The sequence below is a fragment of the Episyrphus balteatus genome, chromosome 2 (genome assembly GCF_945859705.1).
Source record: "Episyrphus balteatus chromosome 2, idEpiBalt1.1, whole genome shotgun sequence".
Taxonomy (NCBI): Eukaryota; Metazoa; Arthropoda; class Insecta; order Diptera; family Syrphidae; genus Episyrphus; species Episyrphus balteatus.
Window position 1 is genome coordinate 48,899,044 of NC_079135.1, and position 63,416 is coordinate 48,962,459.

General features: G+C 30.7%; 5 protein-coding genes and 1 non-coding gene across 9 annotated transcripts; 4 read left to right on the forward strand and 2 right to left on the reverse strand.

The window, feature by feature from the left end:
• The first annotated feature begins 7,759 nt into the window (after positions 1 to 7,759).
• On the forward strand, positions 7,760 to 8,259 carry LOC129908792 (uncharacterized). Its single transcript, XM_055985553.1, has 2 exons — positions 7,760 to 7,891; positions 7,964 to 8,259. Exons 1-2 carry the CDS (start codon positions 7,803 to 7,805, stop codon positions 8,181 to 8,183), a joined length of 309 nt encoding a protein of 102 aa, XP_055841528.1. The 5' UTR covers positions 7,760 to 7,802; the 3' UTR covers positions 8,184 to 8,259.
• Positions 8,260 to 10,945: 2,686 nt separating this feature from the next.
• On the reverse strand, positions 10,946 to 11,501 carry LOC129912512 (larval cuticle protein 65Ag1). Its single transcript, XM_055990794.1, has 3 exons — positions 11,449 to 11,501; positions 11,340 to 11,383; positions 10,946 to 11,288 (listed from the first exon to the last, which is right to left on the reverse strand). The coding sequence occupies exons 1-3, from the start codon at positions 11,485 to 11,487 to the stop codon at positions 11,072 to 11,074; spliced, it is 300 nt and encodes a 99-aa protein (XP_055846769.1). The 5' UTR covers positions 11,488 to 11,501; the 3' UTR covers positions 10,946 to 11,071.
• A 5,179-nt stretch (positions 11,502 to 16,680) lies between these two features.
• On the reverse strand, positions 16,681 to 17,421 carry LOC129909429 (endocuticle structural glycoprotein ABD-4). Its single transcript, XM_055986515.1, has 3 exons — positions 17,413 to 17,421; positions 17,065 to 17,343; positions 16,681 to 17,013 (listed from the first exon to the last, which is right to left on the reverse strand). The coding sequence occupies exons 1-3, from the start codon at positions 17,419 to 17,421 to the stop codon at positions 16,681 to 16,683; spliced, it is 621 nt and encodes a 206-aa protein (XP_055842490.1).
• An 8,445-nt stretch (positions 17,422 to 25,866) lies between these two features.
• On the forward strand, positions 25,867 to 27,302 carry LOC129909430 (PR domain zinc finger protein 13). The gene is made up of 2 exons (XM_055986516.1): positions 25,867 to 26,407; positions 26,593 to 27,302. The coding sequence occupies exons 1-2, from the start codon at positions 25,867 to 25,869 to the stop codon at positions 27,300 to 27,302; spliced, it is 1,251 nt and encodes a 416-aa protein (XP_055842491.1).
• Trnas-cga (transfer RNA serine (anticodon CGA)) lies at positions 26,445 to 26,526 on the forward strand. Its single transcript has one exon. It is a non-coding gene; the product is annotated as a tRNA-Ser (tRNA).
• A 5,371-nt stretch (positions 27,303 to 32,673) lies between the features above and the next one.
• On the forward strand, positions 32,674 to 54,473 carry LOC129908315 (serine/threonine-protein phosphatase 6 regulatory subunit 3). Of its 4 annotated transcripts, none has more exons than XM_055984727.1 (15): positions 32,674 to 33,020; positions 33,125 to 33,259; positions 37,936 to 38,109; positions 38,342 to 38,418; positions 45,439 to 45,558; positions 45,622 to 45,946; positions 46,018 to 46,331; positions 46,399 to 46,537; positions 46,597 to 46,715; positions 46,790 to 47,117; positions 47,204 to 47,268; positions 49,298 to 49,612; positions 49,671 to 49,722; positions 49,834 to 50,471; positions 53,114 to 54,473. In XM_055984727.1, exons 3-15 carry the CDS (start codon positions 38,050 to 38,052, stop codon positions 53,424 to 53,426), a joined length of 2,865 nt encoding a protein of 954 aa, XP_055840702.1. In that variant the 5' UTR covers positions 32,674 to 33,020; positions 33,125 to 33,259; positions 37,936 to 38,049; the 3' UTR covers positions 53,427 to 54,473. The 4 variants fall into 4 exon arrangements, with proteins under 4 accessions (XP_055840702.1, XP_055840705.1, XP_055840706.1 ...); XM_055984731.1 differs by having other exon boundaries at positions 32,675 to 33,020; positions 49,894 to 50,471; XM_055984730.1 differs by lacking the exon at positions 33,125 to 33,259.
• Positions 54,474 to 63,416: the final 8,943 nt, after the last annotated feature.

Here is a 63,416-nt window from a genome sequence, read left to right on the forward strand (position 1 = left end):
TACATTATTTTTGATACAAACCCCAATTTTGTAGCTCAAACCGTTTTTGAAATAAAGATTTTGTTTTAAAAACATAGCTCAAAAGTGACCTTCCAAAATCCAAAAAAATGCGAAATTAAAAAATTTTTTTTGCACAAATTTGAAGTAACCTAGACTAAGACGAAATCCAAAAACCTCGATTTTGTAGCTCGATTAGTTTTTTTGTTATTCAATATTCCGCTAAAATAAGACTCAATTTCATATGTAACGGTCAAAATTTTCAAAAAAATTGAATTTTCAAATGTTTTTCTTTTCTAGAAATTGTAACTTTGCGAAACAAAATTTGTTGCGCAAAAATTAATTTTGTAGCTCCTCTCAGTCATTTTCTATTCCAATTTGAAGTTTAAAAAGTGCACTTCCTGTTCGCTGTACCAACGGACGAAAATTTAAAAATGAGGTTATCGTTTAGTAAAGTTTTTTTTTTTTCTTAGCAAATCGATTACCTTTTCAGATTGATTTTTATTTGATATAGTTTTGGTGTTTATTTGTGCCTGCAAATGAATCGTTTATTTCAGAAACGACATAAGTCCATGAGCATAAACTTTTCAGGAGCAACAAAAAACTGTTTTTTACTTAAAATTCCACAACACTTCAAATTTAGAGTATGCCGAGTTATAATCTAGCCTAAGATGCATTTAGAAACCTTTAAAATATAAACTTTTTTTTAGGTCTTTGCGGGTTTTTAAGCCTTTAAAGTCGGTGGACTTATGTCGTTTCTGAAATAAACAAAATTTTTGTGGTAAAACTTTTGTTTTTATTTAGCTATAGTTTTTGAACCCTACTTTCGATTTTAATAAATTAAATAGAGTAAATCTTTACCTTTTTATAGATGTATAACTTAAAGGCTTGCGTGTCATGATGTTTGCCAAAAAAATTTAAAACTGTTAAAATGTCATATTATTCAAGAGTTAAAAATGCTGCCACAACCAGAAATCTGGCTATAACTTTTGAATCCTGAGTACAATTTTAATGAATTTAATAGATATAGATAGAGTAATTCTTTACCTTTTAATAGATATATAACAAAAGGGGGTGCGTGTCAAGATTGCTGCCAAAATAATTTAAAACTGGTAAAAAGTCATGTATTTAACAGTCAAAAATGTTGTCACGGGGTGAAAATTTTCCATATATTTTGAACCCTTTTCTTTCAGTTTTCGTATTTTATGGGGTCTGACATACTTAATTTTTTTTCAGAAGATGAATAACTATACATAAATGAGAAATTTCCAAAAAAAAAATTTTTGGAAAAAGTGGACTTATGCTGTTTCTGAAATAAACGATTCAAATGTTCCACTGTTCCTTAGCCATCTCAATACCTATAACATCTGGAGTTCACCTGCAATTTTGTTTAAAACAATTAACGAATGCAGAATCTTAATACCAAAACAGAAGACGATCGAATTTCGTCCTGGGTTATTTTTGAAGGAAAATGGACCAAGTTATGAATCGACCAAGTTATGAAGATGATTATAATCACTATATTTATTTTATTAAAGATGTTTGAGAAAATCCAAACAACCGATGAGAAAAAATTTGAATTTTCTCAAACATCTTTAAATAAATAATCACTTATTGGTCAAATAACTCATCATATATTTATTTTATATTTTTTATTTTGTTATTTTTTTTATACTCATTTATGTAGCTTTGACCAATGAGAATTTGTCATCTCTTGTTTATGTTTTCATAATTCCATATCGTTCCCCTCAATTTTTTCTGACCCAAAAACCACACGAAAATAACGTGTCCGCCATTTTTATAGAATTGTTATTATTCATTACCGTGGTTTTTCATAACTCTGGTTTTCACATCTCCGTAATTAGCTTTTTCTTCTTCATATAAGAAACGGTATTGAAAAATTATGTTTTTGGATTTCTAATTCATTTTAGAAGTTTTTTTTTTCTACTGAGAAACGAATTTTTAATTTTAATTATTTCATTATACAGGGTGTTCCAAAAGTCAACGTCGAAATGAAAACGGTAGATAGGTTAGATAATGACTATTATCAGAAAAATAATTTAAAAAAATCGCAGCCATATATTTTGGGAGTTATAGGCATTCGAAAAAAAATCGAAAAAATGGTCACCCTGTGACGGTCTTTCATGTGACTACAAATCTTAAGTTTTCTCAATTTTTTCTTTTGATACGGAACCTTGAATAACAATGCTAACAAGTGCAAAAATTTTAACTCAGCTGCATCAGTTTTTAAAAAAATTTCACTTTTTTGCCCAACTACATAAGTAAACACAAATTTTACATGACCCTAATTCAATGAACCGTAGTGTAAACAAAAATACACTACGACATTTCGGCAAGTTACCTCAGAAGTTGGTGTGTTCAATTCTCTTTTCAAAATGGTATAACAGCCAAAGGCAATCGCAAATTCAGTTTGTTAAAAACAAGTCGCTGAAATTTTTTGTGCGAACAAAAACAAGTCCTGTTCCTGTCTACAAGCCATTAAATTTTCTTTTTCCATTTCAGTTTACAGGTCGGATAAATGCGAGGAAACGAGTATAAATCTCTTCAATAAATATCTCTATTGGTATTATTTTTCTGGGAGAAGAGCCGTATACTTACCTCGCCTTTAGGCATCTTCACTAGCCTTTCATTAAGAAGATGATGATCGAACAGTGTTGGAAAGTTAATCGCATCACCCAGCAGTTGCAGAAAAACATCGCACGAAAGCGTTCACTATTGAACAATTTTTTCCACTTTTATTTTATTTTCTATTCGACGCTAGATGATGCATAACCCGATGTTAGATAAGGCATAAGTTAAGGCTAAGGACATCATAATCTGAAGGCATCATTAACCAACAGGAAGTGTATTTCAAACGTTTAGCGTAACAGTAATAACACCGAAAAATTCGGTTCAATAACTCATAATCTCATTTAAGCCGTGTTTTTGTGCTAACTCAGCTCTTAGTTCAGCAATATTTTTTTCTGATTAACCGTGCAAAATTTTACTGTGCTAATTATTTATTGAAAACTTTTTTTTAATTATTTTTACGCTTTTCGATCTGATTCACTAAACATTCTGTGACGAATTTAGTTAATAACTAAAATATGAAATATTAACTCGTTCTATAGATAATATTGATACTGTTTCTAAAGTCTTTACAAATTAGCCTGTTTTAAATTAGCATCTCCCTACTTAAGTTCAAAATCCGAAAATTTTCTTTAACAAATATCAATAAAGTAAGCCATTATGCATTTCTATAAAAATGCTAAGGTAAGTTTTATTGTTATTTTTATAGCCATAACCGTTAGGTTATAATTAGTAACCAGCTTCGTTACCCAATCCCCATTTAAATATATGAAACATTAAATGAGTAAAAGATTACTTTTTTATTGTCATTAATTTGTGGTTTCTCTTATGCATAAATGTGAAATAAATCTTTACAAAGCTTCTCTACTTTTTACTAAATGCACCGATATACTACAAAGCTTTGCTTGCACACAAAAAATACAATGTAATAAAATCATTTTGTCGCTGTAAAATCCATGGACGTATCTTATCACCTTTATAGGGGACAAAATTTTCAAGACACATCCATTCTTCCACTTTAAAATAAAAAAATGTATTAAAATTGAAAACCGTGACTGAACATTGTTTAATACTTTGGAAAAAAAAATAGAAGTTGAAATAATAATAATCAAAAAAGAAAAGAATGCAATCTTTTGTGAATGCAATCTTTAAAATTCAGCTACACAATTCAATTAAAAGAAATATATCTTTAATATCTTTGAGACTTGAACTTAAAATTTTACAAACACCAATAAATTTTTCGTCAAATGATTGCAAATATTTTTACCAATTCATTTTATTCAATTCATTCTTTGTATTCTTTTTGGAGGCTTAGCGATCTTTTGCATATCTTGGTAGTCTTCGCATTCTTTTGTAATCTTTGCATTCTTTTGAATTCTTTAACTATTTATAAACCCGCATCTATACAACAAACATATGATTGCAAAAGCAATCAAAAGAATGCAAAAGATTTCAAAAACTGCAAATGTGTGTAAATATTTTTTTTTTTTCAATCAAACTCACAATGAAATTTGACTGATTTGAGGAAACTATCATCTAAAAATATATACTTTTTATAAATTCCTTATTCGTTTATTTCTTTAATGGTAAATATCGTCTATCGCAACAAAATCAAATCAATGAAGAATTATTTAAAAAAAAACATATTTTCAGGTGACGACAGCTATATTGAGAAATTTTTTTCCTCAAGTAGAGATATTATTTTACTCAAGTCGATCGCTCTATTTTTGCTGCAAATAATGAAATTACCTGAGGGAATGCTTAAGTTGAGAAAAATCTCAACCTGAGAAACGACTATGAATTCCGCGCTTAGTCTTAAAGATAAGTCAATGCATGCTGTCTTTAAATTAAAGTCATTAAAAGTTGCATTAAAAAAAGATTGCATTCTTTTATAATCCTGCTAATTACAATCTAAACGGATGGGTCGATTCATTTCAAATTAGCGTTTTTTTGGAGACTTTGTATAAGGATTTTTGTATACAAAATCATTTACATACCTATCTTTATTGTAAATAAAAATCAAAAGTGCAAAATACATAAATTTTTGTTATTGAATTATTTCTTTTTTTATTTTTGAAGAATCAATTTTTCGAAAACGGTAATAGGTACATATTGATTTATTTATAAACCTTAATTTTATATGTTTAGTTATAATTTCTAAAAAGTTGACCTCGGAATGAAAGTTTATAGAAAATTTGTTGCTCAATTTGTTCGTTTTGGCATTCTATAACTTACCTGAAAAGTGTAGTAAAATCTCATTTCCGCAAGTTGCAAGATGGAGATTTTCAAAATTAACAATAGTAGACAACTGTATTACATATTTAGGTTCACAAAAAGTATTACATGATTTCAAAGTACTTTTGAATGCTGCTTCCAAAAACCCCAAAATCAAGACAACCCGTTTCTTAGTACTATTTAATAAACCAAAGATAAACTAACCTTAATCTTATTTTAAGTTCACTGGTCAACAACAAGATTTTTGCCAAGAGAGTCAGAAATAATCTTTTAGTCGTCCTTTTTACTTCCGATATAGGTACTATATATCAAGTTATGCATTCGTACAAAAAAAAAAAAGTGATAACATTTTTCCATGACATTACGATGGTAGAGAATGCCAAAAAAGTGGGTCCCGGAAGTCCGTCTGTCTATCTGTCAGTCTTTCTGTCTGTCGATTTTGTTTAACCCTTTCGGACCCAGCGTTACTCTCATGTAACATATATTTAAAAATTCGTAAAAAATATTAAATTAAATAATTTTTTAGGTTGAAAGATAATAATGCCTAGTTACTGGATTATTACAAAAAGTTAGTCAAATATTATACCTTTATTTTTTTTTATCGAAAAAGGGACTGAAATTCACATTTTTTTTTTTCTTTTTTTTTGTAAAAAAAATTTTTTTATACATATATGGTCATAATTTTGAAAAAAAAAATGTTAATGCAGAAAGTGTTTAGTTTTTGGCTTAGAAGAAGTAGCATACATTATAGTTTCATAAAAAGTTATTTTCTCAGTTGTCCGATTTTTTTTTTGTTGGTCATAGGCAGTGCATGTTACTTGCATGTAAAATGAGAGTAACACATTAGTTTTGCTATTTATTATTTTTTTTTTTTTGAAAATCATTATTAACGGTACCTGCCATAGAACGGTTGTTGTAAAATCGGATTATCTCCGAAACTGCTTATTCGATTTCAACGAAACTTTTTGTGAAAAAGCATTTATATAATCTAAATAAAAACCAAAAATAAAATTTTTTTTTGAAAAATCAAGTTTTCGAGAACGGGACATTGAATTTTTTTGAAATTTTGTTTTTAGATGTTGATTCTTACAAAATGGCATACCAATTTTATTTTAAAACTTTTTTTCCAAAAAATTATTCATAAAAAATTAGTTTTTTAAAAAACGGCTCTAACAATTTTGAAAATTTTTTTTCTAAAAATGAATCTTAGTATATCAATCAAAACTGCATACTTATTTTGGAGGGCAATTTGATTTCAGATTTTATTTAATTTTTTAAAATCCGAATTTTATTTTTTTTTTTTTTTCAATTTTCTATGTATATAAAAAGTCTTAAAAATTTAAGCAACTTTAACTCTAAGAGCAAGTTCGTGCGACCCAGTCGTGCACTTTATTTTAATATTACCGTTATAAATAAAATTTTTTTTCCTATTTTCTATCGGTAATATTGCAATGAAAGAATATTTTAAAATTCGGATTCGAGTTCAGCACAGCAAAAATCTTGTTGACCAGTGTTTTGAGTGCAAGGTCATCAAAAGATCGTTGTGTTTATTTTTTTTTTATACCAAGTCGTTGAGTAGAAGTTTTTTTGTTTAGTAGATACCTTATGTCTTTTGTCATTCAATTAGTAAATAGACTTCCTAGGCGTCTTATTAGACCTCTATATTAATTTTTCCTTTTAAGACTGACATCGCGAGAACTCTGTTGTCTTTTTCTGAGAGCAAAACCACATTTAAGCATAAGGCAAGGCTATAACACCAAAGCTGGCAGGTATCTCCGAAAGCCTTTGAGTTTTATGCGCTCGGTAAAACGTTTGCTCATTTCACTCTTTTTGTGTTTCATCACAATACCTACAATTTTCTTTTCATCGATTGCCTAAGGCAAGGAATCTTTTGAAAAATTATTATTTTTCAGAGACAAATATTTATGTTTGCTTCCGGCAATACACTTTTAAGCTGTTGTAACCATCACAGTTATGTAAACCTTACAGTATAAATGCCCTTTTACTACCATAAAAGTTTTCTCTTAATTAAAATATTTCTATCGTCAAACCACAAATTGATTTAATAGCTCTGTTGCCAAAGTATCAATAACAAAGTATTTCAGAACCACTTAACAAGCGATATAGGTTACTGACACTACTCCAAAACCTATTGTTATTATTCATATTCATAATTTGTTTAATTATAATAACAAATATCGAAACAAAAACCCCTTAACCTGCTAAACGAATCATGTACGCCCCTGGCTAAAACAGACTGACGAAACAAAAGTGTAAAACTATTTATTATTATTATTTATGTGTGACCGATTGAAATAATTTGGAAAACCACATGGTCGTTAGTCCATCGCTTTGATCAAGTCTTTTTTCTTCGTTCGAACTCAATGGGCATTCTTCCAGGGTCACAACAGACTATTGAACCACTTTTACCAAAAACCAAAACATATGAGTTTTGTATATGTTGCAATGACCGCACCATTGCCATCAACTTATAAGACCATTGACGGCTTCAACTATAAAACCATACAAGAGTTCAACTTTTATGGTTGAAGTTGAAAGTACTTTGTTTACACGTTTTTCTTCTAAACTTCTCCATCAAACAACTCCTCCTGATGGATTGAATTTAACGAAACTGAATACACGACATAAGAACAAACTTCCTGTTTGCCTGCGGTAATTATCGGCAAAGAGGTTTCTATTCGTGCAATTGTCATTACCCCCGCCAATGTCACTTCCGCGGTTGCACGAAAAATAAAAGTAAAATCATCATGCAGACTTAAAATCTGCTGGACCAATGTAAATGTATTCATTTTCATCATTGGAGCTGGACAACGTACATCAACGACATAATGACCGACCCTAGGATTGTAAGCTTGTCCCGTTTTTTTATAATTTCACTTTCTCACGCTAATACAAAAAATACTGATTACATTTAGGTTCTGATAGGTCTGGCTTTGATAGTTTGTGCGTCAGCATCGACAATGTCCTATTTTACTTACCCGGGCAACTTTCCGATAGTTTATTTCACAGACTTCAAATACATTCCAACGGATTACGGATATAAACTTTCGTAAGTTTCAAATTTCTTTGGATGATATTATCTAACAATTAATACATTTTTGTTTTGTTTTCACTTTTAAAGTTATAGAACACAAGCTGGCTATACACATGAAGAGCTTGGAATTGTCCCTGGAGTACCACCATTGAGAAATAATAATAACGATGATAATTTTAATCCGGATAGTCTTGGAACTGGACAAGATACTCTTGGATCTTCGAGAGCCGGACGGCAGAAATCAAAGAGGCTACCATCTAAAAGTCGTAAAGTGTCACCAAAGCTCTTAGCGAGTTTATCAGGCTGATAAATCTATGGATATAGGGTTTCGAGTTTGAGTTAATATTAATTTGGTTCGCAGGTTATTAATATTCGTTCCAGATATTGCGGTGTCATTTTTATTGAATTTTTTGTTTTGTTTTGTGTTTTTTTTTTTTTGTTGTTGTAAATTATTATGTTAAGTGTTTTTGGATCTGTTTTAAGGTCACCCTTTTTCGAATTGTAATATAATTATTTAAATATTTTGAGTGATACAATGTTTATTTATTTATTTTTTTTTTTTTTAATTTTAGATTGTTTGTTTGTTATTTGAATCAAAGTATGATTTTGATGCCTTGGCATGTTTACATTTTTTTTATTATGTGAAACTGTAGAGATGAAAATAATCAAAACAGAAAAAATTGGGTTGCTTGTGAAATTTGTTGAATCATTGATGATGAGAAAAAGAGTTGGTAATGACATTTTGTATAATTTGTGTGTCTTATGTATTGGATTAAAAATAGTTTTTGAGCACCCATCATCTCGGAAAAAAAGGCGAAGGTAATTATGAGGGACAATATCAGTACCTAGTTAGTTTGGTTTTTTGAAGAAGTTTTTTTGAAAAACTGCAAAGAATATCGGATATTGGATATTAGCCCTTTTTTTTACTTTCATTTTTTTGCGTTACTTCTTTAAGAATTTCCAACGAAATTGATGGAACTAACTCGAAAAGGAACAAAATTCAAAGAATTTCTTCGGAAATTTGTATTCGGAATGTGTCTGGATTTGGAACAATATTTAGTCCAAAACTGACTGATTGCCCCAATAAAAAAAAGGTTAAAATTCTTAGAGCTGGTACGTGAGCCTGTGAGCCAACTTTAGCACTGTTTATTAAAAAAAATCATTGTTGGGATTTGGTTGATGACTTAACATGAGTCAAACTTTCTCAAATGGGCCATCAATTTCAACTTGTTGAATTTTATACTTTTTTTGCATATTTCCGAAAGTTAACGAGTTAAAAATAATATACCAAAATACCTTGTTTTAAAAAAGTCATGAGCATGACAAATGAATTTTTTACGTTTTTTTCTCAGAAATTTAAAAATTAATGAAATTTGGTACGTATGTATATTCTCAGAAATAAACACCACAATTTAAAAAAAAAATTAAAAAAATTAAAAATAAATATTTTTTAAATAGATTTTGAAACACTAAATCTAATACCGCAATTTACATATAAAAATGAAAAAAAATCAAAAGAACATTTTGAATTTTCTGACATATTTGAAGACCTAGGCTAAAAAAATAAATGAGAATAAATGAGAGACAATGCCCTAACTCCAAATATGCAAAAAAATCGAAATCGAAAATTTTGTAGTTAGGGCCTTTACGAGATTATGGGCAGTATTGCACTTAATCTAATATGTGATGAATGAAATTGAAAGTAATCTTGCAAAGAACTTAGGCTTTCCATATGTCCGAAGATCACAATACGAATCAGCTTTGAGCTCCAAAAATCCAAAATTCCAGATAATCATTTTTATCAAAAAAACAAAACCGACTTCCATGGATCAAAACTGGGTTTTATCTCATAGTTTCTATAGCCAGAACTGAACGAAATTGAAATGGGACCAAACTGCAGGCACCAGCTTGCCAATAAAGCATAACCAAAATTGGTTAACTCAGTCCAAAGTTATGAGGTAACAAACATAAAAAAAAAAAAACAAATATCTACAGACGAATTGAATGCCTCCGCCTTTTTGGAAGTCGGTAATAAAACATTCAACATTGTCTTTCTGTCACAAGTTAACCAAAATTTTTTTTTAGAGCTGCCAGCTTGTTTCACGCGAAAAATATTGATTTTCACTGCAAGGCTTTTTCGTTCAAATTTTGAAAGATTATCTGCAAGCTAAGCTGTGGCCTGTGATCTACTGTTCATCTGCAATTAATATAATGGTGAAGACCTATTTTTTCCATCCGGAAAGCTTTCAGCTTATCGCGAATTGAGTTAAGGATAAAACTTAAAAATAAAAAACACAAAATTCGGGAACTTGGTCATCAATCATATCTATCTTCTGAAGCAGTAACTAGAAAGCGTCAAACATTTGGCATGATAAAGTATTAAACATTTTAAGAAGAATATTTTTTTTTTGCTTTCACACTTTTACCCTAACCGTATCATCTATGGAAATTAAATAAATCAATAAGAAAAAATGAGAGAAGAAATGGCTGAGAAGTGTGCAGAGGGGTTATACACCAATTTGTATTTTTACAGTAAGCTTCAAGGATCAATAAAATGCAAGGTTTTTTAATAATTTTTTGATTTCTAAACATAATTTGACTGTACTATAGGTAATAATAATTGTTGATTCTAAATTTTAATGCAACTTCATAAATTAGAATATCTTTGTTATTCCATGATTATTTCATCTCCATACAGATGCTTTCATGTGCAATGTGCAAACCCATTGCTTTAAAGTGTATATTATTTCAACTTTACCATCCTTATCATTGCTTACTCCAAGTAGATACCAACATAGAATGTAAAACTCTAAAATTCTTGAATTTGTTATTGAGTGCTCGTCTTTTAAAGTCATAAAACTTTGAACACACTAATCTTCTGATTAAACTTGTTCGTTTTGTTTTAATTGGCAATAAAATATCATTTACTTAAGCTTATAATCAAATTCTAACAAAACTAGAATAACTCCATCCCGGCTCCATCAACACCTATAACTACGCAACGCGTTCTTAGAAAATGACATCATTGACCAAGTTAAAAAAAAAATGATACAATTAATTTATTCCATTTTCAGGCTTCTCCAAAGATGAACTCACACAATAATATTAAAATTTATCTGATTAAAATAATACAAAATATAAAAAAAAAAAACTAAGCAATCACAACTTCACACAGGCTTTAAAAGCCTTAAACATTTAATTCTTTTCCGTCTTTAGTTTATGAGCTGTCACATATGGCTGGTAACCATTCTTGCCGGCTTTATAATAAGTAGTGTACTCGTAGCCATCTGCGGAAATGAAACTATAACTTCCTTTAACATTCAAATCAGCTTCCGGTTGTACTGATTTTGGATTTGAGTCAGGATCTACTTCTATACTTTCATCTCGCACCTGTCCGTTTTCAGTTTCAAATCTAAAAATGAATATTTAGGAAGTTTTCTATTACATTTGGAAAGTTACTTACGAAAAGGCGTAGTTGCTTGGGTTTAACGATGACTCTGTTTCCACCTTAAAAGTCATAAATTATATTATTGAACTTATCTTACTTTGAAACTACTTTAAGCTTAACTTACTTCAGAGATATCATCAGCTCCAACAAAAACTGTCAACATTAAAATCCACCAAAAATACTGTGAATAAAATTAAATGATTGATGAAACCGCAAACTTAGTGATAACCTGGTTCTAACCTTAAGATAAGCCATGGCTATTATTTGCAGAAAGAAATATTTTCAATATAAAAACGTTAGTAACTCTTAGAACACTTCTCACTCGCGTCTGAACTTTCAAGCTATTGACTTGTGAGCTTCAAGCGAATCAGTGTTATATAAGTGATAGAACGAATATTCTTATGGGACCAACCCACGATTTAATAACAGCTTCAAACTTATTGAAGCTATTTTATTATTGTTTTTTTTTTTGTTTTTTTTTTTTTGAAAAATAAGAAAAAATAAAACAAGGGTTAAACTGTATGAGACCTTTCTTAAGGCTCAGTAAGAAGCCTATAAATAACATCACTGAAGCAACATAAATTCGATGATACAGCCATTAACGTCATTGAAGTAAGACTTCTTTTACATATAAACTCACAGCAAGCTTTGATCGGTTAGCTTTAAACAATCGTGATGGGGCGTTAGCAAAATTCTAGTAATTCATTGTGGGGATCGCCTTGGGTGTAGAGTGCTAATTTATTTCAAACATTATTTTTGCGATCAATCGGCTTTATAGAAAAGTTCTATTAATGATCTAGCATTTATAGGATGCGGAAGCAAACTATAAGTTCTTGAAAGAAAACTAATGGCAAATAGGTAATTCTTTTTAAGCATAGATAAATTGAGAATGAAGGCGAACATTATTTGTTTTGCTGCAAAACATTGTTTTTGTCTCGTTTTGTTTTCAAAATTACTTTTTAATCAAAAAATTTGTTTTTTTTATGAAAATCGTTTTCCAAAATGATTTCCGTTAATTAAAAAAATAAGAAGATTTTATTCTTAAAATAAGTGGATTTCCGCTTAATTTAAGACGTAAATCATCTTGGCAAAAAACCATGCAGAAATCCGCTTAGTTTGGTGGTATTTTTCTATGTGTATTTTGATAAAACAAAGTAAACATGTACATTAGGGCGTTCGTTATTTTTCAATCAAGTTAATAAGTGGGAAAACTGTTTCTAAATAATAAAAAAAAATCCTCTAATTTTTTCGGATTTTTATTTTGACACTAGATGGCGCCCCGAAAGGGTTAAAGTTTTTTCTCATTTAAAATAGGTATGTGTTGACTGATGAGGCCATTTCTTTTTTAGATATAGAGGTTCTTGTCTACATTAAACAACGTTTTCAAAAAGGTGTAAATTATTTTTCTAGGACCCAGGGGTTTAGCCAGGGCGCCAATTTGGGTTAAATTAGAAATTTAACTTCGCAGTTCCCTCCGCTCTTCGCCCTCTTCCCTATGACACGATAATTGCTTTACTCAATCCTCTATTATGTCACCCAGAGTAAAAACGACTTAAGTAATAAGGGTGAATGTCAAAAAACAGCTCTCACGATTTTGATTGAAAAAATATTTTTTAGAAGTTATTAACCGCTTTCTTGATTTAGTAAACGACTTAAATGATTTCAACGAAAATTCTCCTATAAAATCGTTGAAGAAATCTTGACATAAAACAAGAAAAAATATGAAAATTCATTTTAAAAAATTTCAATTTTTATTTATTTATTTTTTTTTTTTTTTTGGAAAATCAATATTTTCAAAACGATCCAACAAATTTTTTATCTAACACGGGTTTCGCTTCAAGAAATGTAGTCACCGTACATATACGTCAAGTTATTTTATTTATTCTTTCTTAGTAATAAATAATATTTTTTACACCACTTAAACTTGTCATAAAATCGCTGTCGCTTTCTCGAAAAATCTCGAAAAAATCCACGTGTACCTACACAAATTCCCTGTCTGATTTTTATGGAATTTTTAAAGTTGTTGTTTTTTTTTAATATTTTGCTTTAAAGTGTAGGTATTACAATGTACTCGAAAGCAGCTCAAACCATGTTGATAAAACAAAAATGCTGTTAGCTTTAAAACAAGGTCTGTTTCTGGTGAAAAAAATGTTTTGTTTACTTTTTTAATTTGTTACTTTCTAGCTCCAAACAAACAAAGAAACCAACAAATTATCCTATTAGCACTTATTCCTAGATTGTACCAGGATGTTTTTTAGTGCATATCCTAAAATTTCCCCTTTCTCAAAAAATACCATTTGTTCATAGATTTACATATATGTTTTTTTCATTGCATTGTTTTGATTCTTAATGATAATGCATATGAAAACCTTCATGCAAAATTTGGTTCCGCTACCATAACTTTTAATGGTTTTTCGGTAGTACGTTAGCAACTGTTATAATAATATAGGTTGACAGATGAAAAACATATATAACTTTTTTCAGAGACGTCAGATTTCCTTGATTTTAGATTTTTTTGGAATCAGCATTAAAAAGTACCTTGTATATAATGCCATCGTCTTTTTTTGCTAATTTTGAAAAACCCCATTTCTTGCTTTGACCTTGAAAATCGCGACTTGCGGACATACGATTTTTCTAGACTTTTGAGGTATGTTATAGAATGCCAAAACGAGGGTATTGAGCAAAAAAAATTTCTATTAGCATTCATTCCGAGGTTAAACCCTTATTTGACTGGATTATTAAGTGCACTTTTATATCTCAGCGCTTTTTGTGCCAGAAATAACTAATAGAATTACGATTTTTAACAGTTATGTTTTTGTTGATGGATAATATTTTACTAAATTACGTTTACAATCAAACGTAAATAGTAGGGTGCTTCTTATATGGTCGAAAAAATCTTTTTTTCGATTTTTTAATGGGACACCCCTGCATTATGTTCTACCATATAAGCATAGTGTATGGTATTTTTTTCCGATTTTAATATTAAAATTTAGTGGTCGCTACCATTCACTAAAGATTTAAGTAAAAAAAAAAGTTCAATTTCAACAAAATTTTTTTTGTTACAATACAAAGTACGTTTAAGAACCGATTTTTCAATCTTCTAATAAACAGTCAGTTAACTGTCTGTCGAATAAAGATATTAGGCTCATAAACAATCAGATAAAATCATTGAATTTTTCAATTAAGCTATATTCTACAGAATAACACGAAAAAAATGTCAAATTCAAAAATATTCAAAATTAAACTTCATTTTTATTCCGCTGTATTTTTATCAAAACTTCTTTCAAAACAGTTAAAGATTTATATTAATAAAGTCTGATTACAAATTTTTAAATTTTCTGAGAAAAAAAAAACAAAATTTGGTGTATTTTTCAAAACTTTGAGTTGTGGTAGAGACCCCTAGAACGTGTTTTAACTGGACCAAATTTTACCCAATTTATATTTAAGGCAAGAAGAACAAAATGAAAGGGTGTCCCATTAAAATTTCGAAAATTGATTTTTAAGAAGCACCCTAGTAAATAGGTTGATTTCATAGATTTTGTCTTATATGATTTACAATGTATACCTTTCCAAGTATTTATATGTTTAATTTTTTAAATTTTTTTTATGAAAGGTAAAAAAAAGGGATAAGGTAAGAAAGTTTAAGAAATAGCCTTTAATTTTCCATTCAAAATAAATGAGGATATTTCAACATTTAATTTAGCGAGTGCTAAATATTAGAATCATGCAACCAATTTTGGTATGAATTTATTTATTTTATAGGTAATTAAGACAATAAGATGAAAGAAAACAGAAAACTAAAATAATGAAAATAAATTCATAATTTTTGTTTATGTTTTGTGAAATTTATGAATTAAATTCAATCTTAAAAAAAATCTATTGTAATTGAAGCGCTTGTTTAAGGCCCATTTGCTGAAACGAGTCTTAAATATTTATGTGAAACATAAACCCTTAAGTTCTACATTACGGTTTGCACGAACTTCAAACTGTGTCATAAATTCCTCTAAGTTTAACATAACTTAGGGGGAAGAAATAGTAGAACTTAAGCTGTTATGTTCTACCTAGGCACTTTTATTTTATGAAAAAAGCAAGAATGTCGCTCAAAAATTGATGTCGGTAGTACAAAGGACATGAATTATTATCAATTTAATAAAAATAAACTTACATTCATTAACTTAAACCATCCACAGATGGTACAATTTACACCACAGTTTTTTGTATGAGGCACTATTTTGCTGTCATATTTCATTGACTAATTTTGACACACCAGCACATTTACACACACACACGAATAATTTTTGTTTAACCAATTAACACTTATTTTTGGCTCAAATATACTATTTTACACTTTTATTCCGCAAGATAAAGACACAAACTTGAAAATTTAACGATATGTATTGTTGTATATTAATTGCTAAATTGCTCAAAATCTATTTAAATTATTTGACGTTTCTATTGATTTGACTTTTGAATTTGAAGTTCTCAGCGATTTATATCATGAAAGTAAATCATTGCTAGGTTAAACATAAATATTTTTTAGCAACTTAGAATAAACTAAGTAAAACACAAGAGTTATGTTCGACCTAGCTAAGATGAGAATTTATGACTAGTATGAGCAAATGGGCCTAAGTGACATTTTTTTTAATTTTTCTTTTTTCTCGCAAATCAAGAGCTTCTTAGAAGCTTATAAATTCGTCTTGAGCCTAAAATAAATTTCACTAGTTGAATAGACTTTGTATGGGAATAAAGATAAATTAAAACACTGATTCCTCAAATTTTTAAGCGCTTCAATTTATCATTTGTTGTTGAAGAGCCAAGTTTAACAAGGAAATGACTTTGCAAACCACAAAAACGAATACGTTTTTATTCTTAGCAATATATTGTTGTTTTTGGCCGTGTACAATTTTAATAATCTACGTACACAAAAGCCAATGAAACACGACAAATTTTTTCATTAAAAACACTATTTACAGTTTGACTTAAAAAATGCGGTCTTATTTCCAAACTCATCCATGAATTATTCAAGAAATCTCTTTTTTTAAACGTTTTTTGAAATTTTAAATTTAATATCGAGAAAGTTTTCTCCATACAGTAACAAATATCTATTTTTGGTAGTTTCCTCTTTAAAACTACGATGCATTATTGTTAAATAATTACATCGAACACCACCCGAAAGTTTTTCAATATTTATTTATATCTATTTACAAAACAATAATACTATATTTAATAAGAATATTCACAATAACCTAAAAATATTAAGGCTTAAAATTAAAAAAAAATATAATTATAATTTATTTTTTATATTTTATCATTCTACTAAGCACAAATGTTTTCATAAATTAAGTTTTCATTAATTTTATTTATAAAAATATCCATTGCCCTCACCTCCACCATTACCACCACCACCGCCTCCACCATTTCCTCCATCATCTGGATGACCTCCACCGGCAGCTATTTTTTCTAAGGCCTCTGCGATTTCTGGTGGTATGGGTGGAGGTGTTGGCAAATGTTCACCTTGTGGCTGGAATCCATTTTCATCGGCGACATAAGTTAACACTATTGCCTGACCCTCTGGGCTTGTATATGAAAATGAACCTGTAGCACTTATATGCCCAGAGCTTTCTGGTCCAGCGTTTTTTACGTATCCTGATTCCTCGGCTTGTATTCCGTTCCCAGTTTCATACTCGTACTAAAAAACAATATTTCTGTCATAGAACATCAAACTGATTTTGTTACATACCTTATATGACCCATCAGCATTGATTTTGGATTCCATTTTAATAATTGGAATCGGTGGTCCTGAGGGAGCATCTGCTCCTCCACCACCGCCACCACCACCGAAACCACCGCCATCAGGTGGTAAGTATGAGTACCCACCCCCACCTCCTCCTCCTCCACCTCCACCACCATTTTTACCACCGCCATTACGCCCGCCTCCACCATTTTTGCCATTTCCATTACCACCACGTGGATATCCCGCCGTATATACCGTTGCTAAATAACAAACTAAAATCCATATCTACAATTACAAAAGAAATAAATCAATTTAATCCTTTTTTTAAACTCTTGGAAAAATGTTCAAACTGACCACACGCATTGCTTTGATGTAGCGTCAGAGATTTGATTGCATTAATAATGCACGATACACTGAAACCGTTCTTAGATCGATTTTCTTTTTATTGAAACTCAAGATGCGGATGAAAATGAAAATGCATAACACAAAAGATCCAAACGGCGATGCCTATGAAGAGTATAGGTAGTTGGAAAATTAATTTTTCGCACCTAAGATGTAGCACACGAAGAAGATTAAGTAAAAAAAAATAATTGAAATAATTTTAGTTGCGTAAGTAGACCACACTGATTAATACAAAGCAAACGCTCAATATGGAAGCCAACGAACAAAAAGTTATGAAATAGTGTTTCAATTGGATATTGATGAGGTTGAACATTTTTTCCTGGTGAAAAGTATAGTTGGTAGTTGATTAATGTTTATTTTCGGATTTTTTTTTAAGAATTTAGAGCACATCCAAGACCTTGAATTTTATTCTTCAATGAAATGTTTACATACATTTGCACATGTATGTATGTAGAATTGTTGATGACTAGTTAAATAAACCTGTCTGAGTGAAATGAAGGATTTAGAGATTTTTTGAAACGAAAGTATACTTTCTATCTATATAAAAGGAAAATACGCCTTTAAATTGTTATTAACCTCAGCTAAAAAGTTCGAAAAGGCCCTTAAAACAATATTAAAGTCCAACAATTTGTCTTTGTTTTTTTTTTTTGTGCAATTTATCATTGTCAACGTGTAAATATGTCAAAAGTTTTAAGTAAACAGATACCTGGTACTATTTGGATTCTCGTACCTATTACCCAAATGCAAACAAAAGAGCTGACATTAAAACTTTTTTTTACTGTTTTTTTTTTTTTAAACCAAAGAGCAACCAAGCCCTTACGATTTGAGATAATGTAAGTTAGATATTAAAAGGACAATTGTTTTAAATTGTCCGCTATTATTAAAGACTTTGCATAGAATGATAAATGCTATGATAAACGGATGGTCGATAAATTTGGTGTATGCTAATTTTTTTTAAAGAAGAAAACGTAAACAAAATTTGTTTTTTTTTTTGTGGAATATTTGAAATAAATTCAATTTTATTGGTTTGTTTTGGCCTTAGTTCGAAATAATGCGTTTGGAATTTTTAAAAATGTTGGAGTTACTAAATAGAGCTGTGCATCAAATAAATGATTTTCAAAAGCAACAATAATTACTGGCAAAAGAAAAAAATTTTTTAAAATGTATTCTTTCAAAATGTCTCCACTGGTCTGAGAAAACCGGAAGTGCACTTTTTTTAACTTAAAATTGAAATAAAAAACGACTGGGTGGACCTACAAATTTTTGCTAAAAAAAAAAATAGCATTTAATTAACTTCAATTTTGGACACCAAAAACAAATTATAAAAAAAAACACTGTTGAAGCTATAAAAACGAAGTTTATGGAATTGAAAAGCATTTAAAAGTCTTCAAAGTTGGATGTCAGCTAAACCTTTTGTATTAAATCATTGCAGATTTTGTCCGCTAACTGCAGAAAATTTAATAACTCAAAAACCATGCGAGTTACAAGTTTTTGCGCATCAAATTAGCAATTAATAAAATTAATTTTTTTGATTCCTCCACAAAGTGTCCATCAAAGTTAATACCGTCTATCTTGTTCGTAGAGGAACTGTCAGTTTTTATTTCTTGGATCGATAGGGGCTTAAATCCAGTTTTTGCTTCTAAGTGAATATTCAAGCTCCAGTATGTCGTAGACCAAAAAATAAAGATGCAAAGTGTTTCTTATAATATTTTCTATCGTTTAGGTGTAGTTTCATTTTCCCCTAGTAATAGGCCCGAATTTAACAAAATTCGATTTTAACAAAAAAAAAAAAAAAATAATGGTGATAAAATATACATCTATCTAGTTCACCTATAACTAAATTGATTTTAAAATTGTAGCTCTTTATAATTTGGAAGTGGGATGTTTAAATCGAGCTTTCGCTGAGTTCGAGTCTATTACTAAGGGCCATTATATTGAAATTAGTAAATACAAATTGGCAATAAGTTAAAGTCTAATTTTAGTTCTTAAAAACTTTCGTTATTTTTTCGAAAAAAGCTTTAGGATCAACATTTTTCTAACTGATTTTTAAGTATGAATATGTAGGGACTGAAAAGATAGTTCGTCCGACTCACTCATGGGTTTTATTTTTTATACATGTCCATTAAAATTATTAAGAGCATTTTTCTTTATTTTTGATATAAGACTCGTTTATGAGTTTCCATTCTTTAAGTAGAATTGCGTTAAGTCGTCAGCAAAAAATGTAGTTCCAAAGATGGTGTCTTTTATTTGAGGAATATACGATTGAATTTGAGATTTTCGTGGGGTTCTTAAAAACTCAATTAAACGATCGATGCTACTTTCTACCATTTCAGATTAATATATTTGGTGCAGGTGCAGTGAAAAAAAATGCAGGACTTGGTCACATTTAACTTGCTCTTCCTCTTTTATTTGTATTATTGTATTTATTTTGTTTTGCATTCTTGTACGGCTTGCACTACCCTTACTTTACGCAAACTCTATACGCCTAAGTTTCGCTGATTGAATAGTAATTTAATCTGATTTTACTCAATCAGATTTTTCAATTAAAAATGCACCCAAGATATATTTATGCAATAACCAAATTCAACATTAATATACCTTAAATAAATCTCGCCTCAAAAACAAATCCTAATCTATAAATCCCTTATCGTCAAATCATACATTCATACAACCGAAAACAATAAAATACTTTTACATGAGTTTTTCAAATGACGCTTCAATGGAAACACCTGCGAGCTTGGTTGCTTGCTGAACTAGGAAACAACCCCCTTTCCATAAAATTCAACACAAACCATAACCACTACCCTACTTTACGCTTATTCTATTGCCATTAACTTCTTGCCTGCAGGATTTTTGGTGTATGTACCAAAATCTGGTCACGGATGTCAAATCTTTAAATACAAGGGTTCAACTTGGAAGAGTTTGCAACGAGTCTATGACGATGAACTATTCTTTGCGCTTACCACATGACGAATTCCCATTGCTTTGGCACCATCATGTCTTGCTATTTTAGTAGGTAGGTATAGACTTCCTCTCTCTATATTTGACTCTACTTACTATACTTCCAGTGAGGGTTGTTATTGGTAGTTGATGCTTGTACTCGACTAAGAGCTTCGGGAATTTCACCACGTGGCCATGGCAATGAGTAGAATATTGGACCGAATTCACTCAACACCGGCTATGGACCTACATCTATGTGTTTAGTGCGCGACACCCTCAAGTGGATCACTTTTTTTCATTTTTGTCAAAGAATTTAGTTAATGTGCATTAATAAAGATTTTTGACATCTATACAAAGTGCTTATAATAGCGAGAGGAAGGCCGGGTCGGGCCGAGTTTCGCTGATGCACTGGGTAAACAATATGAGGGCTAAATTTTGTTGATCGAAGTGCGATGATAAATTAGCGTGGTGAGAGATTAGGATCGAATTCGACATTGAATATGGGAATTATGACAAGTGCTTGGATTTGTTTTTGCATTAAAAACCGCATGGGCTGGCTATATGGTTTTTGGGTTTAGAATCGTTTGACGATGATGATGGTGCAAGTTGATTTTGGGTTTAATGTATAATACAGTTCCCTATTTGTATATTAAATTAAATTGTAATGTCAAAGTGATTTCTTATCATGTAGATTAATGTGTTCATTGATTAAGGCCTTTTGTTTGGATACAGTGGGTGGGCTTGGGCATGTATATAGGCATAATAAGAAGTAAATGAAGAATGTATAATGTATTTAATGTTAAAAAAGAACATAATCAACCTAGAACTTAGATCATTAGTGGACAGTTAAAAAAGAAAGTATGAACAATGTCACCAGTATCTAATCGAGTTTGTTGTAAGATATTCGTTTTCATTTGGTATCAAAAACTTAAATTAAGAGCAACTCTTTCCTATAAAAATTAACGAATCAATGTTCAAAAAGTCATAGATTTTCTTACTGACTGTTTCATTACGATTGAACCCAGCATCAGTGGCGTATTGAGGGGGGAGGGCTCAAGCCCTCCTCAAGAGCCTCAGCTGACGTTGAGGGTTGGCGTAGTTTTTTTTCGTATTTTAGTCCGATTCGGAATTCTTCAGATCATTTTTTTGGTATTTTGACGTCGAATTACATCACGGTTAAATTTTGCCGTATTTTAAAGATATTGGAAATAGAAATTTTTGATATCTCAAAATCTTAGTGGCCAACATATCTAATGGTTTCTTTTAGCAAATTCCATTTTGCGCTTCTGATTTGGATTAAAAAGCAGCAGTAATTTCAAAATAAAAATGGATGATTTTTCAGTTTTGATAGTTTGAAGCGATTTCGAAGTTTTCGAAATCGATCGAAATGAACAATATGATATTTCATTTCACGTGAAATTGAAAAGTGATTTTAATTCACTTTCGTTCAAATTGCGCAACATGGGCATTTATATCGAAAATAATAGGTAATGAAATGAGTATAGGTCAAAAACTATATAGACGTGATAGGAATAAATCTGTTAATAGTTTTGAATTCAGCACATGACAAAGTTCGAATGAAATAAAGTGTTTTTTTATGGATAACTGAACTCCTTGCTGTGTGTGTAAAATGTTTGCAATACAAGAACTTTGAAAAAACACTACTTTTATTATGAAAGGAGGAGACAGGGTATGAAGCTGTCGAGTAGTAGCAGTAAAATGCTACTTTACCACTTTCAGTACCGCAGCACAGCCCTTCACTCTCGATCAAAGATGGATAAAAAAGAGAAACAAATTTTTTTTCGTACATTTAAGCTATAACTAAAACGCCAACTTTTTGCAAAAAGTCAAAAAATGAAAATTTTCAAACTCATTTTGTAACAGTTTTTTCGACCACAAAATTAAGAATAATGATGCACAAAGCTTATTTTTTGATTTAAAAAAAAACAATTTTTGTAGTTTTTTCCAAAAACAAATAGCGCTAGAAAGAAATAAGAAAGTAATTGTAGTTATGGCCTTACCTTCTAAAAAATTTTTGAAAAATTTTCTAGCCCCCTCCAAATTTTCTTCTAGATACGCCACTGCCCAGCATGTATGGGTTTTGTAGTAAAAACTCAATTTTCTTAACCTTTTTGCGGTGAAATATTTTAACTATCTCATTTCGAGAAGTCATCGCGTAGTTAAAAATATCTAACGCCAACATCGATAACAACTGCGCACGAAGATAAAAATCTAAAAACTATAAATTATCTCAAACTGCTTCATTAGTTAACGACTTTTGTTGAAGGTTTATGCAGATGGACTATAATGTGAAAGTAATCTGATAAACGATTAGGTAACGTAAAATTAGTGATTACAAAATTTAATCAGTAATCCCGATTAATGATAACTTTCTTGAATCAATTACTATAGATTAAACGTTAGTCAGTATAATCATTAATCAAATCAATAGCTGTGTGCTTTTGGCATTGCTATCAGTATCCGCAGTTGGCGTTTACATGCATTACAAAAACAACACGCAGCTGCCGATAAGAATAGAAGCTAAACCAAGCTACGGGTAGAATTTTGACGAAGAGTATAAGAAAACGTTTTCCTTTCTCTTGGTGTGTGCAATAACATTTTTGTTACGTGTTGATATTTGGGAAATTCTGCTGCGGATAGCTTTGCAAAAAAAAACACGCCTAATGGTTTATTTTTTTAATTTAGTGGAATCAGTAGAAAACTTTTTTTTAGTCCAAACTATTTTTTTAACTTGGAAACAAAAATTAGGCTTAATTAGAAGTCGAAAAACTTGTGAGGTCATTTTCTCGTTTTCGTTTCGTTCTCGATTGAAGAGAATAATAATGGAAACAGTTGTGAATCAAGTTTTAATCGTTATCAATACTTCTACAAATAAAACAATTTTTTTAATCAGTTGAAGTTCGGAAAAATGAGCAACACTTAACAACACCGAAAAATATAAAAAAAAATTATAACATGAGAATGAAGTTATTAATACCTTTCTGTTGAAAAATACCCCTTTTAACTGACAACAAATAATTTTATATTTATAAATCATGAATTTTAAATGCTTAGTGAGTATTTTATAGACAAAATTCATATTTTTAAGACGTGCTTTTTATTATTTTTAATGGCTATACATATTACATACCTATACATTTGGACAAAAGGAGTATTTTTTAACAAAAAAGTATAAATATAAACTTTTGTACCTATTTATAACGATACAAAAAAAGGTATACAGCTGAGTTATAGAGAATTTTAAGTTGAAAATTTTTTCTCGGACATTTTTTTTCAAAATTTTGATAAAATGTGCTCATTTTTTATATTCACAATGTCGAAAAAAGTTGTTAACTTAACTTAAAAGTGGTATTCAATTGTCTACGTTTATTGTATTACTAACCTGAATAAACAAAAGTCAAGATATTCAGTAAAAACTTAAATCCAAGATAGCGGCCAAAATTTGAGTTTCACGAGTGCGAAAAATCAGGGTTTATGATATTCAGCTAACGCTATACCAAACAATGAGAAAAACAAATATGGCGGGTGGTACAAACTGCTGGGTCATATTATTATAAATGCACTGGACTATTTAAGGTGTCCTTTTTCCTCCGTGTAGGTATGATATTTACCTATTTTTTTTTTTTTTCAAATTTTAATTTAATGTTCTTAAAACCGGCTTCCAAATTTTTTTTTTTGTTAAGTAAAATTCAAATATTAGTTTTAGTTCTATTTTTTGATGAAACATTTTTTTTTTCGAAAACTATTAGGTACCTGTCATAGAACCGTTTTTTTTTTTTTTATTCAAAATTTGTATACAAAAGCAATTAGGCATAGAGTTTAAGTATAAATTAAAAATACAATTTTTAGTAAATACCTACATTTTTTGGAATAATATTATTAATTATTATTTTTTTTTTTTTGAAAAATTAAATTTTCGAAAACTTGAGAATGAATTTTTTTAATTTTGGTTTAAGGTGTTGATTAATATTTACTGTAAATACGGCATAAGTATTTACTTTTTTTTATTATTCATTGTTTGTTTTCGTTTACAGAACGAAGTTTCTGTTTTTTTTTTTAATTTATTTTTGCATACACATTTACCTTATTTGTATGAAAAAAAACTTTTAAAAAATTAAGCGAAATAAACTAAGGGCATTTCAAGTAGTAGGTACATATGCAAATAATGAAAAAAAACATTTTTCGAACTTGTTCGGCTTTTTTTATGTTTGCATAAAACAGAAGTAATATTGAAAACAATTACTCCTTTACATGACTTCAGTTTCACTGGAACACTACTCAATACTCTTAATTTTATAAATTTGAAAATGAAAAACCATATTCAAGTAGCATTTTATTAAAAATTTTACTTAAACGTAAAAACAAAAATCACAAAATTAAGCTTATTCAGCTGGTTCAAATTCTATACCAGACCCTTTAGAATTAAAATAATTCAATTAATTTTGGTTGCGTACCAAATTGCCTGCCCGCACTACCTACTACATATAAACCAAAAACCGGAAATGGTGGCGAAACCTGCACAAGTGCACACATTCTTGTACCGCACCACACTGTACTGTACCTGATTCGAATGTTATTTTCAATTACAAATATTTTAAATGCGTCCATCTATATAGACAATTAGTTGAACAAAAATAATTTTGATTTGCTTTATTCCAACCCCTAAGCCCTAAGTTGTTTTAACACATCAGTACTAAGATAGGAAGCACATGTTTTTTTCTTTTTACTATCCTCACCCTTCCTTATATTATAATCTAGTCTATTCCGTTCCGAAGCCGCTTTTAAAAACCATACTCACCACAATCATCCTGTTGATCCAGAGGGTAAAAATAACTTATTTTGAATGTAAACACCCGAACAATCATTAGAATCCCTATAATCTTCCCTCTCCCTTTATATTTCGAACAAGTTTATGAACTTAACCAAAAGAGGAGGAGGGTGCGATATATGATGTACGGTACATATAAACCTTACCGTTGCCGATCGTTTAATTGCAATTAAAACCCGATTTCAACCCTCCAAGTTTGTCTACCGCTTAGGATATATGAAAAAAGCCAAAAGGCCGAAGCCAAACCATGTCACTCTGTGAAGAAAACACTTGCTCCAGAGTTAACCGACTAACACCGGCTGCGGATTTTCGCATTTCCATAACATTGTTCTCTTTAAGTGCGATACATATGAGGAAGAGGATGCTGGGTTAGGTCGTGAGACCTCACGCACTTGTCACCCAGCCTGCAGAGGGATGTAGTATAGTATGCTTGTCAATTTTTGGTGGCAGGGTTGCACTGTGACCAATTTCAAACGCGAATGTCCTTTTTTGCAATAATAAGGGTGACTTTGGATTTGTGACACCGAAGTATAAAAGGAAATCCTTCTTCTAATAAGAGTTCATTTTCAAGTTAGACCTCAGTTGGAATAGTTCTTTAATAAGGATTACTATACGCGATGTTACCCGTGCTGCCATCTAATAGCACTCTAATTGGATCTTCAGTTCAGCGTGTGGAACGTAAAACTCCGAGTATGATTTTTCGTATTGAACATTTATTGCCAAGTGCAAGTCCAAGTCGCGAAAGCAGTCGATCAACTCCACCATCAATTGTTGACCAAGCAGCCTTAACTCGACGAAAGGATTCGGGAGTATTGGCAGCGGAAGCAGTACAAAAAGATACCTCTTCAAAGCATATATCCACCTTGACACTGATATCCTTTAATGGAATCATCCCGAATGGAACAGATTTCTGCAAAGTCCTTGGAGGAAACTTATCCAGTATCATGGAACAGGATTGTTCTTGGTTGAGAAGAATAAAACTCTCTGAAGATGTTCATAGCTACAATGTAGTCTTCGAAGTTAACCGACAAAGTAGCAGTTCAGTACAACTTCGAGCTATCAAAGATATTCAAAAGGGTGAAGAACTGGTGGCATGGTTTTCAGAAGAGTTGGCTATTTTGATGTCAATTCCATTTCTAACTCCCAGTAATATTGAAGGTAATTTAAATAGCTTATTTGACACCAAGTTAACATAGCAGTCGTGGCCGAGTGGTTAAGGCGTCTGACTCGAAATCAGATTCCCTCTGGGAGCGTAGGTTCGAATCCTACCGGCTGCGATAATTTTTTTTTTTTATTTTTTTTTTATTTTTTTAACACTCCATTTTTATTTTTTTTTATTTCAGGAAATAAACGATACACTTGTCATCTCTGTGGATTGTCCTTTGAAACACCAAATCCGCTTAAAATTCACATAGCGTTAGCCTGTGGACGACATTCATTGGATATTTTGTGGATTCGTTTGCACTATGCCATGAAAGCATCGATGTTTGCTCAACTTTCGACAGTTGCACCATGTCCAACAACTATGACATATCCAACGACTACGACATCTCGGTTATCAGCTTTCAAGCCTATAAGTTCGTCCATGCCGTCATTGGCTTCGTCGATTTCAATAAACCAACCAAGGATGTTTATTCCACTGAGAAGTAGTCCACCACAACATCCGCAACAATCACCATCTCAAAGCATCGTACAACCACCCATGAATCCAATGGAAGCTGCAGCTCAAATTGAAGCCATTGTCAGTAATATGGGAACTTCGAAACAAGGACATCTTTGCATCTACTGTGGCAAGGTGTATTCCCGGAAGTATGGTTTAAAAATTCATATTCGAACGCATACCGGGTTTAAACCGTTAAAGTGTAAATTCTGTTTGAGGCCATTCGGTGATCCGTCTAATTTGAATAAACATGTGAGGTTGCATTTGCAACCGGGGACATCGGCTTACAAATGTCATTTATGTAATAAGACTTTGGCTAGGAGGAGGGATTTACAGAGGCATATGGAGAGCAGACATTCAAATGGACATAATATTGATGTGGAGATGAGTTAAAGTATAAGTTAAACTGTTAGAGTGAATTTGGTGCTAGATTTAAGGAAAAAGATATCTGTGATAATTATATTAAGATATTGTGTTAAAAAATATTTAAAATACAAAAATATATATAAAAGTCATATTTTTAAATTTTTACTTAATTTTTGAATCAGCCTTCAATTTGGAATTTAGCAGTGGGAGATATATGATTACAAATTTCAGAGCTAAGATTTAACTCTGGGACTATTATAGTGCCTAGGCAAAAAAACATACAAAACGTCGGGAAAATTAATGGATTAGTCTTTTATTTGCTTTTAAATTGCAAAGATCATAAAAACAAGTGTAGTGAACAATTTTTAAATTTATGAATCCTATTTAGAAAAGATAAAAGGTTTATTATTTATTGTTTGATTGGGAGTTGCAATTTTCCCTGAAATAAACCACAAAACCATTTTTCTAACTTTCTATTTTTTATAATAAAATTAATAGGTAATGTTAAGAAAAATGTTTTTTTTACATTAAGCATTTGGGAAAGTGATAATGCTACAAAAATTAAACTTCTAACTTCTTTTTTTACAATTAAGAAATTAAGAAAATTAATATTTGAAAAACAAAAAATATATTTGCTGAGGTAAGACTTTAAGCATTCTCAAGCCATTTGTTTGTTAAGAAAAATAATTATAAATTGTTTCTTTATTTTGGTTTACTGAAAGAAGAGTAGGGGGAGCAGTGCACAGAGGACCTTTTCTGTTAAATAAAGATAAATATAAGTAACATTGCTCCTCGTTTTGTTATTGTCTATCATTTACAAAGATGCTTTCAGAGAAATAAATTAAAATATATTGTTTTTTAAGTAAAGCTTATACAAAAAGGAATACAAAACAGTGAGTTTTCTACTTAAATGTGTTCACAGAAAAATAGACCAAAATTAAGCAAATTTCTGCATGGTTTTTAGCCAAAATGGCTTTCGTCTTAAATTAAGCAAAAATCCACTTAATTTAATGTGATAATCTTCTTATTTTTATGAAAATTAGAAGATTTTCATCTTAAATCAGGTGGATCTCTGTTTAATTTAAGTCGGAAGTCATCTTGTCTAAAAACCATGCAGAAATCCGTTTAATTTTAGGTGGTCGGAATTTGGCCTATTCATATCCCTGTTTTGTTATTGTTATATCATTTACAAAGATGCTTTCACAGAAATAAATTGAAATGTATTGTTTTTTAAGAAAAGCTTATACAAAAAGGAATATAAAACAGTGAGTTTTCCAGTCCAAAATTAAGCAGATTTCTGCATGGATTTTAGCCAAAATGGATTTCGTCTTAAATTAAGCAAAAATTAATGAAAATAAGAAGATTTTCATCTTAAATTAGGTGGATCTCTGTTTAATTTATGTCGGAAGTCATCTTGTCTAAAAACCGTGCAGAAATCCGTTTAATTTTAGGTGATTGGAATTTGGCTCTTTTAATTTTGAACTTGGCGACTTAAGATGCGTTTTTAAAATCAAAGCATTTTACAACAAAAATTCACCAGAGATGTGAACAGAGACAACCAATTTGCATACATTTTTTCATTTTTAAACATTACAAATTTAATTTAACACCCGTCAGTGAGCATGAAAACCAGATTTTATCAACATAAACACAGTGAAAATTATGCATTTATAGTCTGATAAGAAAAAGTTATCTGAAAATCAAAATTCTCATACCAAAAAAATTCGTTTTCGTTTTTTGGTCCATTTTTTACTTTTGGCAAAAAAAAATCAAAATCGGCTTTTTGCCTCTAAAATATTCTGGCAACACTGATGAATGATGATTATTTGTTGATGCAGAGGGTAAAATTATTGAATAAAGAAACAACCAGAATCAAACTGGATATCAATTACAATGGAAAAAGCATTGTTTCAGTAAAAGTAAAGTGAAAATATTTGTCCAACGAATCGAAAAAAACATGTCTAATTTCAAACTGCTTTAAAACGAGAAAAGTTTGTCTTGTAGTTTTCAAAATGTTTACATTTGCAGGTAGTTATTTGATTTATGCAGTATAAAGTTCTATAAAGAACTTTTGATGCCTTTAAACGTGAAAAATGTAGGTATTCATAAAATTTATTCAACGTTGAATAGAGGAGACTTTATTATGGCTTAACGGATTTCGGGGTTGTAACGTTCCTATAAATTTTTGAATCGAAATTTAATTTTAACTGTCTACAAAATAATGATATGTATTTATATTTATTTTTGTTTCGCTTCAATTTCCCAAAAAAAAAAAAAAACAGAAAGTGAAAAAAAATGTTATGCCCCAACCTGGACTTGAACATGGAACCCTTTACTCGCTGACTAAGTGCTCTACCATCTATATGACTTTTGATGGCCAAAGGTACAAATGTTTCCTTTTTTTGTTTTTTACTTGCTCTATAGGGCAAGTATTGGTTTCGTGTCAAAAAAAAATTCGAGGTTTGAATCAAAACTAACATTACGATGATGGAGAAGTCCAAAAAAGTGGGTTTCGTCATGACGTCCGTCGGTCTGTGCGTCCGTGCAAGTAGCTACAGCCTAAATGGGTGGACGGATTTTGTTGAAATTTGGTATGGATGGTTTTTTCGTAATTTCCAAGGTTGGTTTTTTTTTTTTTTTTAATATCTCGCTTAGAACGTATACCTCCCATACAAAATTTTCGAGTTATTGCAATTTTCTCGAAAACGGCTCTAACGATTTTGATTTAGTTTAACACACGTAATGCTGTACATAGTTCTAACATAACTGCGTTTTTAGTTTTTCTCAAAAAATACGGATAGTGGAAATATGGTCTTTACATTTTTTTAAATCGCGGATGTCGGCTCTTCCCGTACATCATTATGGAGTTATTGCAATTTTCTCAAAAATGGCTCTAATGATTTTGATAAAATTTTGCATACGTAATATACAGAGTAGTTGCAGTAAAACTGCATTTTTAGTTTTTCTCAAAAAAAATCAAGTCAAATAAAATAAAATTGTATTTAACTAACATTTGGTCTCCATGCCGGCTCTTCCCCTACATCAACCAAATTTCTTAAAAATGTATATAGAGGCAGCTCTTATAATCCACAAGTAAGCTGACATAAAAGTGCTTTTAACTGCAAGAGCAAGTACGTGCGGCCCCAGTCGTGCATTTTATTCTTTTTAATAGGACCATAACTAATAATGGAATGGAAAATGTTATATGCAGTCCATAACTATTCATTTGTGGAATTCAAAGGGCTATTAGTTTTAATATAGTTTCAACACATCAGTAGCACTATTCATTAGATTCCGATAGAAAAAGGACAGCTCACAGTGCGTTGATTCAGTTTGCACTGAACTGCAAAGTATAGACAAAATTCAAAACCGCCTGATTTTTATGATCTTTTCTTTTAAAATTATTTTTTAGTCTAATGGCAAGTAGATAGTGTATAAAAACATTTTTTATTTCGGTTATAAGTTTTTGTCACATAAGTGCACTAAGAAATGTTTTTTCTTTATATCTCAAAAAGTGCCTTTTTTAAACAAATTGTGTGTAAAAAGGCTTGAAACAAACAGTGATAGCAAGCAGGGACGAGGACGGACGCAGATGAATGTTACCTTGCTGTAAACCCAACAAACAATTTTGCTTCTGTTAAGCTTTACAGGTGCTTCTATAGCTTCTGTAAAGCTTTATAGAAGCAAAATTGTTATTTGGGAAGACCGTACCTCCCACTTTATATCCTATTAATGCCAAACCACACAGAGAAAAATATGACCATCTAAAAACTAACAGATCGCCATATTGTTTTACTGCCCATATGTTTTATGAGGAAAACTTATTAAAAGCAACGATTAATAAGGTTATTTTATAAGGATTTCTTATTATTTTTATAGAGAAAATCTTATTAAAATTTGAGTGAAAAGTGCATTTTTTTTGCAACTTGGCACTAGAACAAAAATCGCGAGCAATATTTTCATATCAGGTTGGTTCAGGTCTTAAGGTGGGCTACTAATAATTTGAAGTCTTCAGTTCGATTCCCGGCCTGGTCGTGGTTTTTTTTCCCCTACAAGAGCAGATTTTAAAACAATAAGGAAAACCCGATTGTTTTAATAAGGTTTCCTTCTTGGATGAAAACCATAGAGAAATCTTATTGTTTTTGTTCTATTTTACGTGGTCTATTTTTCTCTGTACAATCGGAAAGTTTAGCAGTTGAAACTAAATGAATAGTTCTCATTTTATATGTTATTCGTTATTTAACACAACAAGCTCAAATTGAGTAGGTAGTTGAAATACACAGTACACATAAAAAGGTAATATCTTCCAAGCTGACATTATTGGTCGCCAAATTGTCAAGACATGACAATTTGGCGACCAATGTCAGCTACCGTAATTCTTAATTGTTTTAAATTACCGACGAAAAACGCACAAAAACGGAAAAACCACGCACATCACTAATTTGTTAACAATTACACTATGCAAGTTTTTTCAAAAAAAAATTTCCGACATGTGTTCTGTTGACTGTTTCCCCCTATTTCGGACCTGATAAATCGATTGGCATCATTAGTTTTTCGATTTATCGATTTTTGTCAGAAGTTTTTTCAATATTTTTAAGCATTTCTCCCGGTTTAAAGTAATTTTTTTTGTTTAAACCTACTGCTATTTTTATTCTGCTCAAACGTTATTGAAAAAACTTCCGAAAAAAATTGTGTTCGAAGTCGTACCGATAAATCGAGAAACTAATGATGCCAATCGATTGCTCAGGTCCGAAATAGGGGGAAACAGTCAACAGTGCACTTGTCTACGATTTCGACTTGCAGTATTATTGACCATTTTCCGAGAAGAAACACGAAGAAAATTTGATGCTTTTCAATTTATAATTTTTTCAAATGATATTTTATAAATTAAAAAAAAAAACAAATTTCCTGTTTACTGCGATTGAAATATAAAAATTAAAGGCCGACCTGACAGATTGGTGCCCATTTTTACCGACTTCCAAAAAGGAGGAGGTGTTCAATTCGTCTGTATTTTTTTTTTTTTTTTTATGTTTGTTACCGCATAACTTTGGACAGAGTAAATCAATTTTAATAATTCTTTTTGTATTGGAAAGCTAGCGGCTGCAGTGTGGTCCCATTTCAATTTCGTTCAGTGAAAGCCATAGGAATTATTAAAAAAACCATAAAACCCCGTTTTGAATCATGGAAGTCGGTTTTGTTTTTTTGATAAAAATGATAATTGACAAACAAATTTAGACAACGTTCGGAAGATTTTACCTTATTATGTGTACTCTGGTTGAAATAATCGTTTTTCAAATTCTAAATCGAATGTAAGTGGTGCCTTAAATCCACTGCATAAAATAAAAATCCCAACAAGAAAATGACTTTTGGCATCACCAAAAAATACCCACCATTAGGAAGTGCAAAAATGAAAACACCCCGAACCAGAGTGTGTTAATTAATTCTCTTGTAAAACTTCTCTAAAAAATAACATAAAAATAATATTAAACTGTTTTAAATTGCTTTTATACGATTCTATACTTGTCTTTGCCTTCAATAAGTATCAATTTATATCGCCTAAACCTAGTTAACGCATTAAATTTAGCTAAAATTTGTATGCGGAAACGTGTTCTTGTGTGTCTCATGAAAAAAATCCCTGCGAAAAATTTATTTTAAAATACTTATAAGAAAAAGAAAAGTACCGACCGCGATTTCGCAACCGTCTGTCTCATTCTGTCCTTTATTCAGCTGGTATAAGTGAGTGTGGTGCGTATTCTGTCTCTTTTTTTCAACAATAAACTTGTCAAAATAAAAAAAAAATCAACGTAGTACAAGGGTGTTGGTGTTTTTATTTTTTTTTTGTTTTGTAGTCTTGCATTTTTTTCACCAATTGGAAATTCCGTGTGATAGTGGGCCGCAGACAAGATACACGGGTAAATGCATTTGCAAGAAAAAAACAAATGCTAACGGGAAGTTAATTTATTAATTAGAAATTGGCAACTCAGGTAAATTCCTGCTTTTGGTGGCATTTCATTTTTATTATTGTGTGAAACTTTTCGATCGCATGAATGACTTTTCAGTTTTGTTTTAATAAATCTTGTGATGAGTGATGAAAGTAAAATTTAAATTTTGCACTTCTTTTTCTACAACATGTCATAATTGTGACGTATTTGTAAATGAAAGAAAAATATGACCAGGGAATTTGCTTGCATGCACAAGTACAAGTGAGACAACTACATTGTTTTTTGAAAAGGGTTTTTTCTTTTCATTACACTTAAGAAGTGTTACAGGTTGTTTACGAAAAAGACCTTCATGTTGAGATGTAAAAATCCCATTATTCAAAAGTTAAGAAAATATGAGTTGATTTTGTGTTGGCGAGGGAATGTTTTGTTGGGGATGATTTTTATATAATATGTAGTTTTCCAACGAAAATAAGATGATAGGATGTTAAAATAAACTGGGAGATAACTAAAGAAAATCCAAAATAGAATTTATGGTACGTTTTCATCGACACTTCATTTATGATAATTTACATTAAATCTCGTACAAATCATGTAGATTCAAAATATATCTAGTGCCCCAGCTCCACCGGCGCAATATTGCAAACTTTTTTCATTAAATAAATTGAATAGAAGCTTAAGGTCCAATTTATTCACACTCCATGAAATTTAAAGTCACCATTTAAAATGGGATATTTTAAAATTCGTATGCGATTTGACAGGTTTTCAATTTTGAATGGCGACTTTAAATATAATAGGGGTATTCATGAAACCAGGTAAACGTGGTAAATGTGGTAAACGCAGCTGTCAAAATTTGTATGGAAAAACTACCAAAATCTGGTAAACTTTCTCGCACAATTTTGTGTGGAAAAGTTTACCATATGAATCTATTAAATGTGTAAAACATTTGATGTTTAATTTTTATGATAAAATAAACTAAAATGACTGCCAAAGGTGTGAATGTATTTACAAAAAAAAAAAAATTATTATTATAAATACTTTTTTCAGTTTCTAGCTTCAAAATAGACTTCAAATAAATCGCTGTCAACCGCATTTTGATTTAAGGGGAGTTGATAAAATGTGTTTGGTAAACTTTTCCATTTTGCGATGTGGTAAAGTTTTCCAGGTTGCATGAATACTCCTAATGAGTTAAAATAGCTGAAAATTTACAATAACTAGGATTTTTTAACTTCGGTAATGTTTCGTTGCATGACCTTTTCTCATGATATACAAATTGAAGTCATACATATAGTAACTTACTTTTAATGCCTTTAACGAGCAAAAATGAAGTTCTACGGAAGATGTGACTTAGAAAAAAAGTAAATTTTCTTTTTTATTCATTTTATTTTATTTACCTTTCAAACTGAAATGATACCAACATTTATGACATTATATGTATTAGTTTCACGTTAATTTATTGTTAATAACTTCAAATAAATTATTTAAAGCCAGTTGATAAACCAAAATATTTAATTTTTTTTCTCTTGTATTTCTAATAATATTTTTATGAGTAGACAAAGAATAATCAGTGATCTGTTTCCATTTATTTTATGCCTACGTATTTTATTTTGCTACAAAATCACTCAATCGTTTCAAACTATTAATTTTGTGTCTGCCATAATTAAGTGGATAAAAATAAGTCAAGACAAACGCAGAAAAAAAAATTTTAGTTAAAATTAGCGCTATCTGCGTATTAAGCTTTAAGAAAAAACTCTCGACCGGAGAAAAGTGAACGACAGCTAAAGATCGGATAATCGAAAAATTTCGATCATAATCGCCATACCGCTTTTTCAATTTGTCGATCACTGATTGCCAATGAACTTTTTTATAAATATAATTTCGCTCTCAAATTAAGTTTAACCTTTAAATTATAATTATTTGTATGCTAGTTGTAATGTTTTTTTTTTTTTGTTTTAAGACTTTCATAATAATTAAAGGCACATATTTCTAAATTTGCAGAGTTGCATATTTAATCTCAAAAATAAATCACATCCAGAAGGCTTTAAGCCTGGATTGCAGTGCAGTGAACATTCGGAGGCGAATGTTAGACACTAATTTGTACGCTTGAAGTCCACGAAAAGTTCAGCGAAACATGTTAAAAAGCGTATCCAGTTTGTAAAAGACCACATAAACTGGCCAGCAAAAATAATGGCGTAACATATTGTTTACTGATGAGAGTATATTTGTCCCCTTTGGTGGTACTGGATCTCCACAATACGTCCGACGTCCACGAAATACGGAATATGTTCCAAAGTATACGACGGAAACAGTTAAACATGGAGGGTCGAAAATTTAAGTATTTTAACGTATTTCTTTGTTATCAGCGGAACTTTTCGTGGGCTTCAAGCTTACAAATTAGTGTCTAACATTCGCCTCCGAATGTTCACTGCACTGCAATCCAGGCTTAAAGCCTTCTGGATGTGAAACAACGATGCAGAAGGCTCAACTTTGCTCGTCTGGACAATACGCCTATCATCTACGGCGGTCTTTTTTCTTTTTCTACCGCGCGTTTCGGGTCTTTCGTTGACTTTATTGCATTGGCTAACATTGTAGGGGAGCATCCTAATATAAACTTGAATTTCCAAGTTTTTCTTCAAGCAGCTTTCGTATAAGTTTCCGTTATCCGAACTGCAGTGTTTTGCTCTTCGAACTTTAAATAGATTAAAACCGAAACAAATCGTTTTTTGTTGAAAAATTATTCAAATTATATGAGTACTTACTTTTAAACCAAAAATAAATATTCTAAGTTATAAACCGCTTTTAAATTCTTAAAAAATAACTTTAACTACTATTATTTTGAACAGAACAAATTCGAAAGAACAACCAAAAATCAATGAAAAATTATTTGGCACCTTCTTTTTCATTTTAAAATTACGATACATTTATTAGTAATTGACCGTTACAAACTTTGACATCAAAGAAATTAAATTTTTAACCATAGAAGCACCGTAAATATAACAAATGTTATTTTGTTGCAGGCACTACTATTATTTTGAACACAACTGTATGTTTCGGTAATAGTCTGTTCTTTTTTTAACCATAGATGGTTATGCTTCGTCGAATCGACGAACACATTTTTCAAATTTTGAAATTTCCCTAAAAACATCCCAAAATAATTCTTACTTTTAGTGAATAAAACATTATGATATCTGCACAAAAACTAATTTTTTGATTAGAAAATATGTTGAAAGGTTTTAATGCGAAATTTCAGAATCAAATTCACTATAGTTTGGGAAGAGCGTAGGTGTTAAGATGGGCTTCGTCGATTCGACGAAGGATAACTTTAGTGTGAGTTAAATATGCATAAATTAAATTTTTCTTTCAGCTAAAAATTTTACAAATTTCTGAGGCGACATTGAAATTTGCTTGAAATATTAATGCCGACTTTTCACGAGTCGATTTAAGCCGTACGAATGTCGGTCGACTAGGATTTTTCTATGGGGATTGTCACTTTAGTCGCCTGCGGCTTACGTTCACACGAGTCGAAAAGCTTAGCCGTACGTGAAAAATCGACTCGTGAAAAGTCTCCATAAAGCTTTTTAAAAATGTAAAAAAGATTTTTTAAGAAATTTAAAAATGAAAAACTTAATAAAAAAGTTTCCATGGTTTCGACCTCAAAACGAAGCAGGCCATTTCAGTCATTATGCCTGATTCACAATATTGCGAGACAACGAGAAGAGGGCATTGCGAGAGTAAAATTGATGTCTAGTTTTCGATGTTTGGCCAAATAATTTCCTTTTTTTGCACATATTCTATTTCCTGTCAAAAATAAACAATTACCATCAAAAAATCGTAACAATTCGAAATGGCTTACGAATTAAATGACCAAGAAAAAATCTCGTCTCGTCGTCCCGCAATATTGTAAATAAGGCATGATTGTTATCTCGAGTTCGGTTTTTTTTCCGAATCCTTAACTTGCCCTATTTAACTTATATCGCAAGTGAAAAGAATCTCAAACTCGTTTCGAATTTCTAGACAAAAATTTGCGAATAAAAAGCATAAATCAAATCTATATGTATTAGAGATAAGAACAGACTCGTCGACATGCAAAAAATTATCTCCTGTAGAAGCAACAATTCGCTTATTCCTCAAACATTTTATTACATATTATCTCTTTCTCAAATCTGTAAAAATGAGATTACTTTTGTATTACTTTAATAAAAATATCCCTTACTTCGATATCTTCCTTTCAGTCTACGAACACTGGACTGACAGGGATATTTCATCCAGGCAAAAGTGAGATAGCTAGAATCTTGTTTTTTTTATTCGCAGGGATTTTTCTTCTTTTCTAATTTGTCAAAAAAAAAATGTGAGATGAGTTTTCTTCCCTCGACTACGACGTGAACAAAATTTCTTTTTCTTGCTCAACACAAATTTATACAAGAATGAAAATCCTTCTACTTATTAGAATTAACTGAATTTAACTCAAAGAACAGGTAGTTAATAAAAGAAAATAATTTGATGTCTTTTTTTCCAACAAATAATTCCTTCAGTTCAGTAAAATATTGTTCAATCAAAATGTGCAAAAAGAAATCCACAAGGAGGGAGTAAACCTTTTTTTCTTTGCGATTATCTTCTTTTTTTTTTCTTAATTTTATCAAGTGTACTATTTAGCAAAAACTAATTAAGTTTAATTATTTAAAACTTAATTGAACTGAAATTATTCATTTTGTCTCTTGTAGATTGCTGCACAAAGTTAACTTTATTGTGTTATAATAAAAAAAAAAATACAAAAGACTCAACAACTGTGAAGAACCTTAAGGAAGAGCAGAGGAAGAGAAATACACGAAAGAACTATGTTTTGGGACAAGGGCTACACACCGTCACAGAACATTGAGGCGCTCTTGAAGAAGGAGGTGAGGTTACTACACTTTTAGGCCATCAGACTCTCTCTCAGACTTAACATAAATTTCCACATCACCCAAAGCTTTTTTACTTTTTTTTTCTGTTGTATTTTTTGCAAAGGAAAAAAAAAGTGTAAATGTGGAAATGCAAAAAAAAACGAAGCAACAAAAAAATAAACAAGAATCAAAAAAAAAAAATTGCCTGGGTAGTATTTTGTAATGTTTGCTTTTTTTTCTCTTGCAGAATGTCACCGTGGAGGAGTTTTTGGATGAAGATGATATTCTACAAGAATGCAAATCTCAAAAGAATATTATTAACTAGTAAGTATTGTTGTTTTTTAACCAACAAACAAATATGTCTATTTTATTTATCTTGTTTAAGAATAAGTAGGTACTTGCAATAATCCACCTTGATAGTTTTCATTTTCCACCTACTTTCCTTTCCGTATTGTCTGTTTCTTTGGTGGGTAGGTAGGTTAGATAGGTACTTTGCAAAATATGTGTATAGTTTTATTGAATTAATTGAAAGCCTACCTTTGTGTATTTTACTTTATTATAGTCAACTATACGTTTTTGATTATCTTAAAAAATAGCATATTCATATAAAGTATACCTATGTAATATGAGTATGTTTGTATTTACACAAAAAAAAAGAAGAAAAATAGGTTATTTATTTCAAAGTTTGCAAAACAAATAATGAAATGACTTAAAGTCAGTGACCGCAATAAATTAAATTAGTCAGCGAACCATAGCTATTCCATACTACGCACGGATAGTGTTTATATATTGCTTTGCTAGTGGCTTACAAATAACAATAGGTATAATAAAATTGAAGATTTATAAATCATGTCCTTCTCCTTATTATATCCTCCATTAATGCATAAAAAAAAAAATACAAAGTTAACAAGGCTTTGGTCTATTGCAATCGGTAAAATTGTATGATTTGGCACTAGGTATGTTTTTTTTGTGCATATAAAAAACAATCAGATTCATCTATATAAACATACGGGGGAAGTAAACTTTCCAACACATAATTAATAAGCGTTATACCTATACCAAAGCAGTGCACAAAAAAAAAAAAAAAAAACAAAATAGTGGCATGTCAAGTTCAGCATTTGAGTGAATAATAGAGAAATGAAAAATTTAACGTATTAAATGTTTTTTTAATGTCGTCTTCCATTTTCAAATTTAGAATTTTGAATTTACAGCTAAAAGAGGGGGTGAAGAGAAGAACAAATAGAACAAACTTATGTAGTTTTTCATTTGGTTTGGTTATTTTTTTGTAAAATTCCTAGATTTTTCCTGACAAATGGAACAAAATTTGGGATTTTTTTCAAATCAATGTAAAGCAGTCTTCAAAGGACCCCGCACATTTTGTATGGGAAGTGGCCCTCGGTGAAATTGTCTGAAATTTTAGTATGTTGTTCTCTTGAAGCTCTTGATCAAAAGTCGATATGGGCAGAAAGTAAAAAAATGGACAGTTTTTAAGATAACGGGTTTTTTCCGATGACTATCTCAAACCATTTATAAGGGATAGTAGTATTGTGTTTTGCGTCATTTTTTAGTAGAATTCATAGGTTTTTAAGGTCGCTGAATCCAAATCTGAAGTCCATTTTGCCTCATCAGGTCAGGTTTTCAAGATAACCTCAAAAAGAGTCACAGCCTCAAAAAATTTTTTTTTCATCTGATTAATTAATTATATGTTTTTTGGGTCGCTGAACCCGGATTCAAAGTCTATTTAATCCTATCACTTCGAGTTTTTGAGAAAACCGCAAAAAAGTAACAAACACCTTTTTTGAAATTATCTCGAAAACCTGGTTTCAGCGACCCAAAAAATTAATAATTAATATAGTCGCACTCCCAGATCAAAAAAAAAAAATATTTTTGAGGCTGTGACACTTTTTGAGGTTATCTTGAAAACCTGACCTGATGAGGCAAAATGGACTTCAGATTTGGATTCAGCGACCCTAAAAACCTATGAATTCCACTAAAAAATGACGCAAAACATAATAAAGAGAGTTACTATCCCTTATAAATGGTTTGAGATAGTCATCAGAAAAAACCCGTTATAGTCCAAGAGCTAGTGGCACATTTGACTAAGGTAGCTCTTTTAAGGCTAAAAATTCTTACAGTGGTTATTTTTAGCACGCTAAGTAAAAAAATCTTGGTCTGGCAGGCCACAGCGGTGCACATCATATATATATATGACCTTGAAAGTGTAAAAAAAATTTAAAAAAAAAAGTTGCTCTTTTAAGGCTGAAATTTTTATAGAATTTAGTTTACCCATCGAGAAGATCAAAAACAAAATTGCCAGACTTTTTTGAGGTGCACAAGTGCCTGCCAGACTAACTTAAAGGTGCGCATTTTACATGCATTATACGAAACTTTATTCTGTAAAGTCGAAATTTATATATGTGTTTGTCTAAGCGGTTTTAAGAAGAACTGTGCAATTACAGCCGGTTCTGGCCAATATAAGACCTAGTTAGGTGAGTGGAAAGATGCAACTTTCTAAAAAATGACTTAAAATCAAAAAAAAAATATTTAAAAACAACGGCAACACTTACAGGTATGAGAGATACTTTTTTTTAAAGCTTAAGTTGTACACTTAATTCTAAATTTTAAATCAAAGTATTTAAATCAATCGTTTTTTAAATAACCAATTTTAAAGTCGAATTTAGGGAAAAAAAACTTAAAAAAAAAACATTGAATAATAATATTGTCAAGACTGTGCATTAAGACCAAAATTGAGTGATACAGAACAATGCTCTAATAAATTTCCTATCAAACACTGAAAACTATATGTCTCTACGACTTCTAGTTTTTGAGAAAATTGAAAAATAAGAATATATAAAAAAATATTAAAAAAATATTAAAAATATAAATAAAAAAAATAAAAATCTGATACAAAAATGGTTTTCTTATTTTTCAATTATCTCAAAAACTAGAAGTCGTAGAGACATATAGTTTTCAGTGTTTGATAGGAAATTCATTAGAGCAATGTTCTGTATCACTCAATTTTGGTCTTAATTCACAGTCTTGACAATATTATTATACAATGTTTTTTTTTTAAGTTTTTTTTCCCTAAATTCGACTTTAAAATTGGTTATTTAAAAAACGATTGATTTAAATACTTTGATTTAAAATTTAGAATTAAGTGTACAACTTAAGCTTTTAAAAAAAGTATCTCTCATACCTGTAAGTGTTGCCGTTGTTTTTAAATATTTTTTTTTGATTTTAAGTCATTTTTTAGAAAGTTGCATCTTTCCACTCACCTAACTAGGTCTTATATTGGCCAGAACCGGCTGTAATTGCACAGTTCTTCTTAAAACCGCTTAGACAAACACATATATAAATTTCGACTTTACAGAATAAAGTTTCGTATAATGCATGTAAAATGCGCACCTTAAAGTTAGTCTGGCAGGCACTTGTGCACCTCAAAAAAGTCTGGCAATTTTGTTTTTGATCTTCTCGATGGGTAAACTAAATTCTATAAAAATTTCAGCCTTAAAAGAGCAACTTTTTTTTTTAAATTTTTTTTACACTTTCAAGGTCATATATATATATGATGTGCACCGCTGTGGCCTGCCAGACCAAGATTTTTTTACTTAGCGTGCTAAAAATAACCACTGTAAGAATTTTTAGCCTTAAAAGAGCTACCTTAGTCAAATGTGCCACTGGCTCTCCTACTATTATCTTAAAAACTGTCCATTTTGTTACTTTCTGCCCATATCGACTTTTGATCAAGAGTTTCAAGAGAACAACATACTAAAATTTTAGACAATTTCACCGAGGGCCACTTCCCATACAAAATGTGCGGGGTCCTTTGTTGAGTTACTGCTGGAACACAATGGTGTCGGAGCCGAAGTCGGAGTCGTAACTGGAATAGCTGTCAAAATATTCAATGTACGCAAATGCAAATGTACGAACACAACGCAACGCAACTGGAATCGGAACCGCAGCCGGAGTTGGAAGAGTTGACCAACTTTTAACTTTTACGTACGACACATGTGAGGTTTCCATTTTCGACATGAATAACTTGGTGATTATATTTTTTTTAATAGTTTTTCAATAAAAAAAGTGGATAAATATGTAAGTGAGAAATAAAAGTAAACAAAAAAATATTTTCTGAGAAATTTGATGTGGTTGTAAACTACAAATATTTCAAATAACGTCAAAAAGCCGTACGACACATTGTGTGCGTACTTTTTGTGAAACGTACGACAACTTTTGACAGCTCTTCCGACTCCAGCTCCGGCTCCGTTTTTGCATTGTGTTCCAGCAGTTATCTATTAATTAGATGCGCAACTTTGCTTTCCCCGATTTTTCAATAGATGGGTGCAGCGGTAAGTGTCGGTTGAAAAGGCTGGACAAACATTTAATACAGTAAGCACTACCATCAGTGTTGCCAAAAACTATGATTTATCATAGTTTTCATGAATTCTGAACTCAAATCATGAAATCATGATTTTTTTTCTCAAATCATGATTTTTTTTAATTTTTTTATTTCCTAAGCAATTAACTTCAGAACATGCACATCTATTGCTCTTCCAGCTTTTTTCCATAGGAAATTGGGGTCTACGTTGTCTATGAAGATGATAAACCCCAGGTTTTCTTATAAATCACCAATTGGTCTTTTACACACGACGGAAATTGTCAAAAATCACAATTGCTTTGATTTTAAAGTAGAAAATATCGCAAGTAAAAATTATAAAATGTATTGGGCCATATTCATAGTTCTTTCATAAGCTGTTATTTTCTTGCTTCTAAGATAGACTGAGGTTTGTTTTATTCATAGACAATTTAGACCTACTTCTATATCATTTTTCTTTGGAAAAGACCTGCTTCTAAACTGGTTAGAAACTTTTAAAATATGACTATGAAAATGGCCCATTACCATTATCTAAATTGTTCAGTACCAAGTACATTTACGTAAACATAAATCTGAAAAGTACAAACTAAAAAAATTTTCAAATCATGATTTTTTTCTCAAATCATGATAAAAAATCATGATTTTTTATTTTTTCATTCGGCAACACTGACTACCATAACCACATTTCTACATTAGTGAATTTGTGTTTGCGTGAGAAATTTATTCTCGATCAAAGATATAAGTTTTCGAGCCAAATTGTCTTCATTAGCAGTAAATGGTTATTTTCAACCCTCTCAAGATCTTACGGTGAAAGGGTTCTTATTAAAAGAAGATATCGTGATTGGTTTCAACTCTTAAAAAGCGTTAATTTTAACTTTACAGACAGACAAGACTATGAATGTGTGTAATTATTATGACATGAGTAAAAAAAACATAGAGGATCGATGCCAAACGCAGTTGGCGCTTAAAATTAAATTTCAAATTAGAAGTGAAGAATTATTACTCTATTAGAAGTTACGGAAACATAGCAAGATTGTCGTGGTTACGTGCATTGTACATTTCAAATACCTAAAAGAGGTAAAAACTGTCAAATTAAAGGTGATAACATTTTCTTTTCAAATTCAGAGGTTTTTTTCGGATAAAATCTTTTAAGTTTCTTCATGGAGTTTGATTTAACAAGCGAGTTAAGGAATTGTTTCGCTAAAAAGAGCGGTCGTTAACATTTGTGCCCTTAATTATGAAAGTGGACTAAGTCACTCCTAAAAATGACATCAAATCTAGCCTAAAAATAATTATTATTTAAGGGGTAAAGTTTATTTGAAAGCGAAATTGCAGTAAATAAACTTCTTTATTGCTCCTCTAGTGATTTCATAAAAAAAAATATAATTAAATCGTTATAGGAAAATTATTATGTAAGTTTTTTTTTAAACAATGCAAAAAGTGACTTAGTCCAGTTTCATAATCATGGGCACATTTAGATGTAAATGATTTTCTGAGATTAGCTTAATAGTTCCTGAAGAACGACGGTAAGATTATGCGACACTACAAAACATAAAAAAAAAAATGAAATAAAATTTAAGCTGTGTTAATTTGCACTAATCGAATTAAATCAAATTTAGTATCAAATTAAAGGTAACAACGTCTTCTTTTGTAAATATTTGGATGCTTTGTCATGCAGCCTGTTTTAATGTTAGGAGCGTTCATCGTTTTAAATGGTTAAGTAGTAAAGTGCGAGTTCCAGTTCAAAAACCTCTTTTGTGTTAAAATAAGGATATTACCAACTAGAGAAGATTGTTGGTTGAGGCCCAAATCCACAAGAGATTGTAGAGCCGTGTAATGGTACTCGGCCACCTGAGTGAATAAGACTTTATCATAAAGTGGTATGTTCGACACAGCGCTGAACAAAAGATGCTTTTGGACGTTATCGTTAAACATTGATGTGGTTTTGAAGTAATCTTACAAGGCTTTTCTTTCAGTGTAGTGTAAAATCTTTGAGAAGGAAACACACTTAAAAGATTTTCTAGGGAAACCTTACAGAAGGAATATAAAGAGATCGTAAAAATCATGACAATAATTATTGTCACCGCAAACTTCAGATAAAGCTGTTTTGACAGGAAATGGACAAAAAATACAACTGTAAATTTGCATCCTGGAAAATGCAACAGCACTACTGGCATAAAAGCTCGCACACAACAATTTAATTTGTTGGTTAATTTCGTATATCAGCAATAGTTGATCTTATTTTGTCAGTTCTGACCGTATTGACTGATCTACGTTCAATAGTCTATTCCAGTCAGTTAAAGTTAGCCGTTGCCAATTTCGAACCTCAAGTTCATATAAATGACCTTCAACAAGGTCCCGTTCCATATATATATCGTATTTTTTATCTTACTTTCAAATACACGAAGAGATCTATTATCCACCTACGAAAAAGTCTATGTTTCTGCACCATACAACAGGGACCCTACTATGTATATTTGTGCTTCTTTCCAATCTGTTCCAAAGTTAATTTCAGTTCCACTTCTACTCGAACTGCATATCAAAAATTAATACATAATACCTACTACATATTTATATCTTCCAAATAAAACCCAATAAAGAATTTAACATGACTGGAGCTGAATAATTTTCATTTTTATAGAATTACAGAGATCCGATTTTGAAAATTTCGAACACATTGCGAACATATGGCATGTATTACTAACAGAAGACTTAGAAATATTTTAAGATCTTGAGAATGTTTTGAAAAATTGGTAGAGTATTTGGTTGACCATCTTTTCAAGAAATGATTTTTTTTGTATTTCCCTGTACCCACTTCCTGGTTGGTTGCTTATGCAAAAAAATAATTATATCAAGCAACATTTCTTAAAAAATTCTATATTCTATATTCCAAATGCAAAATTACGAAAAACATAAAAAGTAGTTAAAAATTATATTGTATATTTAGTAACCTTTTCTTTTTCTTTTCACAGTTTCACACGTCCAGATGTAATTAAACGGCTTGTAGAATTGATAACGACAGAACCATCAGAAGACTTACCGCTTGCTCAACGATTTAGACATGCCAATATGGCCTGTGAGGTTTTGACTCTGTATGTGTGATTTAAGTTTTTATTTAAATTCTTTATACTTAATATGAACTTAATTCATTCTAGCGGCTTACCGTCCTTAAATGCAAAACTTCTGTCAGATAATGACATCCTACATACACTGTATTCATATCTTGAAAATAAACCACCGCTGAATCCCTTACTCTCTTCGTTTTTTAGTAAAACCTTTAGTATGCTCTTCACAAAAAATTTCTATCAAGATTGGTTTTTGTATCAGAAAATGTGCCTACAATTAATCGAATACATTAAGTCACAGGGAAATTTCCTAGAATTGATTTTTCGGCATTTCGCTACGCCAGTCATACCAGATTTGTTAATGCAAATGTTAAATGATGTCGAAGGAGGTGCCCTCAAGAAAAATCTATACGAAGTAAGTTTTAATAAATACAATCAATAAAATTAAGAAAAAATAATCAACTATTAATATTTTTTAATTTAAAGTGGCTCACCGAAGAGAGACTAGTGGAGAGACTGATTGCAACCCTAGGCGATGCCAAAGAATCAGATAAACATGCCAACGCAGCGGAATTCTTTTGTGAGCTAATCACACAAGGACGTTCCATGCGACAAACTGAACAGGAAAATGATTCTTTCGAGCCAGCATTTGCCGGAAGTAATCCCTTACTGCAAATGATCGAAAGTGAGGAAACCATAACCAGTCTGTTAAATGTAATTTTGGAACCAAGCGTCAATGAGCACGCAATTATATCAGGAATTTTGGTTGTACTTACTTTAGTTAAGCCAGTAGTGTTTGCGTGAGTTCATAATTATTGAAGGTTTGATTTTTAGGACAATAAGTTTATGTATTATATTTGCTTATAGCGATGTTGCTGCAACAGATCGTGCAAGAATTATGCAAGAAAGGGAGAAAGATAACCATGATAACATTATTTCGACTGTGATTCGTGTGGTTGGACCACGCCTCAAAGAATTTATTGAAATTCTTCGAAACCCGCCTGTTGTAAGACGAGAAAACATTTTTGCTTATTAAAAAGTTTGTTTAAATTAAAATTTATTTAGAAACCTAATATGTTGATAAATGGAGCCAAAATTCTGCCGCCATTTGGCAGTACACGCCTGGAGATATGCCGACTTTTTACAGTATTACTACAAACTGGAAACGAAGACATCACGAATGCGTTAGTTTTTTATTTGTTTGCCCCTTTTTGCATAAATAAAAAAATAATAAATAATTTATTTATTTTTATTAAAGAATTTGTGAAACTGACTATTTCAACACAATACTCGCATTGTTTAAGGATTACTGTTGGAATAATTTCCTACACAGTGAAGTGGAAAAATCTTTGCACATAGTATTCTCTCCGAGCCGAAGTAATAACAATAGCAGTATCAATAATAACAATAACATCAGTACCCAAACAACAAAAGATGGTTCCTTTCAAAACGATGATGATCAAACGATGACGGATGAGATTAATAAAAGTCGAGTGAATACAGAAGAGGGCGACAATAATGGGGGTGAAGCTGGTGATTCAAAGACAACAAAAGATCAAAAAAGTCCATCCGCATTGCAGACATTTGTAAGTGCATATTTATTTGTGTAATGGAATCTTTGTTATCTCATTTACTAATGTTTATCTTATTTTTTGTTGTTGTTGCATTGCAGGTTATAGTTAACAGTAAGATAATATCAAAGCTCATCGATTGCTGGTTGCATAATAATGAAATGCAGTAAGTAGTATTTGATATGTTTAAATTGATAAGATAACATTTTTAAATATTTAAAGTTATTTATTGCATTAACAAAACAGTATATGACTGCTCATTGTGACGCCAGACTCACACAATATATGACCCAAAACCAAGACAAATAAAAAAATAGAAAGAAGTAGACGAAATGTTTTTTTTTTTTAATTTTTTTAACTTTGCTTCCCATTAGATCATATGCAAAAAAAAATGAGCTTAAGCTATGTCTCACTTTTCTTTCTCTAGATCTATCTCAAGACAATGTTCTGAAAAGTGAGAAAACAGCTTAAGCTCATTTTTTCTGCATATGAGACACTGTCGGTCCATCTTTTTTAGTTAAAATGGCATTAAATATCTGTCTCTATCAATATCGCATCCAATACCCTTTTCTGGTCAGCTAGATCTTAAACGAGGTGGAGATAATTTTCCCAGAGTTTTTTTGTATTTTCGATAGGGCTTCTCCCATTTCCCATACCTTCTGTGCCGGCGTTAGGGACCTTACAAGCTGGAGTTTTACATGTCCTAGCAATTCTATTCGTTAAATGCTTAGATTTCTGATTAGTGACTAGTGACAAAAATTCATTGAACAATAACATCTCGTATTTTTCGTCGTTGTATCATGTTCCCATACGTTTCGATGCCTAATTACGCTAACCGAAACATAAATCTTGCGTACTTTTTGCAATCAGTTTTTATCCATCATTAGATTAGCATAATCTAGAAAGTTATCCAACTTGATGTTAATTGATCTGAGCGTACGCCTTTTGATTAAGCTTGAGCATTCGATTGGATTGGATTTTACAAGTTGCTTCGTTTCATGCGCTTTGTACAATGTATGCAACTTCGCTAAAATTAAATCCGAAGTCCATTAAACTCCATCACATCAGGTTTTCGTTATAACCTCAAAAAAGTGTTTCGTTTCAAGTTAAAGGTTATCTAGAAAACCTTAAGTGATCGAGTGATACGACCAAAAAAATATATTAATATATTCGCATCAGCACTTTTTTTTTGTTTGGCGGTGATATTTTTAAGTTTATCTCGAAAATATGACCTTGCAGCGACCCAAAAACTAAATACATAATTTACATATTCGCACCTCCAGGTCAGAACTTTTTGTATACATATTTGTGCGACTGTGTTATGAAAATGATATCGTATCAAAAGAAATTTAATTCGTTTGCTCAAAGAATCAATTGATTTTAGCAGCTTTTGAGGTATTAAGCGGAGATCTTGGTGGTTTCATCAATTTTATTTTGAACTCAATATATCTAGTGAATCAGCCCTATTCTGCTATTCGATTCATGTGAAAGTCTAAAATAAGAAGTGTTTAAAAGGTGGTTAAAATTAAATGTAGATAATTTTTTTTTTCTTTAGAATTACTAAAACAGATGGGAACAACACTTTGCTATCGAAAGTTAGAAGTTTTTCAAAGCCAATTTGACATGATTAAGAAAGGGAATCCTTCGATTCACGTGAATCGAATAGCAGAATAGGGCTCAATGTTTATTATCGTTTCAAAAAGAATAAGACACTCTGAGTGACTATATTTTGACTTTGCATAGGTATTCAGTACGATGTAGCTTGGACAGATTTGAGAAGAATAGTTTAGCAACCCAATACATTGAAGTTGATATTAAAGTAGTGCAGATGAAAATTGTATTATGTATTTCATATAAATGTGCGTTCCAAACCATTAGTAAAGTACTTATCAGTCTACCACCAAAGAAACGTGGGTTTTGTTTACCAACTTACTCAAATTTCTATTTTAACTAATTCATAGACACATCACAAACCTTGGAAATAAACATTTAATACTTTCCAACATTCATTCCTAAATCGATTAATTTCGTGCCGCAAAGTATGATAGCTTGTATTGAATTTCTTGCACGAACATCAAATGGCTCACCATGTTTATATATTTAAAAAAAACTTAAAGTAGTTCGTTGCTGGAATTATTAAATTTTAATATTTATAACCTCCCAACATTTATAATTAAATCACTTTGTTTTTACAGGAAAGCAGAAAATGGACGTCGATTAGGCTATATGGGTCATTTAATGAAAATTTTTAAACATATTACCGCATGTATATCAGAATCAGATCATATCGGTGCCTTAATTGAAAGTAACTTAAGTGATACTGAACTAGAACAGTGGCAGTTACTAGTCAAACCGGACGATGGTGAATTCACCATGGCATTAGCTGTACAAAATCGCATGTTGGCTAATTGCAATGCTCAAGAATCGGTTGATTATAGTCAACATTTGCCTAAAGAGTTTCTCACTGACGATTTCACCACAGAGGTACTTAATGACTTCACAGCAACACTGTAAGTTTATTATTCCTTTACAATTAATCTTAAAGTTAATATTAATTTTGTTCAACAGAAACAATTTATACATCAATTTGGATGAAGATCCAATGACTGAAATATTTGAGGTAAGTTATCGCCCGCCTAAAATTCAATTTCATTTCAAATATCGTTCTCCATCTCATTTGATTTTTTTTCTGCATTCTCATACAATTCTAAAAGATTCTCCGTCTCTATAGACGGAGGACGTGTACTTTGATGCGTTTATTGATCATCTTTTGAATGCTTCTGAAACAAAGAATCAATCGTCGTTGCACTCCTTCAGTCATTGGGATGCCGGATCTTCGTCCGGTGGAGGAGGAGGCGGTGGTATCGATCCACTTATTGATTTGTCTCTAATTGGGCAAGATGAATCAGGAGATTGCAATGAACAGAATTCAGCGCCGATGGGTGGTTGGGCTGATTTCCCAACGGACAATTTTGCTGATTTCGATGCTCACTTCAGTGCATTTAGCAATGATATGGGTGAAAGTATTAGCGAAGGAAATAATAAGGAAATCCTATCGTTCCCTATGGATGATGCGCCCACCACCGTCCCCGCCGCTGTCAATTTATCATCATTTATTCCTACGTCACTATTGCTTACAAAGTCAGATTTCGACAATAATGCCAATGTCGAAAAGACAAAATCAATTGATCCATTTGAAGAAGACGACGCAGAGGCTAATTTTGGTAGTATGGAAAATGAACAAATGAACTCAAATGATTTTGAAGACGATGCTTGGACGAGGACTAAAGACAATGAATCTGTCACAAATGCGACTGTTTTATCCAACGGTCCAACAGCTATTCAGGACACAAAAGACATTGAAGAACTGTAAGTATAATAGTTTTAATATCTATTGAATATTGGAAATTTTGAAACGAAAGAATGAAACAAGTCAACCTGTAATATACGGGAGACGGACATAATTTTTTCGGGATTCTGGGTTTTCGGGATTTTGGATTTTCGGTATTTTGGGTTTTCGTGATTTCGGTTTACGGGATTTTGACCCCAACCCGTAATATACACTAGCTCAAAAAAATAAATTAACACAAAAAATTCGTGATTTTTTAAAGATATTTTCGATAGGCTGTATCTCAGCAAAAAATGATCGTTTCATCACAGAACAAAAAGCATGTGAAAGTTATACTCTTTTTGTTTTAGGAATTTAGAATCAAATATTTTATTTCAAACGGTAAAATAGCTAAATCATTGGAACTGTTCAAAAACCAAAATTTTTAATTTTTTTCTGATAAAATGATTATTATTTTTAAAAAGGTTATTTATTTATTTTCAAGATTCTTTTTGTTTCAAACTTTTACGATTTTTTTTAGACTGCAAAATCAGTCATCAAACCAAAAACCATACCTACTCTTGACTTTGACTATCAACATCTCAACAACGGATCGGTGCGGGAAACTAAGTCCACTGAGGTAGTTAGTTCCCACTCAGTGGGAACGAAACCCACTTTAGTAAAGTGGAGTAAGTTCCCATGCTAGGTGGGAGTCTGATTCCGGAAAAAAACGTGTGGTTTTCGTTCCCTCTGAATGTTAACTTAATTCCCATTTCACCAAGAAGAAGAAAAAGAGTCGCGAGTTTTTAATTTGACTTTTTACAGAATCTGGAAAATTAGCAGTTCATTTCGAAATCCAGTTTTCAAGAAACTGAAAAGAGTAACACTCACGGAACTAACCCAATTGGATGTTAGTTCCATTTAATTTGGAATTAACATCCACGGGACAAGGCACAGTTCAGTTAAAAAAGTGTTGTTATTGGCGACTTTTGTCCTGGCGACTTTACATACCCTAAGCGGAGCAACGAAGTTACGAGAGCGGGACAGAGAACCCTAAAAGAGATTTAAAATACTAAGAACCCGTGAAGTGAGCCAGGCAAGGTTTCAGTTAGTTAAAAAGACGCCGACATTGGCGACTCTAATTATCCTAAGTGGACCGCTCACGCAAGCTCGTTCCTCTGCTTAGGTAATGTTAGATCGCCAGGCAGACGCAAATGTTTGTATCTTAGTGAAGTGTTATAATTTGGCAAACGCGAAGCGGAAAAACATTTGCTAACATGAGAATCTATTTAATTTGTACAACCCAAACGCGAAGCGGAAAAAAATTTTGCCCAGGGGAGAATCAATTTTGAGGTGTGAAAATAAAAATTCGCGCGAATTTTTATTTTATTTTCGCGTTTGGGTTGTACAAATTAAATAGATTCTCATGTGAGCAAAAGTTTTCACTTCACCCTGTTATCAACTCAAAAAGAATACATATCAAAAATATTTTCGAAAAGACTTTCACTTTCCATGATCTTATTTTGTCACGATGCTATTTCGACTAACCATTAAGTTTGCCAACTTCTTTTTTGTTTTTCAACATCTTGTAATTGTGCTTTGCATCGACTAGGTACTACCGACAAAAATAAATCAAGACCGGTTTTACTATTTCATCAGCAGTGGTCACTTTAACTTTTCTCTTCAGGTACTTATACGCAAAAATAAAAAAAAATACATGTGGGAAATGAGTGCCGAAATTGTTTTTTTGGGACTTATGTCTCAGTAGTGAGGGACATACCTAAGTCCCGAATTGGATTCTAGTAAAGTGGGACATAAATTCCGAAAAAAAAAATCGGGACTTATGCCCCTGTGCGATTTTTTTTACTAAAAAGTACTTTTACGAAAAATCACGCTCATTTGATTACTTTCGTTTTTCGTTATTAAATCGTTGTTGAAAATAAATTCTCTTTTAATTTTTAGGTTCCCATTAGAGAGTGGAATTCAATCCCACCTTGAATGGGAAAGAAAACCACTTCACTAAAGTGGATTTCGTTCCCACTCAATGAGAACGAAGTCCCTCAGTGGACTTAGTTCCCGTGGACTTAGTTCCCTGCACCCAACGGATCACTTTACAGAAAAGTCAAGGCTACATTTAAAAACTTCATTTAATTCTCTACAAAGAACTTAAGTTTACTTTGTTAAAAAAATGTTTTCTCACATTTGAGATCAATTTAGAAAAGCTATTAAAATAGGCATTTTTACGTTTTTTTTAGAAAATGTAGCGCTATTTTATAACCATCGGTGATAAGATTAAACTGAGGTTTATTATTTAAGCTTAATATACCTGAAATTAACCTGCAAAGTTACAGACTTATTCATCAAACAGACTGTTTGTTTGAACTTTTGAAATGAAATAAAACACCACATTTTTGCAGCTGTAAATGTAAATTCTTTTGAGTTTATTTGAGCATTTTAATAATTAAAATTTTGATAAACCAAAGAAAAATCAAAAATTTTCAAAAAAAAGGAAAAATATCGAAAAATGTATGAAATTTTTTTTTCAAAATTTGTCTTTTTTTGAAAACTTTTAATCTTTCTTTCGTTGATTTAAAATTGCTTCAATAAATTGACATTTTTAGGTAGTACATTTATTTCAAATAAAAGTGTTTAGAACAAGTCTTAATGTATTTTATATTTTTAGTTCCAACCAACTTAAAAACTCCTCCATCACCGAAAGCAGCTTAATTTCATCGACCTTAACAGCAACTGAAACAGAAACAACAGCAACAGAAAACCCCGCATTACTGTCAACATTCAACGAAGACAAAAACGACGAACAATTAAAAAATGCTTCATCAGAAAACATCACTCTAGAGAAGAACCCACCATCATCCACCAACGAATCATTGTGCCAGGAGAATGACACCTCCACAAATATCATCTTAGATCAGGAAAGTAACACGAACAGCTCACCTGCCGCTACAGCCGCCGAAGAAATCACGCCAGCTTTATAATTTTAAAAACAAACAACACAACACAACAAAACCCCCTCCAAATCAAAAAGAGAAAAATAATAACAAACAATAATAAGAATAACAGTAGTTCATACATACATACATTATTATAATTATTATCAGTTATAGGATTTTTAAATAGCAAGTATACATCTTACAAAAAACAAAAGAAACGTTAATATAATTTTTATTTTTGTTTTTATCAAATTTTTCTTTCTCTTATTTCATTAATTATTGTTCTCTTTTTTTTGTTTTATTTTGTTGTTTATCTTTTTGTTTATTTTCATATCATTAAATAAAAAACAAACTATACTAAAAAAAAAAAACAAATCCTATAGTAATTAACTAAATCAAACCTCAAACCAAAATCCCGCCCATTAAAACGATTTCAGAATAATTAAAAACAAAAAAACAAACAAATTGCTCAGCAGGCCAGAAGTTTACCTTCTTAAAAAAATAAAAAAAAATCATCAATTTTTTATTTCTTTATTTAATTTTTTTTATTAGAGCTAGATAGCATGCAGCTTCTATTTTATATTTTGTTTTCTTTTTGTATTTTATATAGCAATATACACACTAAAATGGCACAAGTTTTTTTTAAGTATCTTATCTATCTCTGAAATATCTGTGATATTAAATGAAGTTGCAGGGTATTAAGAAGAAAATATAAAAAAAATCATTAAAAAAAAAATAAAACAAAGATAGATTTTAAATTTGCTTCATTGCACACACTCACACACACACAACATACATAATCTTTGAATAATATTTTCAATTATTAAAAAAAAAAAACAATAGAAATATAAATTCAAAAAACAAAACATGATTACGAATTAAAATAACAAAAAAAAAAAAAAAACATGCTGCAGCAGATAGACCACAGAAAAGCAATATTATTAAAAATTGAAAATAATATAAAATGTATCCCCCAGCAATTAATAATACAAACGAAATAAGAAAACTAAAAGCAAATTAAAGTTAAAAACAAAACAAAATTATAAATAGCTACATATACATTTTAAAACAAAACAAAAAAAAAATAATAAACTCAAAATAATTTAAGGTTTCTCCTCGGGTGAAAAGAAAACATTTAAACAAGCATTACAGTGTAAATATATGTAACAAAAAGATATATTTATAAAAACGAAATATATTCTTTAGTAGACAAAAACAAAAAACCAAAATACACCATAAATGACGACGAATTTTTTTGTGAAATGCAAATCCAAAAATCTCTGTTATACATACATAATATAGAATGTCCTTCTTTAGTTGAAACTTTTTTATCTAAAACATAAAAAATCATTTCATTAACCATCACATTCACCAAATCATCAAACATTTATATCATAATATATTGATCATTATCATTACAGGTTGTATGATGGGAGACTAATTGGTTTCGCTTAAAAGTATTTCGCTCAAGATTCATCAGTTCCTAACGACACTTATGTCGAAAAAAAAACAGTTTTGTAATCTTCGGGGATTTGTTTTCAACATTTCGTTGCACTAGTTAGTGAAAAGTATTCAATAACTTTTATAATTAAAAGTTTTTGTTGGGTCAGCTTTATAGATCATAAGCTTGAAAATGTATTCTGCTCTTTAGTCTTTTACGTGTTATCCAACAATATTTATTTTTAAACGCTTATGTAAGGAAAAGTCAAGGAGAATCGCCAATTAAAAAAAAAAAAGAGTTTTACACAAGTTTTTTAAGAAATATGTACTATGTATTACTCTTATGAATGTACTAGGGTGTAGGACAGCCCGTTTTCGAAAACGTCAATTCAAAGTCATTTTCAGAATCAAAAGATCATCATTTTTAAATTATCAAAGTCAAGCTTACATATTTTTTTGTTTTGCTCAATGTCAGTCAATTGTATGCAAGTTCGTTTTATGCACTTAAACAAGAAAATGTAACGGACATCGTCATTTCAAACTCACAAGTAAAAAAAAAATGAAAAATGTATAAAAAGCGAATGTGGCGCGTTCGAAGACCCAATTTACGTCAAAATGCATTTGCTAGATGTTCTCTAACGAAAGCTGAAGTAGTTGAAAACGAAATTGGAATATTCATGCAAAAGCATTATTTTCGAAAAAGTCATGTTTGATAAAATCATTTGCAAGCCCGACCGTGATAAAAATTGGCTTGACCCCTACCACCAGAACTTATTGGCGTACGTAATTTTTCATGATTTGAAAGTGTAATTAGCCGCGTTAAATATAACAATCGTCATCTAACACTCCAATCTGTGGTCTGTGGAATAATTTAAGCCTGTCCGTCGTCAAATGCGTTTTCAAAAAATTTGACAAGACATCAAGAAAATTAAATTACAAAAATTTAAACAGTCGAATCAGAAAGTACGTATTCCATATCCGTTAAAAAATCGTAAACTCATCAAGTTGGACTCATGCTTTTGAGTTCAGTGAAAATTCTTACTGCGTCGATACAGTTATACAGAAATTAGTTAACTTTGAATAAAAAAAAACTAATTTCATAGCGGACGAAGAAAACTAAAATCGGAAACTTTGAAAATTGGTAAGTACGTACATTTATCAGCTAAGCTTGATTTATTTACTGAATTTTATTTACATTTAATTTTTTTTAATAAATGCATAATATGTATTTTAATTTACTTGATATTTCCCGATTGCACAATGTAATCTAATCTAAGTTACATTATATTCTTGTAATGTAGTTCCGAAGTAGAAGGGACAAGAGTACAAGTAGATGAGTTTGTATGTATGTACATTAGGGTGGTCCAATTTTTTGGTTTTTACATTTCCGTTGTTCCCCACTCAAAAATTGGTTGCATATGTGTTTTGTATTACACACGTGAAATTTCAGCTTTTAAGGTGAAGTGTAAGTGGGCGCTCAACAGGTTCAAAGTTTTTGCTCAGATGCTGGTATAGCTGGGTCCTCATGCTTAGTAATTAACTCTTGTTTTGATTTATCAAGTGAATTAAGTTATGATGTGGTAAAGTTTTTCATAAAAAACCAATAGTTAAGTGATATTTTCACAGATAATAATTTTTGTTCATTTAAATTCGTCTGCAAGTATTTTTTGCTTAAAGTTATCAAAACAGAATTAATCAATGAAATACGAGCTAGTGACTCAAAACCAAAGAAACGTGAAAATCATTTACTTGGTTGTCGGGAACATGCGTGCTTATCATGTTTAATCCAAATTGCAACCTCAAGCCAAGTGCTAATACGATATAATCAGATATTAAGAGTAAGGTAAGGGTAACAAAGTCTAATATTCCAAAGCTGATGAGCGCCCTCTTCCTATTAGTTTTGAAGGCTAAAACTTTCAGCATATGTTGGTATTGATGTCTGTAGCAAAATAATGGGTGGGGAACTAATGAATTATATGGTTTATTTTTTTGCCTTATAACGTGGACCACACTAATGTACATAGATTGTAAGTCAAACTGCAGTTCATCAATTTCAGGGTGGCGCATAGCTTTATGATTAAAGTTCATACTACACGATTTGTGAAAGCACAAAAACTAATGTATGTATTGAGCCCCTTAAAGCACAAGTGGTGTAACTCCATTTTTTCTTGTTTTGAGGTATTAAAGGGTTTGTGCTGTCAGCTAATAGGGGACAGCATTACTGCTATCAACGTGGTTGCTATGAGAACCAGGGTTACTCCGTTAGTCCATTAAACAGAACACATTAGTACCATCTCTAATTAAAATGAAAATTGGAGTAACACCAATTGTGCTTTAACCCTTTGTTCCCGGAGTAACTTTTTTTTTTAAATTTTTTTCACGAAAAAATACAAAAATCTTGAGAAAAAGTTTTGATATTTTCTAATTACACACCAAAACGAAAAAATAATGATTGAACTAGTAATTACATTGTATAAGGAATGCTTTGAGCTAAGAGTACAAAAGTTGAAGTCCATTTTTTAGCAAAAAAAACTAAAAGATAAAAATGCGCGTACGAACCAATGTGTTTTACCAAAAAGTCTTATTAAACTAGTATTTAGATTGGAAAAGCAAATTTTTTGATGAAAAACATGTTTAAATATACCATAGATTCAAGAACCATTATGATCATTCTCTTTCAGTGTTACTGTTATTTAATTTTATAGCTCTAAGCTTAAGGCTACTTGAAAAATTGAGAAAACCCTCACAAATCCTTTATTTTTTTTAACTAAATATTAAATTTTATACAGATATTAAATTTTTTGTTGGTCATACTACTCATAATGCAATAGCTCATGCAATAATTTTCAAATTTTGGTTATTGCAATAAAAAATTAAAAATAATTAATAGGTGGTTTCATGGTGAAACCACTAGGAAGCAAAGGGTTAAGGGGCTAATACATATAATGTAAGTATAACACAAATGATACACAAATAACGTTGGTCATTCAAATGTTGTTTTTAATTTTTATAACAAAAATACACAAATATTTGAAAAAATTCAGAGGGAATTCTTTATAAAGCTTTAAAAATCATGCTAAATAAGTAATAAAAGCTTTACATTTATGTACATAGTATGTACCGTGCTCCAACAATAGCTCTGTGTTTGCAGCAACCAAAATTTTGTACTTTCCGAAGACCTCAATGGAGTTCCAAATAATTTAAAAATCGTAAGTTTTTTTTTAACGACGAAGAAGTTGTATTAAATGGGAATGGCATTCACTATGGTTGGCAATTAATGAAATCCTTTTAAGCTCAGAAACAATTGTGTTTTTCAAAGGTGGATAAGTCAAACAGCTCGTCAAACTATGGTTCCTCTTAAGAGATTTTTCTTTTTTATCTACGATTTGGGAAAAACAAAAAGGGTACGTTAGTTGTGCGATTCGTTAGTAAAATCAAATTAAGGTCACACTCAACATGGTATTAAAATTATTAATGATTGAAAGCGAGAGACGTTGATGCGTATCACAATAGTTAGGTATCCAGAAATTTTTAGGATACCTTTGGATTTTTGTTTACTTGTCAACGATCATCTGTGATTTAACATGGGATTACAATAACACAAAGGTATCCGGATACCTTAAAATATGTTTTCAGTGTATGGAGCCAATGTCTAACCAGATTTATAGCTTCACTTAAAACTTGTTATCTGGTGGACAAGTTTCTGAAGCTATAATTATGTTATATATACGTTTAAAATAACTTTCCTAAAGATAATTTTGAAATAAAAAAAGGGGGCCCAGCACGTAACACAATCCAATCGAATATTGGGAGTTTTTTTTTGCACAATCGAACGTGTTCAGTGGAGAGCGGGCGATTGAACAAAATAATTGGGCATTACTCGATTATATGATTGAGCTTGTTGAAATGAAGCAAAATTAATTTTTTTATGGTCGTTTTAATGTTTTTTTAGTTTTTTGTATGACTCAATTGAGTCCAAAAATATCTAGTTCTAAATATTTGTAGAAATCTTACATCTATCGTGTTATTGTTTCAGATTTAACTCTGAAACCGTCTTCTTCGACGGTATTCATGATTCCCTCTACCTTCACACTCTATGTGGTTCGGCGGGAGATTAATTTTTGACAAAAAAAAATATGGTTTTACTTACCGATTCTATAGTTCCTTTAAAAAATCGTTTTCTTGTGAAGAACTTACAAGCGAAGCCTCTATCATCTCTAAAAAAAAATCATTGTAAATCCATTACCCCCAGCAAAAACATAAATCACATCAAATCTATTTATACTTAAACTATGGTCCAATTAAGAAAAAAAAAAATCTTTTATTTTTTAGTTTATTGCACTTTTAGCTCCAGAGTATGTGAAGTAAATAAGGGTCTGATCGTTATTAAATTATAAAAAAAAAAACTAATATTAAGCGTGATACACGCACAATACATTCATAAAAATAAAACCATCCGAAATGCCCCTTTCTTAAATAATACAAAAACAAAAATCTAAACAGTTTTATGATTGTAAAGAAAACAAAAAAAAAATATAATAAAATAAAATATAAAAAATCGAAAAAAGGAACACCAAAGTCTTCCCTCTAAAGTGTTAAATAAAAAATTAAAAAATAAATAATATTACATATATTCTGTTTCTCTTTGTATCCTTTTTCACACTTCTCAATATATCTAGCGTTTCTCTATAAATATTACCACACATGCGCTAATTCATCACAAAACTAACGTGAAACAGTTTAATTAAATGAAAAATCTTAAAACATGTGTTTAGAATGGTACAAACTAACACCAACAAATCAATGCTAAAAAATAAAAAAAAAAACATTTAAATTAGTAAATAAACAAAAAGAAAAATGAAAAAAAATGACTTGTTTTGTATTAACTGTGTCTTGTAATTGTTAAGTATATACTATACTTCTACTACTATACATAATCAACTAGTAAAAATAAAACTTTTTATTATACTATATTACATCTTATACATATTTTATGAAAAATAAAATTTAAAAAAATGAAAAGCTAAAAAAAATTATGATTTCTATACCACATACACGTCCAAAAATCAAAATAAAAGATTGATAAAGACAAAGCGCGTCCCGCTTCCAAAAATCCTTTCCGATCCTTAGATCTTTTTACCAAAAACAAAAAAGAAATAAAACAATGTTTCCTTTATACTTCTTAATTATTTTTTCCTTTTTGAAAATATTAAAAAGCAACAAAAAAAAAAATAAAAAGCTAACGAAAAAACAGAAATGATATCTATATTATATACCTTTTAGATTAGAATAATCCTATCGATGTCTATTTTAGTGAAAAGAAAAGTAAAAAAAAAAAAAAAAAAAACAGAACAATTAAATCAATACACAACACACACACACGTAAATTATAGAGATTGAATAATGAATACATAAGACATATTTTGTAGCTTTAAGACGATGAGCCTTTTCTGAAAAGAAGAAAAAAAAAATTTAAAAAAACCATAAAATTAAAAACAAGAAAACCTAAAACAAAAAAATGTAAATAAACAGCTATTAATAAATTGATTACCTACATATATATACATGTATATGAAAATTTAAAAACGCTTGTAGTGATTTACAAAAATTAATAAAATAAATATACATACATACATATAACATTATTATGGTGTATATAGAAAAAAAAAATTGGTACACACACAAAAATCTTACGTAAATTCCTTAAAAATTGTGAATATTAACACTACATGTTTTCATTTTTTTATTGTTTTTGTGCAAATTAGTTGAGGAATTGATTGGTTATAGAATTTCTTTTCTACCCTCAAAAAAATCCGCAAAAAATTAGAAAGCGGAAAAAAATCTTAGAACTAGCAAGGAAATCCATTTGTGGTTTGACTCCTCAAAAGGGGATAAAATCACTTTCCACTTTTTTTTTAAACTCCGCTTTTAGTTTTTATATTTTTCTGAAAATGACAAAAAGTGTTTTCCTTCTTGAAAAGCCATTCCTCATTTCTGAAACTTGGTACTTCGTATATCCGGCTTTAGTGTGAGTTTCACGTGGAATTTTTTCTCCCAAAATATCTCCGAAATATCTACCAATGGAATTGCCGTTTTCCGCTAAATTAGTTTACTGTTAAAATGAAAGTATATTTTTCGTAATCTCCATACTAACGCCCTTCATTACATTTCGTGAAGAAATGGCAAATGATTTCTGACGCCAAAAAGCACCAAAGGCACCACTGTACGGCGCTGTTGTGATCTCGACGTTCGTTGTGTTGTCTTAAAATTCCGAGGCTAACTGAATGCTGCTGTTTTTGAATTTGCTTGTACAAGGAGTTTTTTTCTGCAATTCACAATAATAGAAAAGTGAAATTCAAATTTTTCGGGTGAAATCTTGTTCATGTGAAACAATAAAGCTGCTCCATAGTTAGTTGAATATCGAAAATGGTAGCACATTTCCCATGCCCCATGCGTGATGATCAGTAATATTTTATGCGACCATAAACATGCGATTCCAAAAACTTGTATTTTTGAAATATCGTATCGAAAAAGTTGCAATGTAACTTCTTGTTGAGAATACTTTTTTCTGTTAAATGAGTGTAATATTTTTTGATCCCTTATTAATCTTTGCATTTCAAAGAAATTATTAAAGCATAGGAAACTTAATGGACCATAGATGAGTCGTTTCCAGGTTTGAAATAAAACTTATAGGATCAACTGTAAAACTAAAAAAGTTATGGGCGACAAAGTTCAGGTAATTTCACTATTTGGGTCAGCCACGGAAATTTTGTGAACAATTGTTAAAATTTTTTGTTCGGCCACTATGGCGTATGCGTAAAATTTTTCCCTCCAAAAAAAATTAAAACACATTTTATCAGTGGCTGCAGAAATAAACCAATTAAGCAACGATTTATAATTCGAATTCCTAAACCTAATATTTGAAAAGCAAATTATGCGCAAAGTAGACATAAATCGCAAATGCGAGAGAATTGTACAACATGATTTTAACATTTGCTTTAAAGTGTATGCATTTACACAAGAAAAAAATGTCTACGTTTTTTAAACAGTTTGCTTAGCAAGGATTTTTAAGTTCGCGTTCTTGAACGTTTTGCTACACAAATGCATATGTATTACATGAGATATGCCATTACTAATTCACCCATATAATTTGTCACAATGGTGAGACTTCACATAGTCCACTTACTTGCTTAATTTTAATTATTTCACTAATTCCTGTAATAAGAATTGTTCACTTTTTTCAATTGAATATCCTAATTGAAGTAAAATTTTATTTAGTTGGAGATCCCAAGTCAGATGTTCGCAGTATTTTGAATCAGTATTTGCAAATTAAGTTAAAACATATTGACTACACATAATTGTAGCTGGTAATAATTGTCTTCATTTATTCTTCTAACTGATGCACCCGTATACGAAATATTTATTTAACTCTATGTTGTGTTTGGATTAAAAATTCTCAATAACCATGATATTCATCACAATTTGAAATAATCTGTTTATTTTTATCACAAACTCTACACATTCGCCTTACCATTACAGAATAACAATTTGTTCTCCATTGCAAAAATGTTTAATTGTTGAATTTGATTTTACACCTAAATGAAAAAAAAAACTCGGCTCGTGAGAAACAAAAATGTAACAAAAAAAATCTGTGTTCCCGTTTCCAATTTTTTTCGAAATGAAAATCAACACAAATGCATGATTGATTGTAATTATTATTGTTAAATTTAACTCTTAAGACATATTTAAATAAAATATTTGAATGAATGAAGTATAATTATTATTATTATTGAAATAAATACAAAAAGAAATAAAAAAAAACATAAAAATTGATTATAGATTTGATCCGTTCGGATCTGCGCAGGACTTAATAATTATTATTATTATTAGTATAAAATAAACAAAAAAAAACAAAAATACCTTTTTTGTAATGGATTTATTGTAATTATTTTGGATTGTTCTTGAAAAATGCTTTAAATAAATTTATTTTGAATACCAAATTGTGTGTTGGTGTTTGTATGTAGCCAATCAAGTACATTAGCAGAAGATAAACGATTTATGAGATAATGCTCAACTACAGTGGCCCCCCTATACATAAGAAAAAAACAAATTTTGTCTGAAGGTTTTTTTTATCCGCTTTGTAGTTTACTATTTTTTGTAGGTACGTTTAACATTTAATTAAAGAATGTTAAAAGTACAGACAATGTTAAAAAAAGACAATTCTTTTTAACTACAAACATAATCATCTAATTAATATTGTAGAAAGACAATTCAGATCAATATTTTTTTTCGAACTCAACGAATGTTCTACATTTTATTCGTTTTGACCTTATTATGTCTCGGTATTTCAATTAGAAAATATGAAGTTCGCCTCGTAATGCGGTCAAAATAAAGAAAACCATGTAAAAATATAATTTCTAAACCCCGAATCTCTTATAGACCCAACAACTTTGATTCGCTAAATTTTTCTAGCTTTTCGCAACCCATAATGGGTGCCTACTTTTTAAAAGAGAATTTAAGTAGTCGGAGTATTGGTTCAAAATGTAAATAAAGAGCAATCATGTTATTCTCAACATTTTGGTTAATAATGTTTTA

Bases quoted from the DNA above. Each gene is read 5' to 3' on its own strand.
- LOC129908792 (XM_055985553.1), top strand. From the start codon at position 7,803: ATGTCCTATTTTACTTACCCGGGCAACTTTCCGATAGTTTATTTCACA. The intron at 7,892-7,963 runs GTAAGTTTCAAA...TCACTTTTAAAG, and splicing joins GATTACGGATATAAACTTTC to TTATAGAACACAAGCTGGCT.
- LOC129912512 (XM_055990794.1), bottom strand. From the start codon at position 11,487: ATGTTGACAGTTTTTGTTGGAGCTGATGATATCTCTGAA. The intron at 11,384-11,448 runs GTAAGTTAAGCT...ATGACTTTTAAG, and splicing joins GAGCTGATGATATCTCTGAA to GTGGAAACAGAGTCATCGTT. The intron at 11,289-11,339 runs GTAAGTAACTTT...ATTCATTTTTAG, and splicing joins CCAAGCAACTACGCCTTTTC to ATTTGAAACTGAAAACGGAC.
- LOC129909429 (XM_055986515.1), bottom strand. The intron at 17,014-17,064 runs GTATGTAACAAA...ATTGTTTTTTAG, and splicing joins ATGCTGATGGGTCATATAAG to TACGAGTATGAAACTGGGAA.
- LOC129909430 (XM_055986516.1), top strand. From the start codon at position 25,867: ATGTTACCCGTGCTGCCATCTAATAGCACTCTAATTGGATCTTCAGTT. The intron at 26,408-26,592 runs GTAATTTAAATA...TTTTTATTTCAG, and splicing joins AACTCCCAGTAATATTGAAG to GAAATAAACGATACACTTGT.
- LOC129908315 (XM_055984727.1), top strand. From the start codon at position 38,050: ATGTTTTGGGACAAGGGCTACACACCGTCACAGAACATTGAGGCGCTC. The intron at 46,332-46,398 runs GTGAGTTCATAA...ATTTGCTTATAG, and splicing joins GTTAAGCCAGTAGTGTTTGC to CGATGTTGCTGCAACAGATC. The intron at 47,269-49,297 runs GTAAGTAGTATT...TTGTTTTTACAG, and splicing joins TTGCATAATAATGAAATGCA to GAAAGCAGAAAATGGACGTC.